Source organism: Tetrao urogallus (genome assembly GCF_951394365.1).
Source record: "Tetrao urogallus genome assembly, chromosome: 25".
Classification (NCBI taxonomy): domain Eukaryota; kingdom Metazoa; phylum Chordata; class Aves; order Galliformes; family Phasianidae; genus Tetrao; species Tetrao urogallus.
The window spans coordinates 5265828-5332453 of record NC_136838.1 but is presented as its reverse complement, the minus strand read 5'-3'; the positions used below and the strand labels follow the sequence as shown (position 1 = coordinate 5332453).

The following is a 66626-nucleotide window of genomic DNA, read 5'->3' as shown; positions in this document are numbered from 1 at the left end:
AACCCTAACCCTAACCCTAACCCTAACCCTAACCCTAACCCTAACCCTAACCCTAACCCTAACCCTAACCCTAACCCTAACCCTAACCCTAACCCTAACCCTAACCCTAACCCTAACCCTAACCCTAACCCTAACCCTAACCCTAACCCTAACCCTAACCCTAACCCTAACCCTAACCCTAACCCTAACCCTAACCCTAACCCTAACCCTAACCCTAACCCTAACCCTAACCCTAACCCTAACCCTAACCCTAACCCTAACCCTAACCCTAACCCTAACCCTAACCCTAACCCTAACCCTAACCCTAACCCTAACCCTAACCCTAACCCTAACCCTAACCCTAACCCTAACCCTAACCCTAACCCTAACCCTAACCCTAACCCTAACCCTAACCCTAACCCTAACCCTAACCCTAACCCTAACCCTAACCCTAACCCTAACCCTAACCCTAACCCTAACCCTAACCCTAACCCTAACCCTAACCCTAACCCTAACCCTAACCCTAACCCTAACCCTAACCCTAACCCTAACCCTAACCCTAACCCTAACCCTAACCCTAACCCTAACCCTAACCCTAACCCTAACCCTAACCCTAACCCTAACCCTAACCCTAACCCTAACCCTAACCCTAACCCTAACCCTAACCCTAACCCTAACCCTAACCCTAACCCTAACCCTAACCCTAACCCTAACCCTAACCCTAACCCTAACCCTAACCCTAACCCTAACCCTAACCCTAACCCTAACCCTAACCCTAACCCTAACCCTAACCCTAACCCTAACCCTAACCCTAACCCTAACCCTAACCCTAACCCTAACCCTAACCCTAACCCTAACCCTAACCCTAACCCTAACCCTAACCCTAACCCTAACCCTAACCCTAACCCTAACCCTAACCCTAACCCTAACCCTAACCCTAACCCTAACCCTAACCCTAACCCTAACCCTAACCCTAACCCTAACCCTAACCCTAACCCTAACCCTAACCCTAACCCTAACCCTAACCCTAACCCTAACCCTAACCCTAACCCTAACCCTAACCCTAACCCTAACCCTAACCCTAACCCTAACCCTAACCCTAACCCTAACCCTAACCCTAACCCTAACCCTAACCCTAACCCTAACCCTAACCCTAACCCTAACCCTAACCCTAACCCTAACCCTAACCCTAACCCTAACCCTAACCCTAACCCTAACCCTAACCCTAACCCTAACCCTAACCCTAACCCTAACCCTAACCCTAACCCTAACCCTAACCCTAACCCTAACCCTAACCCTAACCCTAACCCTAACCCTAACCCTAACCCTAACCCTAACCCTAACCCTAACCCTAACCCTAACCCTAACCCTAACCCTAACCCTAACCCTAACCCTAACCCTAACCCTAACCCTAACCCTAACCCTAACCCTAACCCTAACCCTAACCCTAACCCTAACCCTAACCCAACCCTAACCCTAACCCTAACCCTAACCCTAACCCTAACCCTAACCCTAACCCTAACCCTAACCCTAACCCTAACCCTAACCCTAACCCTAACCCTAACCCTAACCCTAACCCTAACCCTAACCCTAACCCTAACCCTAACCCTAACCCTAACCCTAACCCTAACCCTAACCCTAACCCTAACCCTAACCCTAACCCTAACCCTAACCCTAACCCTAACCCTAACCCTAACCCTAACCCTAACCCTAACCCTAACCCTAACCCTAACCCTAACCCTAACCCTAACCCTAACCCTAACCCTAACCCTAACCCTAACCCTAACCCTAACCCTAACCCTAACCCTAACCCTAACCCTAACCCTAACCCTAACCCTAACCCTAACCCTAACCCTAACCCTAACCCTAACCCTAACCCTAACCCTAACCCTAACCCTAACCCTAACCCTAACCCTAACCCTAACCCTAACCCTAACCCTAACCCTAACCCTAACCCTAACCCTAACCCTAACCCTAACCCTAACCCTAACCCTAACCCTAACCCTAACCCTAACCCTAACCCTAACCCTAACCCTAACCCTAACCCTAACCCTAACCCTAACCCTAACCCTAACCCTAACCCTAACCCTAACCCTAACCCTAACCCTAACCCTAACCCTAACCCTAACCCTAACCCTAACCCTAACCCTAACCCTAACCCTAACCCTAACCCTAACCCTAACCCTAACCCTAACCCTAACCCTAACCCTAACCCTAACCCTAACCCTAACCCTAACCCTAACCCTAACCCTAACCCTAACCCTAACCCTAACCCTAACCCTAACCCTAACCCTAACCCTAACCCTAACCCTAACCCTAACCCTAACCCTAACCCTAACCCTAACCCTAACCCTAACCCTAACCCTAACCCTAACCCTAACCCTAACCCTAACCCTAACCCTAACCCTAACCCTAACCCTAACCCTAACCCTAACCCTAACCCTAACCCTAACCCTAACCCTAACCCTAACCCTAACCCTAACCCTAACCCTAACCCTAACCCTAACCCTAACCCTAACCCTAACCCTAACCCTAACCCTAACCCTAACCCTAACCCTAACCCTAACCCTAACCCTAACCCTAACCCTAACCCTAACCCTAACCCTAACCCTAACCCTAACCCTAACCCTAACCCTAACCCTAACCCTAACCCTAACCCTAACCCTAACCCTAACCCTAACCCTAACCCTAACCCTAACCCTAACCCTAACCCTAACCCTAACCCTAACCCTAACCCTAACCCTAACCCTAACCCTAACCCTAACCCTAACCCTAACCCTAACCCTAACCCTAACCCTAACCCTAACCCTAACCCTAACCCTAACCCTAACCCTAACCCTAACCCTAACCCTAACCCTAACCCTAACCCTAACCCTAACCCTAACCCTAACCCTAACCCTAACCCTAACCCTAACCCTAACCCTAACCCTAACCCTAACCCTAACCCTAACCCTAACCCTAACCCTAACCCTAACCCTAACCCTAACCCTAACCCTAACCCTAACCCTAACCCTAACCCTAACCCTAACCCTAACCCTAACCCTAACCCTAACCCTAACCCTAACCCTAACCCTAACCCTAACCCTAACCCTAACCCTAACCCTAACCCTAACCCTAACCCTAACCCTAACCCTAACCCTAACCCTAACCCTAACCCTAACCCTAACCCTAACCCTAACCCTAACCCTAACCCTAACCCTAACCCTAACCCTAACCCTAACCCTAACCCTAACCCTAACCCTAACCCTAACCCTAACCCTAACCCTAACCCTAACCCTAACCCTAACCCTAACCCTAACCCTAACCCTAACCCTAACCCTAACCCTAACCCTAACCCTAACCCTAACCCTAACCCTAACCCTAACCCTAACCCTAACCCTAACCCTAACCCTAACCCTAACCCTAACCCTAACCCTAACCCTAACCCTAACCCTAACCCTAACCCTAACCCTAACCCTAACCCTAACCCTAACCCTAACCCTAACCCTAACCCTAACCCTAACCCTAACCCTAACCCTAACCCTAACCCTAACCCTAACCCTAACCCTAACCCTAACCCTAACCCTAACCCTAACCCTAACCCTAACCCTAACCCTAACCCTAACCCTAACCCTAACCCTAACCCTAACCCTAACCCTAACCCTAACCCTAACCCTAACCCTAACCCTAACCCTAACCCTAACCCTAACCCTAACCCTAACCCTAACCCTAACCCTAACCCTAACCCTAACCCTAACCCTAACCCTAACCCTAACCCTAACCCTAACCCTAACCCTAACCCTAACCCTAACCCTAACCCTAACCCTAACCCTAACCCTAACCCTAACCCTAACCCTAACCCTAACCCTAACCCTAACCCTAACCCTAACCCTAACCCTAACCCTAACCCTAACCCTAACCCTAACCCTAACCCTAACCCTAACCCTAACCCTAACCCTAACCCTAACCCTAACCCTAACCCTAACCCTAACCCTAACCCTAACCCTAACCCTAACCCTAACCCTAACCCTAACCCTAACCCTAACCCTAACCCTAACCCTAACCCTAACCCTAACCCTAACCCTAACCCTAACCCTAACCCTAACCCTAACCCTAACCCTAACCCTAACCCTAACCCTAACCCTAACCCTAACCCTAACCCTAACCCTAACCCTAACCCTAACCCTAACCCTAACCCTAACCCTAACCCTAACCCTAACCCTAACCCTAACCCTAACCCTAACCCTAACCCTAACCCTAACCCTAACCCTAACCCTAACCCTAACCCTAACCCTAACCCTAACCCTAACCCTAACCCTAACCCTAACCCTAACCCTAACCCTAACCCTAACCCTAACCCTAACCCTAACCCTAACCCTAACCCTAACCCTAACCCTAACCCTAACCCTAACCCTAACCCTAACCCTAACCCTAACCCTAACCCTAACCCTAACCCTAACCCTAACCCTAACCCTAACCCTAACCCTAACCCTAACCCTAACCCTAACCCTAACCCTAACCCTAACCCTAACCCTAACCCTAACCCTAACCCTAACCCTAACCCTAACCCTAACCCTAACCCTAACCCTAACCCTAACCCTAACCCTAACCCTAACCCTAACCCTAACCCTAACCCTAACCCTAACCCTAACCCTAACCCTAACCCTAACCCTAACCCTAACCCTAACCCTAACCCTAACCCTAACCCTAACCCTAACCCTAACCCTAACCCTAACCCTAACCCTAACCCTAACCCTAACCCTAACCCTAACCCTAACCCTAACCCTAACCCTAACCCTAACCCTAACCCTAACCCTAACCCTAACCCTAACCCTAACCCTAACCCTAACCCTAACCCTAACCCTAACCCTAACCCTAACCCTAACCCTAACCCTAACCCTAACCCTAACCCTAACCCTAACCCTAACCCTAACCCTAACCCTAACCCTAACCCTAACCCTAACCCTAACCCTAACCCTAACCCTAACCCTAACCCTAACCCTAACCCTAACCCTAACCCTAACCCTAACCCTAACCCTAACCCTAACCCTAACCCTAACCCTAACCCTAACCCTAACCCTAACCCTAACCCTAACCCTAACCCTAACCCTAACCCTAACCCTAACCCTAACCCTAACCCTAACCCTAACCCTAACCCTAACCCTAACCCTAACCCTAACCCTAACCCTAACCCTAACCCTAACCCTAACCCTAACCCTAACCCTAACCCTAACCCTAACCCTAACCCTAACCCTAACCCTAACCCTAACCCTAACCCTAACCCTAACCCTAACCCTAACCCTAACCCTAACCCTAACCCTAACCCTAACCCTAACCCTAACCCTAACCCTAACCCTAACCCTAACCCTAACCCTAACCCTAACCCTAACCCTAACCCTAACCCTAACCCTAACCCTAACCCTAACCCTAACCCTAACCCTAACCCTAACCCTAACCCTAACCCTAACCCTAACCCTAACCCTAACCCTAACCCTAACCCTAACCCTAACCCTAACCCTAACCCTAACCCTAACCCTAACCCTAACCCTAACCCTAACCCTAACCCTAACCCTAACCCTAACCCTAACCCTAACCCTAACCCTAACCCTAACCCTAACCCTAACCCTAACCCTAACCCTAACCCTAACCCTAACCCTAACCCTAACCCTAACCCTAACCCTAACCCTAACCCTAACCCTAACCCTAACCCTAACCCTAACCCTAACCCTAACCCTAACCCTAACCCTAACCCTAACCCTAACCCTAACCCTAACCCTAACCCTAACCCTAACCCTAACCCTAACCCTAACCCTAACCCTAACCCTAACCCTAACCCTAACCCTAACCCTAACCCTAACCCTAACCCTAACCCTAACCCTAACCCTAACCCTAACCCTAACCCTAACCCTAACCCTAACCCTAACCCTAACCCTAACCCTAACCCTAACCCTAACCCTAACCCTAACCCTAACCCTAACCCTAACCCTAACCCTAACCCTAACCCTAACCCTAACCCTAACCCTAACCCTAACCCTAACCCTAACCCTAACCCTAACCCTAACCCTAACCCTAACCCTAACCCTAACCCTAACCCTAACCCTAACCCTAACCCTAACCCTAACCCTAACCCTAACCCTAACCCTAACCCTAACCCTAACCCTAACCCTAACCCTAACCCTAACCCTAACCCTAACCCTAACCCTAACCCTAACCCTAACCCCAAGTTCTGCATTGTAGCCCCTGAGTTCTGCGTTCTTTCTACTCAGCTTCACCTACAGCCTTTCTAAGTCTGCCACCCTCCACACCTACCTTTCATACCTACCTTTAAGTGCAGTTGAAGTCCTGATGGTGACAAAGCAAGACACACAACACTGTTATATGACACAAGTAGTTATTTATTACAGCACTGTTTACACCAGAAATGTCTCCTACAAGCGTACAGATACACACTGCATTATCAACTACACATTGAGAATCAGAACATGGGTACCCATATTCATCACAATTCCAAGATTTCGTTTATAGGCACAGCATCCATACATTCTGTACACAGCACAACACAATTTATAGCTGCAACGCACATGTAGTCTGTACAGCTGTAACACATGGTTTACATGTATGTCACACTAACCAGAGAAAGGTCACCAAGAGTCCATACAGCACTCATGACATTGCATTTCCACAAACATTGCATACTGCAACCCACCACAAAAGCAGTGCAGATCTCAGCCCATTCAAAAGAAATTGCAATTCTCAAAATGGCCACAAGGGGACGCGAGTCTCAGACTGGCCGGGAAGGAACACAAACCGCCTCCAACGGCCCTCAGGCGTTGGTTACGGGGTTGGGTTAGCCCTGCCTAGGAACAAACAAAGCAAAGCTAACCCAACCCCGTAAGCAAGGCAAAGCTAACGCCAATTTGCTTGAGGTAAATTGAATGCAAAGCCAAAGCCAATTAGGTTGATGCAAAATGATTGCAAGGCTAAAGCCAATTTGGTTGAGGTAAATTGATTGCACACGCTCAAATCAGCACAATTCTCAAAATGGCCACAAAGGGGCGCAAGTCTCAGACTGGCCGGGAAGGAAAACAAATCACCTCCAACGGCCCTCAGGCGTTGGTTACGGGGTTGGGTTAGCCCTGCCTAGGAACAAACAAAGCAAAGCTAACCCAACCCCGTAAGCAAGGCAAAGCTAACGCCAATTTGCTTGAGGTAAATTGAATGCAAAGCCAAAGCCAATTAGGTTGATGCAAAATGATTGCAAGGCTAAAGCCAATTTGGTTGAGGTAAATTGATTGCACACGCTCAAATCAGCACAATTCTCAAAATGGCCACAAAGGGGCGCAAGTCTCAGACTGGCCGGGAAGGAACACAAATCACCTCCAACGGCCCTCAGGCGTTGGTTACGGGGTTGGGTTAGCCCTGCCTAGGAACAAACAAAGCAAAGCTAACCCAACCCCGTAAGCAAGGCAAAGCTAACGCCAATTTGCTTGAGGTAAATTGAATGCAAAACCAAAGCCAATTAGGTTGATGCAAAATGATTGCAAGGCTAAAGCCAATTTGGTTGAGGTAAATTGATTGCACACGCTCAAATCAGCACAATTCTCAAAATGGCCACAAAGGGGCGCAAGTCTCAGACTGGCCGGGAAGGAACACAAATCACCTCCAACGGCCCTCAGGCGTTGGTTACGGGGTTGGGTTAGCCCTGCCTAGGAACAAACAAAGCAAAGCTAACCCAACCCCGTAAGCAAGGCAAAGCTAAAGACAATTTGATTTACATTAATTGAATGTAAAATTGAAGCCAATTTGGTTGAAATAAATTGAACGCACACACTGAAATCAGCACAACTCTCAAAATGGCCACAAAGGGGCACGAGTCTTAAAGCAGCCAGGAAGCCAAATCGCTTCAGAACAAAGCGTTGATTGGCCTGGGAGCAGAAGGGCCCTAAGGAAGGGTGTGGGTGGGTTGGATCGCTGGGCTGAGGCCCATGGGATGAACTGTAATGAGACCGAGTGCCGCATCCCACACGCTGCCTGCGATGACCTGGGCGGTGGTAGGGGCTTGTGGCAGAGTGAGAGGAAGATCATGGAAAGGGAACGGAGCAGGGATTCGGGTAACGGCTCGACCAAACCGAGCTGGCGGTGAGTTTGGGAGGACTGGAAAGCCGAGGGTGTCCCACGGGGGAAGTCATTGACTGGAAGCGTCAAAGGCATCTTCACCTGTAATACAGAAAGGCATGCTTTAGAAGGAGGAACGCCGAGACCCAAACAGCGCTCACCGTCAGCCCACCCCCACAAAACGTGGAATCCAAACACCACTCCAAAAAATGGCTGAAGAGTAAGGTTATGAGTATTTAATGGGGAAGCTACAGGATTAGGGTTAGTATTACACTGAAGGTTACAGATGGGTTTAGTGCCCAAGTGAACGGTAGGGTTGGGTACGTTAGGATTATGCTTAGAGTGACCGTTAGGGAAGGCCAAGGCAAAGGAAGGAGCAAAAGGCAAGGAAAACAGCCGAGGTAACATCAAAACAGAGGGCAAAGGGATGGGAAAGGCATGGAGAACGCCAAAGGCCTCGTCAGAGATCAGGCCCAAGGAGAAGGCCGCAGAGAATGCCAAAATGGAGACCAAAGAGAACAATGCTGAAGGCCAAAACGGCAAGGCAAGGTCCGTGAGAACGCTGCAGAGAAGGCCGATGCAGAAGGTCAAGGGCAATGGCCAAAGAGAATGTTGTAGGGAACGCCAGAACGGGAGGCAAAGAGAACGCCTTAAGGGATGCCAAAACAAGAAGCCAAAGGGAATGTGGCAAAGAAGGCCGGGAGCAATGGCCAAAGAGAACATAGAAGGGAACGCCAAAATAGAAGCCAAAGAGAACGTCGCAGGGAATGCCAGAACAGGAAGCCAAAGCAAATGCTGAGGGAATGCAAAAACTGAAGACCAAAGACAATGGGGCAAAGAAGGCCAACGGCAATGGCCAAAGAGAACGCAGCCACAAACGCCAGAACTGAAGGCCAAAGAGAATGTTGTAGGGAACGCCAGAACGGGAGGCAAAGTGAACGTGGCAAAGAAGGTCAAGGACAAAGGCCAAGAGAATGTGGCACAGATGGCCAGAACCGAAGGCCGAAGAGAACGCAGCGAAGGTGGCCGAGGGCAAATGGCCAAGAGAATGCCACAGGGAACGCCAAAACAGGAGGGCAAGAGAACACAGCAGGAAAAGCCAAGGGCAAGGAGAATGCTGCAGTGAAAGACCGGAGGCAAGGAGAACACAGAAAGAACAGGACAGGCAGCCTTCTGGGCACCATGAAGTACAGAAATGAGCTCTGGGAACCCTACCTTGTGCCTCGCTAAGTAATAAGTAAACACTGGTGGCTGTGCATTGCTCTTACCTGCTGGGCAGACAATTACCAGCCAGCAAAGCAGGGTTCCAGGGCATTCCAGGAAATGCAGATTCTGGTTCCTTGCTGTTGCCGTGAAGACCCATGCATCTCCGTGCTGTCCTTAAAGCGCTCAGGAGCACCGCAGCTCTGCTGCCACCTGTTGGACACAGCACAGTAATGAAGGCACTGCCCCACACATGTGGGGCTGCACCCCGAGCACATTGCTGTAATGATGACGCACGGGTTATAATTAATTATAATTATAATTAACGTTAGGGATATAATTAATGCTATTGATAGGTTTGAAGTTACAGTTAGTTTAACATCAGTATTCTGCACTACAATCACAATTAAGGTTATTTGACAGAAAACATGGGGCATTATTTTTATGGCAGCATTCAGGTTAAGAGACATTTTTAATACTGGGGTAAGGGTTTGGTTCACAGGTACACTGCAGGTTAACATAATTATTGTTAGAACTGCCATTCAGCTATGGGTTCAGGTCAAGGTTAACTTTAATGCTGCCTCCCAGCTAATCCCAGAGTGCTAAAAGGAAAAGGCAAGCAGGACACCCAGGGCAGGCAAAGGGAAGCAGAACTCCCATGGAAAGCCAAGGTAAATGCAAAGCAAACAGCCAAGCTAAGGCAAGGGCAAAAGCAAAGAGAGCACCCAATGGAAAGCCAAGGTGAGGGCAAGGAGAACGCAACAGGAAAGGCAAAAATACACAGCCAAAGAGACCACAGCAGGAAAGGCCAAGGGCAAAAGCCAAGAGAACACAGCACAAAATACCAAAACAAAAGGCCAGGGGAACACAACACGGAATGCCCGAGGAAGGGATGAGAAAACATGGCAGGAAGTGCCAAAATAGGAGGCCAAAGAGAACACAGCAAAGGAGGCCAATGCAGAATGTGGCTGGAACACCAAGACAAGAGGTCAAAGAGAACACCTTAAGGAATGCCCAGGCAAGGGTCAAGAGAACGTGGCAGGAAATGCCACAACAGGAGGGCAAGAGAACGCTGCCAGGAATGCTAAAATCGAATGCTGAAGAGAATGTGGCAACAGAAAGCCAAGGGCAACGGCCAAGAGAATGTGGCATGGAACACAAAAGCAGGAGGGCAAGGGAATGCCCAGACAAGGGCAAGGGCCAAGAGAACGTGGAAGGAAACGCCAAAGATAATGGCCAAGAGAACACGGCAAGAAATGCCAAAACAGGAGGGCAAGAGAACACAGCAGGGAACGCCAAAACTGAATGCCAAAGTCAATGTGGTAAAGAAAGCCAAGGGCAACGGCCAAGAGAATGTGACATGGAACACGGCAAAAACAGGAGGGCAAGAGAACGCCCAGACAATGGTAATGGCTAAGAGAACATGGAAGGAAATGCCAAAACAGGAGGGTGAGAGAACATGGCACGGAACGCCAAAACTGAATGCCGAAGTGAATGCGGTAAAGAAAGCCAAGGGCAATGGCCAAATAAAAGTGGCATGGAGCACAAAAACAGGAGGGCAAGAGAATGTAATAGGAACAGCAAGGGCAAAGGGAAAGAAAACACTGCAGTGAAAGGTCAGAGACAAGGAGAACACAGAAAGAAATGGACAGGCAGCCTTCTGGGCACCATAAAGTGCAATTAAGAGCTCTGGGAGCACCGTGTTGTGCCATGCTATGGAGTGGGTAAACACTGGTGGGTGTGCATTGCCCTTACCTGCTGGGCAGACAATTACCAGCCAGCAAAGCGAGGTTCCGGGGCATTCCAAGAGATGCAGATTCCGGTTCCTTGCTGTTCCCATGAAGACCCACACATCTCCATGCAGTCGTTACGGCACACGGGAGCATCGCAGCTCTTCTGCCACCTGTTGGACACAACACAGTAATGAAGGCACTGCCCTGCAGATGTGCCTCTTTCACAAACCTGCGCTCCTTTCTCCGATCAACGTGGCTGCACTCCGTGCACAGTGCTGCTTACCAGCAGCAGTGAAGCTGTGAACAACAGACAAGGAGAAGGCTCAGGTACCCAACAACGTTTTTGCTTCCATCTTCTCTGATAACTGCTCATTATACACAGCCCTCACCTTTGGTTTGGTAGGTGGGGATTGAGGAAGCAATGCCAGTCCCACAGACCCCTCCCTATCCTACACTGTGATGGGAGATCAGGTTCTGGACCACCTGAGGACCCGAACATCCAGGAGTCTTTGGGTCCTGACAAGATGAGTCCCAGAGTTCTGAGGGAATTCACCACTGCAGTCACTGAGCCACTCTCAATGGTATTTCAGAAGTTGAAGCAGTCAGGAGAAGACCCTGATTAGTAGGGGGGAAAAAAAAAAAAAAAAAAAAAAAAAAAAGCGCAACAGCACACCTGTCATTACAGATAGAAAGTGTGACCTGGGGAACTACCAACATGTCAGTGTCACCTCCATGCTGGGAAAAAATCGTGGAGCAGATCCTCCTGGAAGTGACTCTAAAGAACACGTTCCAGTGCATCACCACCCTCTGTATGAAAAGCTTCCTCCTAATAACCAACCTAAACTCCCCCGTCTCAGTTTAAAACCATTTCCCCTTGTCCTATCACTATCCATCCTCATAAACAGCCCTTCCTGCTTATACATTCCCTTCAAGTATTGGAAGGCTACAATGAGGTCTCCCCCAAGCCTTCTCTTCTCCAGGCTGAACAAGCCCAAATCCCTCAACCTTTCCTCATAGGAGAGCTGCTCCAGCCCTCTAATCATCTTAGTGCCCTTCTCTGGACCTGCTCCAAGAGCTCCACATCCTTCCTGTGCTGGGGGCCCCAGGCCTGGACGCAGCACTGCACATGGGGCCTCACAAGAATTGAGTAGAGGGGGACAATCACCTCCCTCTCCCTGCTGGCCACTCCTCTTTTAATGCAGCCCAGAACACAGTTGGCCTTCCAGGCTGCAAGCGCACTCTGCTGGCTCATGTCCACCTTCTCATCCACCGGGATCCGCAAATCCTTCTCTGTGGGGCTGCTCTCAAGGTGTTCTTTGCTGAGTTCATCTAAACATCTGGGATTGCCCCTTCATCAGTGACATTGACAATGAACCCTACTGACACTGAGCTGTGGGGTGCAGTGACACACCAGAGAGATGGGATGCCATCCAGAGGGACCTCAACAGGCTGAGTAGTGGGCACTCGGCAATGTACCTTCCCAGCCCAGAAAGCCAACTGTATACTGGGCTCCATCCAAAGATGCGCGGTCAGTAGGCAAAGGGAGGTGGCCCTACCCCTCTGCTCTAGTGAGACCTCACCTGGAGGTGCTGTGTCTGGATGTGGATACCCGCAGTGCAGGACAGACGTGGAGCTGTTGGAGCACGTCCAGAGAACAGCCACAAATATGAACCGAGGGATGGAACGCCTTTCCTATAAAGAGAGAGAGAGCTGGAGCTGTTCAGCCTGGAGAAGTGAAGGTTCCGAGGTGATCTGGGAACAGCCTTTCAATACCTAAAGGAAAGAACAAGAAAAAAAATTTAGCTTAGATATAAAGAAAATCTTGTACAGTGAGGGTGGTGACACAGTGGAACAGGTTACCCAGACACATGATTGTCGTCCTGTCCCTTCCAAGGCAAGGCTGGGTCAGGCTCTGAGCAACCTGATCTAGTTGTGGATGTCCTTGTTTGCTGTGGGGGAGTCAGACCAGATCACCATAAATGGCACCAAGTACTCCAGTTGGGATGCTCCACATCAGTCACAGAGCCTCTCTGTGCCAGACCCAGCATTCAGCAGACCAGGGGCCACATTTTGTCACACCGCTGGGTCCCAGAGCTGCAGAGCTACTTAATGTGGGTCAGGGAATGGGAGGAAGAGGGGTGGGAGTTTGGGAAATTAATAGCATCCCTGACAAATGGGATGAGATATCTGGGGAAATCCTGACTGTAGTCATCCAGAAGAGGACAATCCTTTCTTTCTTATTAACACAAAGCCAGATCTGCCATTAAAACAGAAAGAGCTGTAGGACCCTGGGGAGTCAGAGACAATGTGCTCTGACAACGATGCCCTGGGATCCATTATCACTGACAAATCCATAAGGGAGATATTGGAGAGAACCGTAAAACAGGAACGGAACACCTGTGGTCAGTATGCTCGAGCGGTGCAGACTGTATCATACTGAGCGAGGATGAAGCAAATGGCCACTGGGGTTCAGGTCCCGGCTGATGCACCTCACTCTATGAGCAGCCATGGAGCTTATAGGGATAGGAGCACAGAACCAGTGGAGCGAGCCCATTTTAAGCCTATTCCATCCCCAAGTGAGTTTCCCCACAGTCATCACAAACCTGCCTGCATACAAGCGATGCGCCAACACGGGGCTTGTGATGTTCCATTACCTGCTCTGCAGTTCTCACACCACTGATTAGAGGAGCCCTGGCAATCCTTAAACCCCATCGAGCTGCAAAAGAAGATCAGAAGAAACACAAAACATGATTTAATACATGATAATTATGCACAGAACACCCTTAAACAACTCTGCATGGGTGGAATTAATACATGGCACTGTTCGCTACAGCCATGAAACGGGCTGGGATGATGTGGCAGCAAACAAACTATGTCTGAAGCCCCAGGTTGGAGATTACGTGGTGAGAATCATGACGAGGGAACAGGCTCCACCAGAGGTAGTGGGCTTAAAGAGACTTGCAAACGCAATCTACAAAATGCAGAACCCCTTTATGGAAGTGCTCAGTCAGCCAACCAGCATTATTGGGGATGATTGAAGCATTCCAGAAATGAGAAAGCATTGAAAGAAAGAAATGTATACCAATCCCTCCATCAGCAACTCAGAAAGGGAGAGAAACCCTTTCTCTCCCTTAGATAAGAACTGAAGGGCATTGTAAGGACACGCACAGCAGATACAGCTGCTCTAAGCCATTTCAGAATCCCCCGAGAAGGTGGAGTTCACAGCCCTGCAATAAAGAAGGAATTGCTCACCCCACTCCAAGTGCTTGCTCCACATCCCAAAGGAAGCAGTCTCCAGGTACAGATGATGCCCTTACAGCTGCCAGCCCTTAAATGTGGTCAGGATCCTCTAAAAAATGGGGAGTTCATAACCCTACAACAAAGAGGAAATCAATTGCCCCGTTCCAAAGACAAACACTCACCCCACACTCTAAAGGAAGCAATCTCTAGACAGAGACCCTACCCTTACAGCTACCAGCCCTTAAACGTGGTCAGGATCCCCCAAAAAACACAGAGCTCACAACATCAAAATAATAAAGGAAATATTCACCCCACACACCCAAACACCGCTCGAGCATACTGACCACAGGTGTCTGGCAGCCTCCAGGAAGAGAAAACACCCTTACAGCTACAAACCTTTAAATGCTGTCAGGATCCCCCCAAAAAGGAGGAATCACAGCCCTGAAATAAAAAAGGAACCACTCATCCCACTCCAAGGGCTCACCCCACACTCTAGAGGAAGCAGTCCCCAGGGAGAGCTACTACCCTTACAGCTGCCAACCCTTAAAAGTGATCAGGATACCCCAAAAAGGGAAGATAACGGCCCTGCAATAAAGAAGGAAACACATCCCACACACCAAAGGAGACAGCCTCCAGATACACATCCTGACCACATTGAAGGGCTAACGGCTATATAGGCAAGATCTAACAAAAAGAGAAGCCCACAGCCTTGAAACATAGAAGGAATCACTCACCATACTCCAAGGGCTCACCCAAGGCTCCCAAGAAGGCAGTCTCCACAAAGAGATGCTGCCTCTGTGGCTGCCAGCCCTTAAATGCGATCAGGGAGGGGTGGAGCCAGGCTCAGCCCTATCTGGTCCCATAGGAGAATTGCTTCCACCTGTGCTCGCAGGGCTACACCCCTCACCAGGTGCTTAATCACTACTTCAGGCTGTGACCTCACAGTTCCCATAAAGGTATGAAGAAAGAAAAATAAATAAATAAAAAGTAATGACTGGCAGGTAATTGGGTCTGCCTGTCCAGCAATGGGAGGTTTATCAGTGGATGAGCTATGACAGCCCACGTATTTTGATCCCAATCTGTCCTCAGAGACAATTGGTGATGTTTCTAATAGGTAGGGGAGCACAGATTTCAAAACACAGCAAGATGTAGAGAAGCTGTGTGTGCAGCCTGGACAGCAAAGGGTTGAGATTACCAGTGTGAATGGAGCAAGTGCTGTTGGCCAAACTGCCAGGGTCAGCTTATGGCTCCCCAGTGAGAAATGTGTGTCACCTGCTCACTTTGCAATTAAAGACCATCGTGAAAATATTTCAGGATTTGGTGTTGTATGGGAACTGCTGAGTCATGGCCTGAACCTCTGATTGATCACCTGAGGCGAGCCGTGAGTCAGCCAGAGGAGCACAGGTGAAGGCAATTCAATTCACCTGTGCTGCCGGAAGGGGTGGAGCCAGGCTGCACTTCTCCTAGACCTATTGAAGAGCTGGCTACCAGTGGGGAAGGATCTGTTCTGGAGGTTGCCCCTACTGGTGATTTGCAGGTGGACTCAGCATAAGGGTAAGCCTTCCATTTATTCTCTTTTGTTATAATAGTTTACTTTGCCTATCTCTCTTTTTTATTTTGTGATTATAACATCCTAATATTCTTTGATTATATGGGTGTCCTCAGTGGGTGAACCTGCTACTTGCCTCTATGTAATATTATGTTGGGATGTAATGCTGGGGTATCACTGGGATTGACAGCAGGGGCTGTTGCTGGGGTGACGTTATTGAGATGATGGGTGATGCTGGGGTATCACTGAGGTAATACGCATCAAGGAGTAATGCTGGAGTGATGCTCAGGGTTGATATTGTGGTGAGATTGGGATGATACTGCAGTGATGTGGTGGGGTGACACTGCGAGGTGATGTTGGTGTATCAATGGGGTTAAACATCAAGGAATGATGTATGTTGATGATATATGTTGGAAATATAATATAGTACCGAGGAAGCAGTCCAGGAGGTTTATAGACTTGTGGAAGATAGCTTCCTTATGCAACTGGTAGGCGGTGCCCTGCTGGACCTGGTCTTTGCTAATAGAGAAGGACTGGTGGGAGAAGTGAAGACTGGAGACCGTCTTGGGTAGAGTGACCACGGAACTGTAGAATTATCCATTCTTGAGGATGTCAAATGTGTGACCAGCAAAACCACCTTCTTGAACTTCTAGAGGGCAGACTTTGATCTGTTCAGTGTGCTTGTAGCGCGGGTCCCTTGGGAGTCGCTTCTCAAGGGTAAAGGGGCCCAGGAAGCCTGGATGCTCCTCAAGACAGAAATCTTAAAGGCACAGGAACAGGCTGTCTCTGAATGCCGTAGGGGAAGACGACTGGTGTGGATGAGCTGGGAATTACTGTTGAGACTCAAGGAGAAAAAGAGAGCCTACATCCTCTGGAAGAAGGGGCAGGCTACTTGGGGAGATTATAAAGAAGTAGCTAAGGTATGCAGGGAGGAAGTTAGGAAGGCGAAAGAGAGCCTACATCCTCTGGAAGAAGGGGCAGGCTACTTGGGGAGATTATAAAGAAGTAGCTAAGGTATGCAGGGAGGAAGTTAGGAAGGCGAAAGCCCAACTTGAACTCAGATTGGCCTCTGCAGTAAAAGACAATTAAAAAAATCCTTTTATAAATATATCAACGGCAGAAGAAGAACCAAAGATAATTCTCATCCTATACTTGATGCAGCAGGGAATGTGGTCACTGAGGACAAGGAGAGGGCTGAGGGCCTCAATGCCTTCTTTACATCTGCCTTTAATAGCCAGGCTAGTTATCCTCTGGGCTTTTTATGCCCCGATCTGGAAGTCTGGGACGCTGGTCAGAATATGCCCCCAGCGATTCTGGTGGAGATAGTCAGAGAGCTTCTCCTCCGTCTGGACTGTCACAAGTCCATGGGACCGGATGGGCTGCACCATCAGGTGCTGAGGGAGCTGGCGGGGGTGATTGCTGAGCCCCTCTCAGCCATCTATCAGTGCTCCTGGTTAACTGGTGATGTCCCAGAGGATTGGAGGCTTGCTGATGTGACTCCCATCTTCAAGAAGGGCCATAAGGAGGATCCGGGGAACTATATGTCTGTTAGCCTGACCTTGGTACCAGGGAAGGTTATGGAGCAAATCATCTTGGATGAGATTGCACGGCATGTGCGCAGTGTCCAGGAGATCAGGCCTAGTCAGCACGGGTTCATGAAAGGCAGGTCATGCTTGACCATCCTCATCACCTGGCCCCAAACCTGTCTCCAAATCTAGGGCCCAGATGGATCCCTGCTATGACAACAAAAAGCCCAAATGCCCCAAATTCAGACCCTGAGCAGTATGACTCATTGCACCGTGCCTCGATGTAAGCTGCATGGGCCCCCAGACTGCCCCAAAACAGCACAAAAGCCCGCGCCCAAAATACAAAGCACGTACTATTGTTGACAAAGCAGTACGCATGCATCAGATCCGGCAAACACTACGCACGTGCCAAGTCCGACACAGCGTGCACCATTCCTGGCATGCCTCCACACCTGCCGCCAGTCGGAACACAGCCCTACGCACGCAATTGCATCGACACAACGCTACGCATGCGCCTTTCTTGGCACACCTGTACGCATGCGCTTTTCCTCTTCACAGCATTACGCATGCGGTGTTTTCGGCACACCGCCACGCGTGCAGTTCCGCATATTTGCCACGCAGTGGCAGCAGAGACCGCGGACCACGAGAAATTTTATGTTTTGGGGAGAAACTGTCATATTTTGGGGAGTAAAGTGGCCCCTTGGAGTCCCCAAGGCCCCTAAGAGCCCCTCAGAACACCCCAGTGCCCCCCAGCACCCCCTAGAGCCCCTCAGTGCCTCCAGTGTTCCACGGTGCCCCAATGAGCCCCTCAATGCCCCCCAGTGCCCCTCAGAGATCCCCAGTGCCATTCAGAGCAATGCAGTGCCCCCCAGAGCCTCCCAGTTCTCTCCAGTTGTCCCCAAGCCCCCCCACTTCTTTCTAGAGCCTCTCAGAACCCCCCAGTGCTTCTCAGAGTCCCTCAGTGCACATCAGAGCTCCCCAGGGACCCCAGTGCCCCTCAGAACCCCCCAAGTACTCTCCAGTGTCCCCCAATGCCCACCAGTACCCCTAAGAGCCCCCCAAGGCACCCCAGTGTCCCCTCGGGCCCCCAGTGCCCCTCAGAGCCCACAATACACCCCAAAGTCCCCCAGTGCCCCCATGCCCCTCAGAGCCCATGACAGCCCCCCAGTGCAATTCAGAGCTTCCCATTGCTCTCCAGTATCCTCCCAGAGTCACCGAGTGCCCAACAGTGCCCCTTAGAGCCCTCCAGGGCCCCTCAGAGCGGGCGGTACCACAGTGAGCGCCGGCAGAGGACCCGTCCCCAATCCCACTTGGTCGGAGCACGGCCACTGCGTGTGGGATTTCCCCGCCGTCCGGGAACGGCTTTTCCCGGACAGGAGCTCAGCGGCACCGGAACGACAACAGTGGCTGGAGCTGCCCTCGGGTACCCGACTGCCGGGCTCCATCCGGGGCGGGTCAGTCCCACAGCGCACCAGGGAAGGATCACCCGTCCCGGTCCTGGGGCCGGCACCGGTGCCGATGACCCCGGGGCGAGAGGGAAGTCCGCCCCCTCGGTACTCCCCTGTCCCCCCTCCTATTGGCAGCTTCGTAGCAAGCCCCGCGTCACCATTGGCCAGCACCGCCGATGGGCACCGCCCCCGCTGCATCCGCGCTCGGCCCCGCTTGGTCCGGAGCAGCCCGGGGGCACCGGGCTCGGCGGCGTACGGGGTACCGGTACAGCTGTGACCGAGCACGAAGAGGCCCCGGGAAAATAAACACCCCGTCCCACAGGAGGAGCCCCTGTGGCTCTGGTGCAGGTAAGGGCTGTAGGCGCGGGGCTCGCTGTCCCTGTTATCGTTTCGCGGGGGGCTGCATGCCCGAGATTCTACCCGAACCGCGGCTCTGTGCACTGGGGGTCACTGGGAGGTTCTGGGGTTCACCGGCGGCGGCAACGGAGGCAGCTTCCCCTGTCCGGGTGGCTCTGAAAAGCCGGGGGGGGGCGTGGGAGGGGGATGGAACTATGCGCCGAGAGAACTTAGCGGCTCCGGGCTGCCCCGGGGCTATGTGCTGCATAGTGCGGGAAGAAGGGGGTCCCGGAGGTGTCCCAGGGCACGAGTGTGGGTCTGAGGGCCACGGTGAGGCACAGTTTTGTGGGACGTGTTGATGGGGCAGCTGGGTCTTGTGTGGGGCTCTGCCTCGGCTTTCCCTCTGGATAAAATATGGGACAGCGGCAAAGAGGAGAGGGGTTCACTGCAGCAGTTGAAGAAGCATACTTTGGTCCCCATCTTCCTGCATAGTGGGGGGTGTTTGGGTTTGTGCAGCTTGGGGGAGCTGAACCAGGATCTGAAAAGGGAAGCGGAGAAGCGGCTCCGGGAAGGATGTGATATGCTGTTCCGTGCACAAACAGGGCCATGGTGCCCAACATGGCTCTCACTCCATGGCAGCCCCAACCTGCACATGTGGGGGACTTGCGGGGCACCACAGCTCCCAGGGGCCTAGAGCCCTCCCCCCTCCCCCCCAGCACCACAGATGGACCCCTGAGGCTGGGAGGATTCCGCCCGGTGTGACATGAAACTGTCCTGACTGCTGCAGAGCACACCAAGAAGTTTTTAGGGTGCTGCAAACATTGTGTTGTGACCCGAAGTACAGCATCGCTGGAGGAAGGCTGCAGCAGTGGTCCCATTACAGGACTGTCTCCATCAGGATAAAGTCTATCTGCAAAACTTTGCTTAGCTTTGCCCTTGCTGCAGCCTTCCAGGGGCAGGAAGTGTGCACTGTGCTGTGCAGCCTCGGCACTGCTGCTTCCCCCTCTGTTTTGCACTTCCCCATCGCTCTCCTGAGCCTCTGTCTCCTCCTGATGAGGGAGAAAGGAAGTTTCTCTCTCACAAGAGAGAGTGGTCGTTGTCTGCCTGATAAGGGAAGGAGGAAATAGAAGGCGAGATGGATGCTCCAAAATACCCCCTTCCTCCTCCTCGTGTTGCAGCTGCTGAGCCCCTGGGCATGATGACACCACCAGATCTCCAAGCATGGCATAGAGGTGCTTTCCCCAGGGGCCCCCTCCAGGTGCCAGCAGCTGTTCCCACGCAGCATCCATGACCATGTCCCCAGGGAAGGGAGCACTGCGGGAGCCCTCTTCCCTCCCATGCCTGAGGCTGGGGCTGGTAGTGGGAGCCCCTCACCCAGCTCCATGCATGGCCGTGTTGGAGCTGCTGGGCACACTGAAGTTCCCAGGTGCCCATTCAGATCTGGGACCAAGTCAGGTGTTTCCCAGCCCTGCAGGCTGCTCGGGGATGCTGGGCTCGTTGCAAAGGAGCTTGTTGCAATGTTCTTGGCTTCTGTCCCATTGGGTGGCAGGGGGCACCAGGATGAACAGTGATGGGTGCATGCAGGGTGCTGCAATGACTCTTCCTGTGGTCTGGCTCTCCCCTTCTCTCAGGCCTTCTGTGCTGCCTTTGGCCCCTTGTCACCAAGGTGATTGTGCCCTGTGTGCGCCACTCTGCTGTGCTGCAGGAATGGGCAAGACACTTTTTCCTGGAGGGATTTCAGGTTATAAAAGCTCAAAAACCCCCAAAGGCATTTTGCCATCTTGGGTAGACTCTTCCCCTTTTTTTGCTTCTGCTGAAGATCTGGGCTTGTGCTCCTGACCCCAGCACAGCCACCAGCAGGATGGCATGGGGCTGTGAGCAGTACTGGAGCAGCTCTGAGCACTGCTGTGTTGCTGCTGCACGGCCGAGGGAAAGGGAGTCATGGCCCAGAATTCAACAACAAGTCCCAGAACAGCAGAGCAGGGCCACACAGCAACCAAGTGAGGCATTGCGTAGGGCTCAGGGTTCGTCCCCACAGTGTTCTTTGTCCCCTGCCCTCACTGTGCTCCTGTTCACTCTGTTGGGTCATAAGGTTTCCCCTGTGCTGCAGGGTGCTTCCCCTCTGGCCTCATTCTGCTCTGCACACATGTTCCTGCAGGGCTGTGTGCACCCATGACAACACACACACAGAGCAGTGACAACCAAAGGTACTGGCTTCCTTCTGTGTCACCCAGCATGTGGCTGGGAGGGCTGAGCACTGTGGGGTCAGGCTCTGGTTACACCCCAGCAGCTCTGGCCCTTCTCCTGTGATCTGGCACAGCAGTGAGGTTTAATTAATTAATGTTGGTTGGGCACTTGGTGGTTGGCAGAGGAAAGTGATAGGGGCGGCACTGGGGAGCAGAGCAGCAATGCGGCACAATGCGTGCATCTCCCTGAGTGGCAGTGGGGGGGTGTAGCACACACAGCACAGGGAACCAAGGAGATGGCAACCCTGAAATGTTGACTTTTAGCATTGGCCCTAATAGGAGACAGTGGTGCTGCCCTCAGGACTGTGTTGGAGGGAATGGAAGTGTGGTGGGGTGGGCAGGAACATAGCTGGGAGGTGGAGGAGCTCCGAGCTCAAGCCCTCCTTTCTGCACGCTTGCTCCACACTGCCCCATGCATTATTGAAGTGTGTTTGCATTTCTGCATCAAATATTCATCCCGCTGCCATGGGAGCTGCTGTGGGGTTGCCAGGAGTGCAGTGGGGTTGTATGGTGAAGTGCTGTGGGCGCCTGGTGATTGGCACCCGGATCGACACCAGTGTGGGGTGAGTGTGGGGTGTGAGACTGGGACTCCCCTGACCCCAGTAATGGGGTTTTTGTTCCCTCTGTGGATGAGAATTTCATCCCCCAGACCAGAGGGTCTCCTCCTTCTCCACCCCACCTCTGCACCTCCTGTTCCTGTATTTCCAGGTCTCTTTCTGCTCCTGCAGCTGAGCAGCTTTCAGTGCTTAACCAAAGCCCTGAGCTGAAACAAGGACCTTGCATTTGCCCAGCCTGGCAGGAACTCATTGCAGTGCTTTGGGGTGTGTTGGAGCATCACCTTCACAGGTCCCACAGGATATCCGGGTATAGAACCCAGTGCAGATGTTGCAGCTTTCAGCAGAGCCCCATGGCGTGGCCATGCCTTCAAGTCCTGCTGGAGTCTGCAAAACTCCCAGGAAGCTCGACTTTTCTCAGTTGGGTTCAGATTCCTGGAAAAAAGTCCAAAGAAATGACAGTGGCTGTGTGCAAAGCCACCATTCATTGCCAGGGCGACGCTACACTGTGTTCTTCCAGGGCAGGGCTCAGTGTACAGTAGTGCTGCTCTTTCAGTAGCAGACCCTGGGTTTCAAGGGCGTTTTCATTAAGAAGAAGAAGGAAAAAAAAACAAGCCCAGCATAGGGCTGCAGACTTGAGTGACAGGAAGGAAATTTGGTGGTTTATTTCAGTCTGCAGACTGCTCAGTAGGGCAAAGCAGACTCTTCCGCACACTGACAGTGGTGACAGCCCCTCCGCCAACAATGGGACCAGGGGTCAGTGGGACCCTTCCCAGCAGGAAAAAGCCCATAAAATCTCCCATTGGGAGCTGATTGAATCTTTGGGGTGTGGAAGCTTCCCCCTGGGATCAATGCAGAAGCAAAGTCCGTGACTGCAGTTGAGTGTTTTGGAGGAGTGGGCCCTTCCTATTTTTTCATGATTCCATGGGTGGAGTTTGCTTTTGCTCATTGCCTGTGGTTGCCCAACAAAGAGCTCAGGCGTGGGAATCTCTATTTATACAGGCACTGCTCCTGCTCAGCATCCTGTAGCACTGGGAGCATTCAGGGCACAAAGCCCATTGCCAATGGGGGGGCTCATGGCCTGGGATTGCGGCTGGGGCCATTTGTGAGCCCAGGACATGGGCTCAGCTCTGGCAGCACCGTGTGTATGGGGCAGTTGGCAGTTCTCCTCTCTGTATCTAATTTATTCTCACTCTGGCAGTGTCCTTTAGCTTCAATATTTCTTTTCCCTCCACGATCAAGAGAACCAATGGTGATGTATTTATAGAGCAATCCCTTCCCTGCTCTCCTTTTACCATTCTGACTGTGCTGCATGCAGATAATTGCATAAGCAACCTGCATCTCTCACTCATCCTCGCACTGGAACAGCTGTCACCACACAGAGCTGCACGTGGCTACAATGGGTGACTCAGCCCCACCTGTCTCAACCTACAGGAAATGAGTCAGGTTGTAAGGAAGCAGTAAAGTGATGGGACAGGAGCCCCTTCCTGCAGTGCAGTGCAGTGGCAATCTTGGGAAGTAGAAGAGTGAAGGTCTCATGGGAATTGTACTGCAGTTTTACCCCAGCAACTAGGGAAGAGAGTCAGGAACACCCCATAAGTCATCCCTAAACCAAAGCTGAGGTGTGAGCTCCTCTCCTCTGGCAGCCAGAGCCTCCTGAGGAAGAGCTGCTCCTAGTCTTACCTTTAGTGCGAGGTGTGTGGGGAGGAGAGGATGTAGGGGCAGTTCCAGGATGTGGGCTGAACCATGTGTGCCTCTTTTTCCCCACAGAGATGGACACCTTCAGCACCAAGAGCTTGGCCTTGCAGGCCCAGAAGAAGCTCTTGAGCAAAATGGCTTCCAAGACCATGGCCAATGTCTTCATTGACGACACAAGCAGCGAGATCTTGGACGAGCTTTATCGAGCCACGAAGGAGTACACCCACAATCGCAAAGAGGCCCAGAAGATCATCAAAAACCTCATCAAGATTGTGATGAAGCTGGGCGTGCTGTACCGCAATGGGCAGTTCAGCCCCGAGGAGCTGCTGGTGATAGAGCGCTTCCGCAAGAAGGTGCACACCTTGGCCATGACAGCGGTCAGCTTCCACCAGATAGACTTTACCTTTGACCGCAGGGTCATGTCAAGTGTACTGACGGAGTGCCGAGACCTCCTGCACCAGGCTGTCAGCAGCCACCTGACGGCCAAGTCACACTCCCGCATCAACCATGTCTTCAACCACTTTGCAGACTACGAGTTCCTCTCAGCCCTCTACGGGCCAGCCGAGCCCTACCGCACCCACCTGAAGAGGATCTGTGAAGGTGTCAATAAGATGCTGGAGGAGGACAACATTTGAAGCCATTGGCAACATGATTCAGCATCCCATTACCTATGAGCCTGAAGACAGGACATACAGACATTTTGGTGATGATGGGGCTTTGTCCTCTTCTCTATGATGCTAACTCTCTCGTTTTCTCCTCTTTATATAAAAGACCGAACCTCCTGACTTTGTCCGTTCCTTGCCCAGGATCTGCAAACCTTGCTCCTGGCTGAGTTCTTTGCAGTTCTCCAGGGCTTCTGGCTCCCTGGGCTCCTGCTGTATTCTTGGTTTTCCTTTGCCCATGAAGTGCTCTTAGCTCTGAGTCCAAGGAACTGGCCACAACTGGATTCTCCACTTTGAACTTGACTGTAATCCTTCTATAGAAAACAAACCAAAGACTGGCAGTGTGCAACACCAATCCAAGCAGATGGGCAGCTGCTTGGTGAGGAGGTGTGATACCATTATCATGGCTCTATTTTGGCAAGGTCTCAGCACCTCCATGACACAGTGGGAGCAAGCCATGCTCTAGGTTTACACTGCCCAGCTTAGGAGGGTACTTCTGTGCCTTGCAGGCTGGAAGGGGTTTTGGCCTCCCAAGGGCAAGTCCTGGCAACCAGAAAGATCCCCAATTGCACGGGTGAGCAGTGGTCCCTCAGGGCTGGAAGCACACTGGTGGCCCTGTGTTCTCCTTCATCCTGGGCTCAGCTGGGATCCCCAAACAGCCTCCTGTGGATGGTATCACTGTGATCACTCAGATGCCTTCCTTTGTCATTGTCCCAAGTATTTCTCACATTTTACATGTCCTTGAGTGAGTTCTAATTGTTTTTTACAAAACTCTGTAGCCCTTATGAGTTATTTAAATAAACTCAACCGGTTTGGCTTGGTGCTCTGTGTGGTTTATACAAAGCGGTGATGGTCACCAAACAAGTGCGATGGGCACTAGCTTGCTAGGTTTGTCCTTTGCATGAAGATTGCTCACTGTGCCTGAGGCTTCTGCTTTCCCTTTCCCTGGCATGACAACAAAGATCCTCCTCCTCAAACCGCTGCTCCCTGGCACAGCAGTGCTGCACAGCCAACGCTGAGGTGGTGGGAAAAACCATGGTGCAAAATCAGCACCAAAGGTATGGGGTCCTGTACATGCACCCACATGCTTCCCTGCATCAGTCCCTGTGCTGCACAGCAGGAATAAAAAAAGCACAACTCCAGTGACAAAAGGGAAGGGGCAGCCTTACAGTGCATTGTGCTCTCAGCATAGATGCACCAGCCTTGGCCTATTTCAAACATAGATCTTTGCTTTGAAAATAGACAAGTCACTGCGCAACATCAGCTGGCCTTATCTTGGTGACTTTCTTGTTCCTTGTGCTCTGTGGGATGTCTCCAGTGCTCACAGATACAACCCAGCCACTCGCATCCACTGCTCCCTTCCTGCTGCCAGCTCAAGGCAGTGGTAAGTTTCAGCCTTTAATAGTAAAAGAAAGCCTCTACCTCCGTCATTTCATAGGCATGGCTCTAAGTATTGTGGCTAATTTAATTGTGCAAAGCAAGCTCAGGATGTGGAGTAAGGCGCATATACATGCATGAGCATAGGAGAATGCAGCCAAGAGTCACAAAGTTGTTGGCCCTTTGGAGAAGGCAGAGAAGGGTAGGCTTTGGCATGCAATGTTTGAGAACAGATGTTCCTATCTCCATTGCGCTTTCTGCAATTGCCAGATATATGCCTAAGAGTAGCTGGGGCTGCTAACAGCTCAGCACCGCTTGGTGGAGTATCGGTAGATGCAGAGAACACAAAGTGGAATGGAGCTGATAGATGCTGCTGCGCTGGCAGCCAAAAATGCTTCACTGTTCCGTTCTCGATGCGCACATCAGCACCAGCTGCATCGTGTTCCTTAACTGTATGAAGCATCTCTGCTCAGAGTAGTCCCTACTGAATCACAGCTGTTTTCTTTGTCCCCAAGGGTTCTTACTCTCCTGTGCGAGAGAGAGGACCAAGCTCAACTCACAAAGTGCCTGGCACCAGCTTTCCCTCACTTTCAAATCCCTCATCTGAATGTTCTTCCCTGCACCCCACAGCAAACACACACCTCATCCTCAAACCCACTGTCCCATCCTGGTGAAGCCATGGAGAGCTCACCCTCTGCTAGCAGAGCCACCTCACAACCTAGATTTCTATCCCAACATTGGCCATCTGAGTCTGGGAAATGAGTCCCTTTGATTCTGTTTTGCTGACTCCCTCCAAGCAGCTGGTTTAAGGGAAAGAGATCACTCCTCAGACCTGCAGGTTATCTGCAATTCCAGGAGCCACCCAATGGAGAAAGAAACGTCCAGGAACACTCTGGAAAACAATGCCTGTAAAATTCCCAGTGCAATGTACTCTCAAAGTTGAGGAAACTCCCACAAAACAGAAAAGCTAACAATGACCACAGTTGACACCAGGCATCAGCTCTGGGCAAAGCACCTATCATGACAGCGCTGGGTTACAGGTTCCTGTGGGCTGCTGGGATACCTCTTGGATGTGCAGAACCCCCATAAACCTGCAGCCACCTCCTGCACGACATCTCAGCAACTCCTGGCTAAGTAAGCGCTGAACTGGATTGCTAGGCATCCAGTTGGAGAACAGGAATCATAGACCAAAGCAAACCCAGGTGAGAAGATGATGCTTTATTTGTGTATTTACACAGGATAGGAATTCCACATTCCCTCGCTGTTAATATTTTAGATAAGAAAAAAAATGCTTCTATACATAGAAAATAGTCCTGCACTGTTACTGAGACACGAAAGTGTTGCTTGGATTGATTCCTGGGTTGTGCCAGAATAAGAAACTGCCTTCCCCATGCCAAGTTATCCCAATCTGCAATCTGCACTAGGACAGGAACAGAACATCCTCTCCAATTAAGCCAGTGATGGTTTTCCACAGTAGCACATAAGAAGTCAATTGGCTTTGACCAACCCTATCCCTTCCTTCCCCCTTCTACCCAATTTAATTTGTTTCTTCTGTAAAGCTTCCAGAGAAAGAAACCCTGTTACCACCTTCCAGAGACTCCAGGGTTAACAACTTTCATTTAGGAGATCTTGCTTAAATCCAGCTGCTGCATTGCTCCTCCTAGCAAGGAAGATAAAGTGCTGTTTTAGAGGGCTGCTTTACCATATTCAGCAGATCACTGAAGTAGAAAGCAGGCAGCAGAATGGCTGGCTCTAGATCAGGATTTTCAGAGGATGTTTCCAGCTGCAAAGCACACTGTTACTCTGACACAAGACAGAACGCATTTTTCTCAACACCTCAACGCCCCACTTGTCTTGGACCCTAGCGCACCTCAATATGGAAAACATGAAAGGTTTGGCCAACTGAAATAACTGCCAATAATAAGTAAACTCCATTGTCTGCCATGGTCTCCTGGCCGAAACACCGCCCAACAGCATCTTCAGAGTCACAGCTCATCATGGGGAGTTTTTGCTACAATCACGAGTTTCGACAGTTCAAAACGGAACTTGCCTTCCCTGTGAGACACTACAAAGAGAAAAAACAAGTACAGGATAAACAAATGGTAAGGTATAAATAAAACAGCTCTGCTGGTTCCCTTCCAGGATGATAAAAAAGCCAGCAAGTTGGACACTGACGTTCTTTACATGTACAGTACAAGCACACTGTGATAAACCCATTCTTCCCTATGCCAATTAACACTTAAACAGGAAGGGGACCTGCAAAATCTTGCTGCCAACTATGGATCATGAACACTACACTGCTGACCCCATAATGTGCAGTGTCTGCCTCCATGCTGTCATCTATTGGCTTTAAGCTTAACTGCTCATCTCCTGGTAGACAACCAGGCTTGTCTCCCACACCAGCCCCTTTTTCATGTAGTTTTCGCAGTCACAGACCTGTTGTTTCAGTGATTTCGAATTCTTCCTGTTTTAAGGGGATGTCACTCTGTGCACCCACTGCAGCTTGAGACTGAAACAGGAAGGAAAAAAAGCTTATGCAATTGAGGTAATCTAAAAAGCTAGTGCATCTAAAGCAAATAAACAACAGCACATTTTGAAAACAAACAAACTTGTCTTTTAATAACGTGGAGTGAAAGAACTACATCTGCAAAGGAAATCTGAAGGAAAATTCCTGGCTAGGTTTCCATTTCCTTTCAAACCACAAACTAGCAACCTTCAGATGACTGAAAGTCGAAGAGATGGAAGAATGAATTTGCTGAGAAAAATCAAGGTGCTCCTTGTCCTGTGCATCCTGGCAGGATGGTGTCTTTTGGAGCCAATGACATTGGCAAAACCAGCAGATAACCCACAGCATACAAGGAGCAGAAATTAAATAGTGCTGGAGGGTCTTTCTGCAGACACTCGGTCCTGACTGCCACCACTCTCTAATTAAGGGCATGGTGGAGTATATTTTACTGGACAGATGTCTCATGAAAGTTTTCAATGTTCAACCCACGTTTTACAGCAGCTTCCCACATGCCTATATCCGAGTCATCAGCTTGGACTTACATAAGCCATGGCGTATTCTATCTTGGCTCCTTTCACTTCTGATTTAAACTGGGTGAAGAAGAGGTAAGACTTCCCTTGGGGCCTAAAATAAGAACACAGCCTTTGGCATCTAAAGCAGGGAAAGGTTATAATGGGAGGTGAGATCATAGGGAAGGGTCAGGCACAGTGGCACTCTGGTTCTTGGCTCTCTCTAGGCCACAAGCATTAGAGACCATCCTGCTCTGACTTTCCAGTGAAGGGGCAAATCAGGCAGCTTCTTCTAATCCCTGCTGTTGGTAGAGAGGGTGGAAGTGTAGAGGAGTGGCAGGATACACAGCTCCCTCCCTCCACAGCCATCTCTAGCTCTTTTGTAGCTTCAACTAGTATAGTGAAGAAATCGGGGAAGAAACATCACCTGGCTTGTGAGACCTCCCAGAGTCACAGCAACTCCCGGGAGAGGAAAGCCAGGAAGCTGCCACAGGGAAGAACCCTGGCCAAGCCGCCACCTGGCTTGTTGCTTTTCAGGTTAAACCACACACCTCCAGACAGAGCAGGAGAAGAGCAGGTTGTCTTCACTGACTCCAATGTTCATCTGCCATTGCTGCAGAGGGGAAAAGCCCCAATAGTTAATCTTGAGAAACATCTCCCATTTTCCAACTCATCCCCGCCTCCTAGGTGCAGGAGCACCACTGTGAAATTGCAAAACATAATTACAGAACAGCTGTTGATGGCCCCTTCTATTTTGTTTGCACAAAGCAGGAGCCCTGGTCACTCTTTCTCTTTTCCCCACAATTTCATCAGTGCAGTTATAGAAAAGAGTACAAGTCTCATACCATTTTACAGTAAAATAAAAGGACCTGGTTCTATGCAGAGTTTCCTAAAAACTAAGGAGTTACTCCTCCAAGGCCCTTCCTACCTACAGGGGCATGAAATGATAACTCTGTTCTCCATTGAAAGCATTTGGCCCCAAGATTCATTAAAACTTACAAATGTCATGGCCTTGTGTGCCACAGCATTGTTGCAACACACAGAGGACGCTTCCATTAAAGAAGCAAACCCAACAACGCTATTTTTGCTAACACATGGTGTCGGAAATGGTGCCACCACCCTCCCTCAGCTCCTGGGCCCTGGAATCAGCTGATCACAAAGGAAACCACTTCCTTCTTGTAGAAAAAGAAGTTTCTTGTCCTGGCCACAACTAAACCTAGGGGACAAAATGATGACTGACCAACTGAGGCTTCTGGCAGAACAGCAGCCTTTTATCTCTGAGGCACATCAGTCCTTCTCAGTTACTACTGCTGTCAGCACTGATAACAACAGAATCCTGTTCTGTGCAGCCAGACTGAGCACAAAGGAAGAATCCAAATTGCCCAACTCACCTCATTCGTTCCTCCCTGAGCAGAGTACGTGAAAGTGCAGGTGTAATCTCCCTGGAGAAAGAGAAGATCAGCAGCCTGGCCATGGAGTGACAAACTGTGTGAATCTACCTGTTCAACATCAGTACTTCACCAACATGAGACATGGGAACACCTGAGAAGGCCATGAGGGGTGTGGGCACAGAGGATCCCCCACTGGTCTGACCCTAGGAAGAGCCCCAGTATTGGTGGGGGCTGCAAGGCCCTCATCCAGGAGGTGCTCTGGGGGTCTCAACAGAACCCTGAGGATCTGGGCTAGGGAGTGGGCAGGAACCTGCAGTTCCCATCTCACCAGATCCCCTCAGCACACCCTTCCCTAGAGACTCCTCCTTCCCTTGGAGCCCCTCACTTTCCCTTGAAGCATCTCCTTCCACTGAACCCCCCTCTCGACCCGGCCTAGGGAGTTCTTGGTCACAGGGATCATCCCACCCTGGTGGCAACACATTTCCTTCAGCTAGTGGCCATTCTTTGGCGCCCCAGACCCCTTTCTCTTTGGAGACCCGATCCCGGTTCCTTCCTTCCTAGAGATCTCATTCCTTTGTAGTCCACCCCCACCTAAAGGCCCCTTTCCCAGGCATCGCTCCCACAGCAACCGGCCCAGATCCCCCACCTCCCACCCCTGTCATCTACCACTCGTCCCGCCTTCCCTGCTGTCAGCCAATCCCCGTGCCAGGAGCGAGGAACGACATGCGTTCTCACCAATCAGCGAGAGACGCGTACACTCTCCTCTCCCCGTCCCTCCTCTCCCCTTACCAGGCTCCGGGAGAAGGAGTGAGCCTCTCCGCCGGGCCTCACGTCGAAATCAGCTGTGCTTGCCTCCTCCGCGGCCCGGACCGCTAAGCATAGCACGGCGGCCGGCACCACCGTGGCCCACAGCCACCGACTGCTCCGACCGCAGGGCGCCGCCATCTTGAAAAGGAAGCCCGCGCTACGGCGGGCGGAAGGGGTCAGTGCGGGCGGCGAGCGGTTAGGGGGCGCCGTGGCGGCCATCTTGTGTGTGGGCAGGGAGCCTGGGCCGGGACGTAGCGGAGTGAGGGCAGGGACTGCGGGGACTCTTCACGACTGGGACAAAGAGCCATTAGGATATGGGACAAAGTGACGGCGTCTACGTGGACAGCGCCCCTGGAGCCATCCCGCTGGCTGGCCATTTCAGGGCTGTGTGTCCCCCTTTTTATGGCCTTGTGTTTGCTCTCAGAGCGAATCCCCACAGTATTTGATAGACACAGAAATAAGCAGCAGAAGGTGAAAGAAGTTAAGGGTTTTTTTTTCATGTGTGCTGCAGGTTTGCTTTGATAAGGAGTTACTTTATAAAGAGCTGGGCTAGGAGGGATAATGTTTGAGTTAGAGAGCTGCAGTTGTGGCCAAAAATCTCAGAGCTCTGGCATTTGAGATTCAGATGGAAGGAAAAGCACCTGATTGGGCTGTAGGCATCCCTGTTCTTTGCAGAGCAGGACAAGATGGTCTTTAGAAGTCCCTTTCAACACAAACCATTCTGTGGTTCTATGAAAGGGGCAGAGAAAGCTCCTTTCACCAACCAAGAAAAGAAAAGAACCTGCTACATTAGCCATGCCTTAGCCCCCCTTTGCAGGCACAGAGTGATTAGCTATGCCATTTTTAATTGTTTCTCACACAGACAAAAGCCCCTTCCTGAAGGAAGCATCCCTATCCTCACAGCAAGGCAGGGGAGCAATCCCAGTGAGTGCCATCTTCCTTCCAGTCCAGGATCTCACGGCAGAGGAAAGCTGGCCTGGTTGGCCACCCCACAGTGGTTGTTGGCTCCCTTCAGCAGGCGGATGTAGCCCTGCTCACCCCACACCTCTGACCAGCTGCAGGAGGAGATGGAGAATGAGCGCATGTGCACTCCCATGGCACAGGGAGACGTGTCACATGTCATGGGATGGGGATACTCCTGCTGCATCTTTGACCTCGTAGAGGAGCAGTGGACAGGCTGAAAGTGATGGCAGATCTAAGCCACCTCTACCTATTCTTTAAGATCCAGTAGCTCACATTCTTCTTGCCCTCCTGGCTGGTACCATAGCCCACAGCCAACATCCCATGGTTCACCTTCTGGCTGCAAAACATACTGCTGAAGATGCCTGGAAAGAACAGAACTGAGTTGTCCAGGCTCTGACCCCGGTCAATACATCTCCTGGAAAAAGGAGGGTGGCTGATCTTATTCCCCTGGGCTGGGTGCCCTGTGGGCTCTGCTAGGGCTTGGCTGCCCAGCCCCATAGCAAGGCACACCTGCCTCAGTCTACCTAACCGCACCTCTCCAGGTGCAGGAGTTGATACCTGATTTGTAGAAGTGAAAGAAGAAGCTGCTGGCATCCACTGCCACAGACACAGGGCCCACAGTTGCGACTGCCTGCTCCAGCGCTGCCTCATTGCCCTGGGCCACCAGCCAGACTGTGGAGCAGTTGGCCGCCCTGTCCCCAGGGTTGTATCGGCAGCTAGAGGTGTCCTGAGAGCAGGGAGAAAGCAGTGCCAGGGTTGGGACCCACAAGCACAGCTCTATCCCTGCTTGCCCGCCTTCCTGCTGCCCCTTACTGTGGCCTCGTAGGGGTAGACGTGCTCGGAGTTCATGCCACCATTGTCATGCACATACTGGAAGGCACGGGTCATGTAGCCACCTTGGCAACCGTTGTTGCCCAGCTTCCAGGAGCAGTCGATGAGGTTCTGCTCACTCAGCACTGCCAGCTTCCCCGTCCAATTAAAGACAAGTCCCTCCAGGGCCCCTGTGGCACTGAATGCCCAGCATGATCCACAGTGCCCCTGGGTGAGAGGGAAGTGATGGGGGGGATCACAACATCACTCCAAAACGTGATGGAGGGTGACCCCATAGTGTTGCTTTCCAGCTCCTCATCTGCAAAACTACAAGAAACTGCAACAGCCAAAACTATAGGACTGCTGGGTTTCACAGAATTCCGGCCCTTTGGAGGATGCAGTCTCTGGCTTCTGCTGCTGGCACCCATCCTGTGGCCCTGGACAGAGCCCCCCACGTGCCTACCTGGTTCTTTACGGGTGTCACGTAGCCTCTCACCCTCCAGTCCACTTCTGCTGGGGTCTTCTGAGCTGCCGATGCCTGGAAGGTCAGTGCTGGCTCCTCATGCTGCACTGGGGTGAAGCCATTCAGGAGTTGGTTGAACTCCTCGTCCATCTGTAGGTGCATATGTGTGTGTGCAGGGCCACCTGCACTGCTGCTCCCCATGGGCAGGTTGCACCCCAGGGAGCACCATCACTCCAAGCAGAGTAGGCTGGGGGCACCTAGCCCTCAGATCAAGTCCTTGGAGGAGGTGCAAGTACCAGGTCCCCGTAATGGTTCATGCCCAGGCGGAACGTATGCTGCCCCTGCGACTCTTCCCAGTTGTGCTGCTCTATGCGCCGTAGGTTCTTCTCCCAGACCTCCCTGCGGATGACCTCGGCCTCCTGTCAAGGGGCAGAGCAGCTTGGGGTCAGGAACAGCCCCCAGGAGCATCAGAGGGGCCTTCCCAGGTATGAACCCTTCTGAAGCTGACCCCAGGCTGTCAGGCCCAAGGGAAGCTGAGCATGGCCAGGTCCTAACGCAGCTGGTGCAGACGTACCCCAGGGTACTCCTTGGCATATAGGCTCTTCCACCCATCCCAGGCCTCCTCCAGTGCAGGGTCCAGTGCCGTGATGTAGCCCAACAGGGCCAGCAGCAGCCCCAATAGCACAGTCATGGCTCTGAACTGAAGGGAAAAGCAAAAGGAGGGATGAGGTAGGCCTGGGTAGAGCCCCATGGTTACTCTACAGCCCCTGGATTGGGCAAGATAAATCCTTCCAAGTCTGGATTAAAGATGAGGGGAAAGCAGAGAAAGGCAAGATATACATTTGTTCCTTCAGCTGGATCAACTTTTGTATGGACATGCAGCTGTTTTGACAGGAGCTTTAGAGGGTCTTAGCTGTCTGTCCTTTTCGTGGTATTTAACTGTCCTTTTTAGGAGAGGAATGAATGGCTTCACAAGAAACTGGAGCCCCATCCTGTTCCCTGAGTGGCAGAACAAAGCAAATGCAGACAAAAGGGCAGTGAGAAAAGCAGGTACAGCAGCACCCAGTGCTGCTCCAGGGCCACACTGGACACATTCCATCTGCCACCATGCGCAAGCAAAAGCCCCTTTACCCACCTGCAAACCTGTCCCCTGACCACATTATAGTGTTTGCCCCCAGTTGTGCCTGGTAGCAGCTCAAGCACCATGTCCCCCACCATGGAGGGACTTGCAGGCTGCAGATAGTGGAAGCCGCTGGCTGCAGACACACCATCCCCACTCCTATCTGTCAGCTTGGGTGGCTCTGGAACACCCTAGTTTGTCCACCCTTCCTGCCTTTCTATGCTCCCTACAGTCTCTCCACAATTTTTATTTTCAAAATCCCTTACTCAGGGCTGCTGCATTTCTCTGCTGTCACACTGCCTCATGCTCCCCACCCCCTTCCTACAGCAGCAGCCACCTCATGCATTCCTTCCTGTTGACTGCACCACTAACACTGAGACTGCATGTTGGCATCTCCAGAGCAACGTTTGCCTAGCGGCCTGAGAGCTGCAGCCAGCCCTGAGAGCAGCACCAGGAACAGGGATAAAGATATCTGCAATGCTTTCTGAAAAAAAAAAGAAAAAAAAAAAAAAGGGGGGGAAAAATGCACAGACCTTTCCCCAGGTTGTGCCTTTTGTTGGCTCTGCACAACCCTGGCTGAAGCACAGATGCATGAGGGAAGGTCAGAAGGGAAGAAAAAGGACTGGCATGAATGAGGCTGGGGGCCAGGGGGAACGCCTATGGCTCAGCCTCCGCATCCCAGTTCAGAGCAGCTTTGGGACTCGAGGCAAAACACAGAGCCCAACACAGCAAGAGCCACAGCTGCTGGGCTGGGACAATGCTGTTCTCACTTGAAAGCCAAGGGGAAGCTGCAACAGCCTCTGAGCAAGGAGCTTGAGCTAAAACCAGAGAAAATAAGTTTGTTTCTACACAAGGAGGAGGGCAGCACTGCAGTGAGGATTCCATGGGCTTTGGAGCAAAGCACTGCATCTGGCCCAGCTAAGAGGCAATGTGCTGGAAGCAGATGTGTGCATGCTTCTCCAAAAGTCCTCAGTGAGGACACGCCATGATCAGTTTACACTTTGCATTTTGCAGCCTGACTCCCCCAGTCCCCCACCACTGCAGCCATTTGTCTTCCTCACACTGCTGCTGCACAGCCCATGCCTCCTTTGATGGAATCTGATGAAACGTATTTTGCAGCAAACTCAGCCATCCCACAGGCACTGCTCTGCAGAGCAGCAACAGTGAGAGAACAGCACCCAGGACTGTGCCCTGAGCTTCCACTACTGCAGCTTTGAGAGAAAGAGCCATCACCACACCTTTATTCCCCAACACTTCAGGAACGGAGATGCTAAGAAGCTTTCCACTTGACCATCTTTCAGAGTAACAGCATCTAGCTGAGCTAATTCTGTAGCTCAAGAAGCAGTTCAAAATGACTTATTTTTGAAACAAAACATCTGTTCTCCACATCCTACACCTAAAAATAAAACTCCACACATTGGAGTTTCATGGGAGAAGTGCCTCCCAACAAACTCAGGCTTAGTACTGAGGAAGAGCGCCTTCCATCCGGCCTCTCCAGCATCCATCACAATGCCCTCCACTTCCTGCAGCCGTTACCACTTGCCCTCACAGGAAGTTAACTGTTCTATCGCAGCTGCAAATCCTCTATCCAAAAGAGCTACTTTGCTGCTTCATACTCCAATTCCCTGTCTCTCAGGACAGCTAGGTGGAAGCCTCCTACGCCATCTGTATTTCAATCTTGTTACATATAGAAAAACTTGGGTTTGTAGTGATTTTCCAAGTTAATGCCTCTCAGGATCTCAATACCCAACAGAAGAAAACTTTATTTTTTTATGGCACCAAATAATCCTGCAGCTTCAGAAGCAAGCTTGGAGGATCAAAGCAGCTGGCAGATAAACTGTTCATCTATAAAAGTTTAAGAGTGCATTGCAGACATTTTAAGAATACTTGTTCTTTTGGCACAGGAAGAAAACACTTGAGATTAAGACTTAAAATAAGCAAACCCCGCAAAATAAAGCTGCTTACCACGTACCGGCACCCACCCAGCTGTGAAGGGAGTGACTCTTCTCTCTGTGAGGAAAAGCATACCCTTCTCTTAAGGAAGCTTCAGAGATGTGCAACTTCCTCCATTACCTCCCCTTCCGCTGCTCCTCAGACCTCAAAGATACACCAGAAGGTACTAAGCAGGGTGCACGATCGAAGCTAAAGCATGACCAAGAGAGCCAGGTGAATTCCTGGGCAAGAAATATGCTCACAGCCATATTGAGAAAACAAAATCCTCCAGCTGTGAGATGCTTTGCATTTAAAATGAAAGTCTCTGGCTTATATCCTCAGGGCATTTAATAGCAATTTAATTAATGCTCAACTCTAATACAGAAAGAAAAGCAGCAAAGCCAGGTTTTGTAGGCCTTAAGTGCCACAGAAAGCAAGCATGGGCGAGTATTCAGATACTTGCAAAAAGCAGCTCTATGCCCAGCACCCACACGTGTCCTCCCAGTGTGGGATCAGAGCTGCCAGTGCTCGAAGATGAGCCGCCAGGCTGTTACCTGTGCCACAGAGCAGCTGCAACCCCAAGAAGTCAGAGGGAGCTGGGATGCTGGGTGAGGTTCCTATCTCCACGGCTGAGGCTACTTGCAAGCACGGGAAGCCTCCCTCCAGGTCATGCAGTGCCTGAATGGCAGAGCCAAGAACAGTCCAGGATTGCCTGAATGGCAGAGCCAAGAACAGTCCAGGATTGCCAGCTCTCCACCCTGCAGCATCTTCAATTGCTGGATTGTGCTTCCTTTGAGGAACATCAAGGCTTTAACATTCTGTCCGCTGTCTGACACAGAAACCAAACAAAGCACTTTGCTTTTACCATAAAAGCAGCTTTACCCATTGTAAGCCAGATGGTGCTTCCTCCCAAGCCCTCTCCCACACTCCAAAAAAAATACAAATGCCAACCAGTGCATCTCTTTCCAATATTTTAATGAGTTGCTACATCTTACACTCATAATTATAAAAGAATAAGAATCCATAAAAATATTTTCTTTTCATAATACGCACTTAAAATACTCCAGGGCAAGTCAATGTGGTTCATTTGGGTGTTGCTTTTTTCTTCTCTTTTCATCCCTGGCAGAACCCTTGGCTTGAGGGGCAGGGGGGTACACGCTCCCCTGAGGTGCAATTACTCAATCCCCCCTCCCCAGAATTGCAGTTCCTGTTGACCAGGAAAATAAAAACCAAAAGAAAGCATATGCTGAGTAGATGGGTAAGGGGAACAGTCACTGACCTGCAGAGAACTGAAGCACAGCCAATTTCAGTGCACATCTGAAAGCTCAAGGTTTCAGGGAAGGAGAAGGTAGGATTGGGAGGCAGCATAAAGAATGGAGGGAGGAAGGACTTGCATAAATATTATCCATCTTGTGTTGCAAAAAAAACAAAAAACAACAACAAAAAAAAACAAACAACAAAAAACCTTATCTCCAGAGAGATGATCTCTGGTTGTAGCCAGCTGCTTCAGCTGCTGTGCTACCTTTTGGCACAACTCTGGTTGTGAGCGGCCATTAGAGAAAGGCATGAGAGGGCATCGTTATCAACCCCAGCCACTTCCTCCATCTGCTCTGCGAAATAAAACTGAGAAATAGAAATGACTAGTGTTGCATGCTTCTGTAGAGCTCTTCACATCCCAGGGCTCCACGCTGCTGCAGCAGGGCAAGGACACAGCACCAGCAATCAGCTGCCCTGGGGCTTTAACAATACGTTCTTCTCTCTTCCCTCCCATTCCTGGCTTAAGGCAGCTTGCTTATTCAGCTCTTCTATTTCCAACACAGGCACCAAGTTCTTGCAGGTAAGAGTACATGAACTGCAGATGTGCAGTGGAAGGGAAAAGGATGGGGGACAGAGAGAGATGGATGCAAACCTCAGTCTTAGGAGACAGACCACTGTCCATCAATCCCCAGGATAGTGGGAGTAGCAGGAAAAAAACAAAAAAAAACAAAAAACAAAACGAAAAAAAAAAAACCAAAAAACAAAACAACCCAACACATTAACAGCCAGGCTGGAAGAGAGAAATAGGATGAGCAGCTGAGCAGAGGCAGACCTCCAGCTTGGAAAGTGAAAGAAGGTGGCACTGTCCAAAGGGAAAGTACCTTCCATCCTCCTCCCTTATTATTCAGGGCAAGACACCCTGACATGGGCACGCAGCCATTTGTGCTCTGGGTTAGATGGCTGTCAAGGGAGGTGGTAGTGGCTGGGCACAGGAGGGGTGAAGTGAGCTGTCAGCATCCAGTTTGCAGAGGCATGTGCTCTCAGAGGTATTCTTGTAGAAAGTGCAGCAGCGTGATTTCATAGTGCTCTCCTGACTCAGGGCACCGAATACTGTGTCTTTCATTGGGGTAGATCTGTGCAGAAGCAGAGATGAGACAATTAATCAGGAGTTGCTCACTCAGCATGGACAAGCCTCCCTCACTTTGTGCCCAGTCTCTATCAGGACAAAGGAGTGCCAGGAGATGTGTAGAGCACCCAGCCTGCCTCTCACTTCACTGCAGTGATGCGCACTGCCACTCTGCTCAGCAAAGCAGCCACTTCTGCTGCCCACAGCCATGTGAGAAGCAACAGTTCCAGGGGAGAAGGAAAGTTCCAGACTTGAGGGCAGGAGCCCTATTTGCAAATGCTTTTAGACAGAGGCTACATTAGCTAGCAATGAAGCAGTCACAGTGCCACCTCCTGGTCACCCGTTGAAGTCAAACAAGGCATTTACTATCAGCTGTGTTGCAACAAGAGCAACACGTGGAAGCATCCGCATCTACCTTCTCCCACACTCGAGGCAGGAAGCATAAAACTATCTTGCTAGATTTAACTAACCTTCCCACTTCACTCTTGTTCCCCCTACCTGAAGCTGGTACGGTTTTCCAGCCCGGATTAACTGTGATACCAGGAAGTTTGTGTGAAAAAAGTGCACATTTTCATCCAAAAAACCATGGAGGATCAGCAAACGATTTGGCCTGAAGATGAGATGAGAGAGAATATGAGAATCCAAACAAAAAGCTCTGAAGTGAGTCTGAGCAAAGAGCTGCCATTCAGCAAACTAAAAACTGAACAATGACCAGGCAGCAGTCAAAAATAATTTAAGGCCACAGACGTGATCTTCAGCCCCTTCACCACTGGCAAAGGAGGCTGGATATATGATGCCCCAGCCTGCTGCAAAAAGCAGCAACCAGCCTCATGAGTTAAAATAAAACCACCTCAGAATTCATCCATTCTTTTGGTATTCAGCAGAGGTGCAGCTGATGGCACCACACAGCATCTGGAAGCAGGTTTATTAGCAGATTACAGCCCCACAGTACTCACTCATTGGGAAGCTTTTCTACATGTAATGCCACAGAGCCAGCCTCATAACCTTGCTGGTTGTTTTCTGGGATATCCATGTACCGCTCAGTATACCCGGTGTCATATGCCATCCAAACTGTGACAGGAGCACCTGCTATAGCAATCTGTCAAACAAATAGGTGGCAGGAGACAACTTCCATTATCAAGTGCTAAAGAGTTCAAGTATTCTCTGCTTCCTTGATGAGGGAAGGGAAAAAAAAAAATCTGGACAATTCTATCACTCAGACTGATTCTTCCACAACAAAACCCATATAAAACCCGGATTCCAACTCATGCTGTTTCTCTTGTAACCAAAGTCAGGCAGACTCTATCCTAACAGCACCTAAAGGCTTCCCCTTTCACGGAAAACAAGTGGAATAGAACCAGAAACCTGCTGAAGACTTGGGATGGGCTTAGGAATAGTGTATCAATCATCTTATTTGATAGTATGCCAAGTCTTCCATCAGTAGCCACTGGGATGTGACTCTATCCCAGAGACCCCATCCTCTCTATGTCTCAGAAAGTACAACCTGCAAGCAGAATGCAGGGCTGTATGCTAGAGCTACAGGCAGAAAGGACTGAGGGTCATTTTCGCCTGGCTTTTTTGTTTGATGTTTCTGATGGACAACTCCAGATACCAAGAGCTACAGAGGCTGAGAAAGCTACGAGTCCCAAGATAATACTCCACCACGTCTGGACTTACCTTGAAGACATTGGGTTTACAGATGAGACCCATGAGGGAGAGAAAACCCCCATATGACCAGCCATGTATGGCTACTCGACTCAAGTCAATAAACCCATATTTTTCTGCTACATAATGTAAACCTTCCACTTGGTCCTCTATCTCCACCTGACCCTAAAGAGCAATAAAATAAAAAAAAGCTGAAATTAGTGGCTTTATAAGCCTGAAAACTTAAGAAACCAATAAGGCATAAGTAATGCTCATGCAGGCATACGTTCAGCCATTGAAAAAGTAGCCTTTGAAAAAGGAACAGAGATTAATCAAAAAAGTACATTACCATTTGGTTTTTCAGGGCTCCTTCAAATCTGAGTCCTCGCTGGCATGAACCCCTTCCATCAATCACTACCACAGCATAACCTAGGGATGCTAGCGTGTTTAGCCGTAAGTATTTGATTCCTTTAAAGGAATTATTCACCAGCTGCACCTGCAGAAGATAAAGAAGTTTCAGAACCAAGCAGCTGCCTTCCACTATCCTGCTCCGTCTGTTTCACCACACAGGATGGTGAACAGGACAGCAGCCACTAGATGAGCTACCAGAGACAGATGTATCAGTCTAAATGCTTAAAACATCATCTCAGGTTTGAGGCAGAGGTCAGAACAGAGGTTCAGTTTAAGTCCTGACACATGACTGAGCTACACAGAACTCTGCTCTGCACAGCAATCAACTATCTGGACTATTACCTGAGGGCCTCCATACACAAAGAGCACTGTGGGATGCTTCTTCCCAGGCTGGACATCATGAGGTTTGTAGACCATTCCATAGAGCTCAACATCTGATTGAGTACGGAAGTGAAAGATCTCAGGTGGGATGTAATCTGGGGGACAACCTGCAGAAGCAAGTTCACACAATAGCAATGCAATAACTAAAGCAGACTTTGTCTTCTACCCAGTCTGAAAAACCTCATCCTCTTAGCCAGGGCTCTTTAAATACCCAAACCATAACAAGATTTATCACTGCCTTTCAGAGAAACCTCCCACTCAGATACCTGCCTACATAGGTCAGTAGGCCATATATGCAGAGAATGGATCACCCATGAACACATATTCAGCTAAAAATCTTCAAATAAGGCATGCTGTGCTGTAAGTGTAAGACTTGACAGGTTGAGAACAGACATGGGTCAAATAACCTAGCAGTTACACATTGTGCAGGACTTACTGGCTGCCTCCATCATGCTAGCCCAAAACTTGGGTTGCTTATGTAGCGGATCATCATCGGAGCCACTGAGCTTGTAGACATGCACGCAAGGTGGAGTGCTCACACTGCTGTAGTGGCTGATGAACATGTCAAAATTCTACAGGTGGAAGAGGAAGAGTTAGGGGAATCGAGGTCTCATTTCCCACAACCAGCCTCCTCCACACTGTTCTTAGATTAGAGCTCCCACATCTCAAGCAACCAATACAAAAGTCCCCGGTAATCACTGCATGACTCACTACCATTCCCTGTTAGACAGGAGACAAGTGCATCTTGTGTCTAAACAGAATCACAGAATGGCCAGGGTTAGAAGGGACCTCAAGGATCACGAAACTCCAACCACCCCTGCCAAATACAAGGCTACCAACCTCTCCATTTAATACTAGACCAGGCTGCCCATGGCCCCATCCAATATGGCCTTGAACACCTCTAGGGACGAGACATCCACAACCTGTCTAGGCAGCACCTGTTCCAGCACCTCACCACTCTCTCTGTAAAAAACTTCTTTGTATCTTCTGTAAATAACTTCTTGTAAACATGATACAAGAACAACAAACCTGGCTCATAGAACAGCTGTGGGAGAAGCCTGGTATAGTAAGTCGCACAATTTCTCCAGGAGACTCATAGCTAACTACATAGAGATGGTGCTCCAATGGGGTGTCCTTCGTGCCTTGGAAATACACCAGCTTCGTAGCCTCATTGACCCAGATCTATACGAAGAAGAGAGGCCTTGTTGACAGAAGAATGACATCTACTGCTTCTTTTCTCATTCAGTCTGTCCCAAGGCTTAAAAACACCAGTAGACTATGAGAGATTACTTACAGCATTAGGGACATACACAATATCCATTTATATGACAGGCTGGAATACACACACATTGCACTTACGGAGAATCGTATTAATCCAACGAAGTAATAAAAAGAAACCAAAGTGGTGTGTTCTGTTTTTTGCTTTTTTTTTTTTTTTGAGAAACTCGAAGCATTTGCTTATTAAGGAGCTTAAAAAAAAAAAAAAACTGAGCTCTCTTTCCTGTTTAAACTGAAAGATTCTGTGCTTAACTAGAGTGCCCTCCCACATTATGACTGGCATTTTAAGGGTGTATATGTATCTTTCCCCATCAATTGTGATAATGAATTCCCATCTGTGGAAGGAACAATTTAATAGCCTTAGCAATACCAAACTTCAAGTCACACTAACATAACTTCTTAATGTCCACATACATCAGTTTCTAAAATCCACCTGGATCAGCCAGGAATACAGGCAACAGCTTTTAAATACTGCACTGATCCAGCAACAGAAACTGAACTGTTTCTACCTTACAGTTTCCAAATGCTGAAACTCAAGTGCTCTTTCTAGCTAACATAGTTTGAAGAGAACTGCAGACAGGACAGGGAAGCAATATCCAACCCAATTGGCCAGGAAAACAGGTAGAGCCCTGCGGAGCAACAAATGCATCAAAATAATTGCTACTAACACAATTTTAGACATAGCACATGCAGGGAAGAGCTGTGACCAAAATCAACAGCATGTACAGTGAGAATCCACATGGGGAGGGACAGCGGGTTAACTGCAGATTGAAAAAAAAAAAAAACAAGCAGCAGAAACCAAATGCACAAAGCTGTAGGCTTTTTTTTTTTTTTTTTTTTTTTTTAAAAGCGTGAAGTGGAAATCTAGATTAATTGGGAATGAACAGACAAGGCCTTCATTTTGACAGAAATCACCTGGGAGCATTAAAGATCAGACTCAGAGTTAATTCCTGAAGCAAAATGGAACAAGGCTCTATAAGATAAAACAGATACACAGTTCCTTCATATTCTGAATTGCTTTATATTCCCCAGCTGCCTTCTTCCTGAAAGGATCAGCTAGAGACCTAGAGTTCATTGTAAGCACTAGGACATATTCCCAGTCAAGTACTCATTGAGGTTAAAATGCTTCAGCAAAGACAGTAAGCCCAAGCTTATCCACAAAAAATTCTTTGTTAATGTTGAACATCAGACTCACGTCCATTTCTATGGCTTCCCTCACTCATGGGATTGACTTAAAGAGCAATCTGAGTCTGGTTAAAAACACAATCAATTTAATGTACACTGGACTTCAGCACTTCTGGGGAAAGCACAGGCAGCAATAAATTTTAAAAATAATAATAAAAACACAAAATTAAACTTAAGTAGTTCTAGTTGGTTCCAGGTGTAACAGAGGCATAAGCCAGGACTGTAGGCAGATAAAGCAGAACTGCAACACTGCAAGAGAAAATAACCACTACCTTTGATCCATGCCTTGCCAGCACCTCCCACTCTCCACCAGTCAGGGCAACCTCCTCTTTGATAGGACATTTGAAATCATCTAGAAGACATGAAAATAAATAATCTTCCCCAAAAGATAAAACAAGCAAAGTGAGCCCACAAAGCTGATGCAATGTCAATGCACAGATCTTACCCTCGCTGTGGACATACGGCTGTACCCAGTCATAGCTGCCTTGCTTTAGGACCACTGTGACTCTGTACAGGTGACAGAAACCTGTTTTGCATTCATTGGCCCGGATAAAACACAGTTCTTCCTCTTCTCCTTCTGGTTGTATGAAAGGATAGAAGATATCATGAACCTGTCACATGAGACAAGAGATCCCTGAGTGATTTCTATTGACAGACCAATGCACAGCCAGCCAAAAGATACACGGATAAATTACTGTGCTATCAAATGAAAGGAGCTGGGCAGGGACAAATATCTCAGACAAACTGCTAGTGATAAAAAGCAATTCTATACTTTCCAATTACCACAGAAAATTGGGCCTGCGCAGAAGAACGCATTCTCTGAGCTCTTCATGACTATCAGCAAAGCAGCACCCACCCGTCATGCCTCTGAGCAAGACAACTCAGCTGTGTGACCCATATGGCAGTTGCTATTCTGACACCTTGGGAATGCCACAGTTTGAACTTCAGGTCCCTTTGCCGCTTCAGCACCAAGGTGCTTATGTTAAAAGCTCAAATTTATTTCCTGTCCCGTGTTCATCACTTACCTAAATATATTTAAATTTCACAGATTAGAGTTGCTTGTAACTCAAGAAGACATTTAACCTCCTAATAAATCACCTCTAAGAGAACTGCAGTGTTACATACAAAAGTGTTGGTGTTCTAAGTGCCTGCCTTCACCGAGAATGGTAGCAAGGATTAGGTAGGATTCTCTTATATTTCAGTGCTGAGTGCATGGAAGTCCTTCTCAGAACTTTATCAGACCTCCTGAACTAACACGAAACCTGGCAATACCGAGCAGTAAAGCAGTGTGCTGAAACATGGACTAAGCTGGACACACAGCCAACACAAAAATAGTTAAGTGCAGGGGAGGAAGGGACAAGCCAGTGCCCTCCTCCCAGCACCGAGCTGCTTACGTTTATCCACACATCAGTGATTTCTTCGTAGATAACAAACGGTTGAACATTTTCTGGCACAATTTTGGCAAATTCAGCACGCTGCTCCTCACTTTCTGGGACTGGAATAAAGAGCGCTGGAGGCAAAAGGATAAGCTGCAGCCGCTGCTGAGGTCTGTCTAGAAACATAGCCCAAGCACTGGGGAAAGAAGTTGGAGGTAAAGGTCAGTACCACAAAATAGATGTCATTTTATAACACTCAGAACACGTGATCCATTTTCTCCCACTGGCAGAAGGGATTTAAATATCTGAATGCAAAGCTTTCCTCATAATTACTTCTTTTCTAATCTCCTGGAAGCTTTGCCAACAAATATGTTTTGTCAGACATCTCTGGTGTCCCATGGGGGTATCATTCAGACCAGATGTCTGACACACTGGGTAGAGTGTCTATCCCAAGAGACCAGGTAACACGTTTCCAGAATGCAACATTTCCTTGGTCAACCCTTCCATCAAGAAGCACTATTTTCTAGTGAGCTTCTAAGATCAAGAGAAACTAAAGTGATTCATTTGTAGCTTCTCTGTTGTACGCTGCACTAGCAAGGAAAGGCACAGACCTAAGACAATAGCCAAGCTAAGGGGTTGCTTCAGTCTCAGCCTTGTTCCTCTCCAAGGAGAGTCATTTGAAATGGTGCTGCACTGCAGGCCTCTCAACATGACAGAAGTCGAGCCACTGCTGCACAGTATAGCTACCCCAAGGCCTGGAAGTGCATCAAGGGATGTTCCATCATTAACACAGACTTTCAAAAGAGCCAGTTACCCCCTGCACAGTGTCTGCGGATTTCATGAACTGATATATTCAGCACATTTTGACAAGCTCTGGTGCAGAACATAGGAGTCACTAACGCGATTACCTTCTGTAAAACTGTATGAGTTCAGTTTCCCAAGCAGACAGTTATTAATTACAAGTTACAGTGGTCACAGAGTAATTCTTCCCCACTGCACAACATGGAAATTGCCCACGTTCCCATGACGTATTTGCATTGATCACAAACAGGACCAACGGACAATAAAACTGCTTACAGTACATCCTCATTTTCAACAGGAACAATGTAGTATGGGTGCTGTACATCTTGAACCCAAAAGAATTCCCTAGGACTGCCTACTTGACTGTCATTTAACTTTGTGGTTGTAGCTCTGCATTAAAACCCATAGCTTGTCATTTGAGTCTACATCTGATTATTTCCTACCAGTAGGATGTTAAAACAATGAAGAAACCAAATAGTCTTGTGCCATCTGTGACACTCACAACTTTAAGAACTGGTGAAGACAACATTATAAACCTGGCTTCAATATAACACAATCTATTGTATAGCTACACCACCACACAGTCTTGAAGGTCTGTGAGAGTTTAGCCTGGGAAGCCCCTACCAGCATTAGTCTGGAAGAAAAAAAAAAAAAAAAACTTACGTACTATTTGCCATCTCGAGTCCATCCAGCACGGGCAATGTACTCCACAGTCGGGAATAATGCAGCAAATGGTTGCACCAGCTCCTTGTCTTGAGCACACACGATCTGCAACAAAAGGAAGGCCCAATACCAAATCAGACTAATATCAGGCCTTCTCCTATGGAAGCTCAGAGAAACGGGAGAATAAGGAAGTTGTAACTATTGACTGGCCTCATCAAGGGGAAGCAAACCTTTCTACAAAATGGCAAGAATAAAAAGGAAAAGCAAGTTTCAAAGCACCATGGTTTTGGCATCCAGCCACAGAAAGGATACAACTGTGCAATGAAGTCCAGGATTAGATCCAATTTTAACCCTGCAAGCTCTGCCCACTGATGTCGTGGTATGTCAGGCTAACTCTGCTTCTCACCTGCCTCCCCTCTCCCAGCTGCTTTTTGAGCAGCATAATACTTTTCAGCCTTTTAAAAGTTTTTCTTTTTCTAGTTACCTACATTCAAGAATTAGGTGCTACAGGAAGAAAAGCAAAGCTAATGCTATCACAGATTCTTAAATAGCCTCTTAATTCTAAGCAACTTCAGAAGCAGTCAACCCTTCAGAGCAATAATACACTCTGACTTACCTTACCCTTGCTGTCTGTTTTCAATTCTGCCAGTTTTAATGTAATCTTGGGGTTTTTGCTGCCTGCAAAGGAGTGACAGAACATCAAGATGACAAGCCTGGACACCCCCAGGATTATACTTGCTAGAGCTTCTGGACAGGAACCAACTCTGGTCCTGCTAAAATGGCTGGAAATCAATACACAAATAAGAAACTATGAATGCAAACAATACTGTGTTCAAATGAGGCATTTTGGGTATTGGGAAAGTTTGCTTTTGCCTTGCCTAGATAGATGCACACATTCGCAGGAGGAAGTGATCACAAAATATATTCCAGAACATGCCATCAGATATATTTCATTTTCTCAGCAACCCTTTCATTTAAGGTTAACTTTAAATCCTGTTCCCTTTTGTAGAAGGGGAGTGGGCTCAGAGACTCAATTAGGTCTCAACATTTAAAACCAGCTTCTACATCCTGGTAAGAATCTACATTAATAATGAGATGTTTATAGCACAAATTCCACTGCTTCAGTTAGCAGGAGCCAAAAGTTGCATTAGCAGCCCCATGGTACTTCACTTACCTGTCCTGGGGTACCGATAGGAATCTGTTTTTCTCTCCTCCAGAGCAGGTGAAGGAACGTGAATTATCTCCACTTCTGACTCATCCACTTCCTCATACAAGATTCGCAGTGTTTTTAAACTCTCTGAACCTAGGAGCAGATAGTAGGCATGCATGCTACAGTGTTTCTAAGTGTTTCTAGCTTGCCTGGAGCACCACAGAAGTCCACACTGGTGCAAAAGTTTTGTACATGTCCCTGTATAATTGCATCTTCTAGTAACCATGAGTAAATACTCCTCTGAGCACAATTATACTCCCTCAGTGTTATGTTCCTTCTGGTGGCCTTCCCAGAAAAAGATCAAACCCAGGCCAAAGGAAAACCATGCTCAAAATATCATTCACAGCAGTGGCCAGCAGTAGTAATAGTGTCAGAATTTGACACACAGAACACTGACCTTCTGTGGAAGATGTGGGACACCACCAATAGCCTGTGAACCGATCAAATTCCTCCTGAATGACAAAGGTGGCTACACCAGCAGACTTAGGGTCATCAAGAACATTGGATAAGCCTGGAAAGGAGAAAAGAAAGAGGACACTTACATCTTCTTGAAAACAACTGATTCAGAAGAAAAGTGCATTTGTGAGAAATAAGCCATAAAGATATTACCCCTTTCATCCACAGTTTTTAATCAAAACTTTCTTCTAAATATGGGAAAAAGCACCAGTTACCTTTATGGCAATATGTCATTCGCTTCTCCTCTCCTGTCTCTATATTTGCTACCCACAAATCATTGTTATTAATGAATGAAAAGAAGGCAGGGTCTGCAGGGCAAATCTTGGGATCCATTCGTGGCCCTGTACACTGAGTCTTGATCTCCAGAGGCTTCATTGGAGACACCTACAGCAACAGAAACACAAACATCTGTGTACCAAATCAACAACCAGCTTCACGCTTAAAGACCTACAGCCCACAAAATGAGGGCACAGTCCTGAGAGGACACAAAAGCAACGATCATAACCAAACACATGCACACATGCAGCTGCTATCAACCAAAACCACTTCAGATGTCATTCATAGCTCTATTAGCAAACTCACCATGAAACCATTCTTGCCTCCATCTCGGCAATGAAAGAGGCTATTGCTGGCCTGGAAAAGGAACAGGCCACTTTCACTGTGGAAATCATAAGATGTTATGCCAAAGACACCAAGTCTCTTGCGCTCTCTTAAGAGTTCTTCTTCTCTAGAATACATCCCATGATGAGGGGTTGCCTAGTATTGAAATAAAAGAAAATCCAAGAAAATCTGCAAGGAGAGAAACTTCCGCAGAGCAGAAATGCTTTTGAACTGGCACCAGGTAGTCTCTAAATGCTGAAAATACAATTTACCAGCCCCAGTCAGTAGTTCTTACCATACAGGTTCTTCCACAACTACTGTATTCCAGGCTACAAGTGCGGCCCAGTAGGACTAATCTAAGTGCAAGCCCAAAGTTCTCTTTACATAAGAGATGAATTGCCAATCTACAGTTTCTACAGTTGGCACTTCAGTATTAACTAAGGACAGCTGCACTTGTGCTGCTTATGCAAATCAGATGTAACCAATTAACTTAATGACACTTATCTACAGCCTTTCACAAACAGTTTCCATGTCAGATACTGCATACAAAACCTCTTCCAGGGATCTTGAATTACCCTGAAGGGGACTAGCAATCCAAATGGGGTCAAGGCAGCTGAATTCTTTTCAAATGGGAAGCCTTCCAGAAAGGCAGACAGACCAATGCCCTGCACCCCCTTGCTCCTTAATGCTTACTGACAAAAGACACAAAGATAGAGGAAAAGGAGATTTTATCTCCCTTTCCAGTTCTCTGGCAACAGAGTAAAGGACAGAAGAAGCTGTTTAATACAGTTTTCCCAGCTCCCTTAAAAGCAGAAAAGACAGTAGGTATTACAACAAGCCTGTTAACAAGTATCTGAAGAGCCCCAGACAAGGCACAGAGGAAAGGTGCACTGCCCTGATAGCTTTTAATTTGCAGTGGATCACATGCTAGTTTACTTCTTTACTAGATCACCCATTTGCTTGCCACATCACCTGCTGTTTCATACTCACTAGCTAGAGCACACACAGGTGCCTATCTCATATTATGAAATAAAGCAATCATCAATACAACATCCCTACCACTACTGTTCCATGCCGCACAGCATGGTAACACTCACCATATCAACCCCATAGCATCAACCAATTTTCCCAAGAATTATCAACTCAGGGTCTTCACACTTCTGCTTACCTGAAAGTGATCCAGCATCTGTTTCCATGACAAGAGTAATAAGGCCTCCTTCCGTACCTTTTTGGGAATCTCTGAGTAAAGAAGTGAATTTTCCCTGCTACCATATGGCATTCCTATTAAGACAACAAAAGCAACATACAGTTTAAGATTATTTACTGGACAAAGATGACTCAGATCAGACTGAAACAAAGCCTTTAGTAAGATAACTTTACTGCAGCCTACCATTACCTAAAGGGGACCTACAGGAAAGAGCAGTTGGGACTCTTTATCAGAGACTGTAGTGATAGGACAAAGGGTAGTAATTTAAAACTAAAAGACAGTATGTTTAGATTAGATACTAGGAAGAAATTCTTCTCTTTGAAGGTGGTGACGTACAGAAACATTTTCCAGAGGAAACTGTGGATGCCTCATCCCTGGAAGTATTCAAGCTCAGGCTGGATGGTTGCTTTGGGCAATCTGGTCTAGCAAAGGTGTCCCTGCTCATGGCTGAGAGGATGGACTAGATCTTCCATTGAATAGTTTCAACTGGAAGGGACCATTACTCTGTAACAGAGAGGTTAGGTGTGTTCAAGGGCTTGTACCAGCTGTCATTCCCAAGCAGCTCTCAGCTCAAATACAGAATACTATCTAACTACATCAGCTGTAAACACATATTTCCCCAGGCAATATTTAACACTAACTAACCTTTTCAGAGTTGGTTACTTCAGACTTTCCTCTCTCTGGACTGTTCAACCCACAGCCTAAATCCACTCTAAAAGAGCCATGGCCTGAATGAGAGACTCAACATTATTCTCCACATTTCTCAGCCAAAAAAATAATTGAAGGACCTAGTCCAGATCAATGCATTAGCCTACAAGAGGGAAAGAAAAAACCTGGAAGCTCTAGAGAGTCCGTTCAAATGGAAAACATTATTTAGCCAAGACATCTTGTCATCTTACATAAGCTTTTGATATGGCCAAATCATATAAAGCTATTGGCTTTCATCCAATTTCCAAACCAACCAAGAAAATGTAGAATATCAGTGAAAATGATTTTGGCAGTTTCAGCAGAATCACAGACCATAAACTTGCCCTCTACATTTGCTTAAGTGATGCCCTGGGTCAGAATTTAACACAGAAAACATGCCCCAATACTGTTTACTCTGTACGTGTTCAGGGAGAATAAAATTTCTAAGCTGTTAACCTAACAGTACAGTTACTTAAAACTGAAATAGTACCAAGTGCTTAGGAAGCAAAGCAATATGTGAGCATATAATCCTCAGAAATACAGAAACGCCAAAGGGCTGAGTATGTGGTGTTTAATATAAGCAGCATCTGCCATGAATGAACATAGAAGTATATGGGAACAGCCCAGGACTGATTTAAAATGTCCAAACAGAACAAAGTGCAGATAGGAACTAATTACTATATATAGATATCTGGCACTTATGTGACTGTGACCTGGACTTCATTTCTCTTTACTACATTAGTACTTTATACAACAGCCTCAAGACTACAGTAAATCAGCATTTACAAGGAAGATACTGCCTTCAACCCCGAAGACATTATACTGTGCTCTCAAGTGAAGAACAGCATTCAACCCCTACATTAAAACTCTTCAAAAGTCTTCATCCAACTCCTTGGCATACAATCACTAACAGTATTCACATAAAATTTTGGAAATGCTACTCAGCATTGAGACAGTAATAGTAGGACAATGTTAAGCATGAATGCATAAAATGGGTTCCAAGTATTTAACGCACTGTACACAGCATGCAATTTAAAAGGTGCTTATTATGGCAATAAAAAGAATAATCATTTCCACTTCATAAGAAACGCGTAAGAAGAGGTAACATAATCTTATGTTATGAGTCAACCTGCAGTATGCCCAGCCCATTTTCAGGAAACACCGAAAAGACATTGGTGCATCTTCATTACTAGTTCTGGCTCCTGTAATAGTTACAACTGTGCAGAAAACCTACAGCCAGTAGCTGCTCTCATTGCCATATCATACAACAGAAGAAAATAAAAAATACTGCAAATTAGCCACACATAATGTTAATTCTTTAATCATCTAAACTGTATCAAAGTCAACTTGGCTTTGAAAAACATTCAGCTTTAAATTAAGTCTCACTATTCAAACTCAACAAGAAAAGCATCTTAATTCAGGAAACTGCCATTTATAGTAGCACTTGTGTAATAAGAATGTACAAAGGACTGTAGCAAATCATCACTGACATACCGGAGCTGCTCAATCAAATCCAGCATTCTACATTGACCCAGAATCAAGTCAAGAAAAAGAAGGAAGAACAACAACAAAAAAATATCAGAGTCACTTTAGGAAAGCAGCCAGCTATATGGAGTTGCGCACTGGGAAATTTCTTTACTGGTCCAGTAAAGACCAGCTCATGCCCCAGAGTGTAACAAACCATTTACAGTCTATAAAGCTTCCCATGTTACTAACCACAAGATTATCCAGTTACTAAAATCCAGCCACTCTGCCACTAATTACATCATAGTTCCAACTATGAGTGTCTCACTCAGCATAGTATTCTGCTGTCCTTCAATCCTACTGTACAGAAGGAGACTTCTCTACAAATATCAACAACAATTAATTCCTCTCAAAATCTTTTTCCATTCCCTATTCTTCATAGCATCCTACCTATGTGCTGCTTAATAAATCAGGGAGAAAATAAGCTGCTGTTGTGCGCGCCTCCAAAACATACTATAACTTGTAACATATAGTTACTAATTACTAATGGTGACTTAGAAAGTCAGCCTAGTTAATCTATCAGGTAAATCCCACTTCTAGCTCCGGAAGCACAGGACAGCCCTGAGTTTGAAAAGCATCCCTTCTCTTAACCCATCCCCTGTACTGACCTGAGTTACCAAGCAAACACTACAGTCATACCTCTTTTACTAGCCTGTGCTTGTCTGAGACTGGAGAGGTCTCTGCTCAGTTCCAGGCTTTGCTGTAGATTTGAGTGTGTGTTATTCTTGAGCAGTGTTACCTAATCTCAGTTCCCCTATCTTAAAACAGAAATATTTTCCATCCTTTTCCTGGTCTGTTTAAATTGGAAGCTCTCCCATAATATTTTCACACCCAGTGTCTGGCATGTCAGCTTACCCAGGTAATAAAGACGATGAGAGTGAGGGCTGGACTCTTCGGTTTTCCGGACAAACTGGAAATCATGGGGAGCTTTGTTCACTATCATGCCCGAATACTTCCTGCTGCTGTGAATAATGTCACGCAGCCCATCCCAAGAATGCTTTTGCACCTGGAATTCGGAAGGCACATCCTCCATCTCGACCACTTCAGAGCTGTCTGATAGCGTGTCCACTGCAGTCATTGTCTCTTCCTCAGAACTAGACAAAAAACTGAGGGAAGAGTTGAGGGGGAGAATTAAGTCTTAAAATCAAGCAGCCCATCTCCCATTCCATATCAAGTCCTGTAAGCAAAGATATTAAGCCCAAAGGATTTATTACCAGTACTAGTTCTAGAAGTAAGCTGTTAAACATAATCCATGTGGTGGATTCTGGCATAAAAAAAAAAATCAGCATGACTCAAAGGAAAACAACCCCAAGAATTTGGACAAAAAGTCATCAAAGCTATGACCTATTGGTATATAAATTTATGGAGTATGGGCATTTAAACTTAAATCCTGGAACACTGCACAAGTGGAAGTCCCCTTCCTGCCCTGAAGGAAAGCTGGCACAACACTTTATGACCATCTAAGTTTAAATGCAACAGCTCACTTACCTGAATAGCTACTGCAGCCAGGAATGATGACAAAACAGGAAGAAACAGTGCAATTGACTTTGTTGACCAGAAAGAAGACAGCAGTAAGAGACCCTTGTCATATCCTGCAAAACGTGGTACACGCATTTCCAAGCTCGCAGTTATTGAATGAGAGTCTACAAAAAGCACCTTGATGAGCAACTACAGCAAACATTGATTTGAGGAGATGTGAACTAACTGACTTGCCCACAGTCAACGATGTAATCTACTACAAAGCAGGAATGAGTTTAGGACTAGGGAAACCAGTTTACATCACCTCATTAGAAAAGCTGGATTTCCCTGCACAAGGACATTTTAGTAGTTTTGGGCTGACCAGCCTACATCTGGGTGCATCTGGAAGAATGTTACAGAAAATTTCAGAATAACTTTGGTTTACCAGAAAAAAAAAATACTAGGGCTAGAGAATTCTACTCCATGGAAACAGAATTGCTACCTTTGGTTCGGCATCAAGATGGCAAACCAATGACTAGGGATTAAACCAGAAAAGGCCTTGTTCTCTGCAGCCCCAAGACGTACATTTTCAAATCAGGTTCTTCTCAAATACCACTTGTCACTGGGGACAGTCACCTGCATTCTGAGCAGAAAACTGCTTCTGAGATGTAGCTGTCATGTCTGTGTATTAAGCAGGAATTAAACAAATAATCTTGAAGGCCTCAGCCTCAAGATGCACAGCAATTTCTTTCCCAGTGAGTAGAACCAAGGGAAAGGAGAATGGTTATTAATATCAGCACAAGAAAACATTTACTCCTGTCCATTTTCTACCATGAGTATTCTTCAGGAGAACCTTGAGCGTTCCTAGAGAATTCTCCATCAGCTTAAACCACCACCAAGAAAAAGCTCCAAAAACATATCTGTAGGTTCTCCTACAAACAAACAACTAACACCTAAATCCACAGCTTGAACACGAATAAAGAGTATTTTCCAATAAAAGCCAGGCATAAAGCCCAAAGCCGCAAGAGAAAACATGACGGGATGTTCTAAGATTTCAGGAGTGTCTTATGGCCTCAAGTCTATTGATTGTATTCAGGGTCTCCATTATAGCAACTAAAAATCACATCTTAAGGGGAAAGCACTGCCTATCAAAAAATACATAACAGAAACACCATTCAGAACTGTTAGCTGAATACAGTTCTCTCAACCCAACTGTACTGCAGGTCAAGTCGGTTGATCAAAACAATCTGGCTTTGGCTCAAGATACTTGACCCCTAGGCTACTTTCTCCTAGCCAGCAACACCTTCTTACTCACTTGACTACTCACAAGGTAAAGTTGCACTTTTAAGGGCTCAAAACAGTCCACTCACTCACTACACAAATGTAATACTGATAACTGCCCCAACCTGAACAGGACTCCCTTCCAAACTACATTTCCATGAATTTAGGATTCACCAGGTAAGTGAAAGGCACAACTTTCAGCTTGGTATTATAACCTTGGTGACTTCGACACTAGAACAGAGTAGAGTACTGGGATAAGAGAAGTATTCATCCTCACCCTTGATCTGTAGCCAAAATTACATGAAAGTGTTGGAAAATGACAGCTAAAATGTTATGGAGTTTCATGTAACTTAGGTTCTCACACAATACACAGTAAAAGGAAGAACCATTTGCTCTATCACTACAGTCAGAATAAAATATAACTAGAACTTGGTAGTACCACAAATGCAGTAGAACTAGTATAAGGAGTGACTTAACTAATTGAAGTCAGAAAGTTAATTTGGTGATGAAATTGTTCAAAGAGGATTTTGACCAATACATCAATTTTAACAACCTTATTCTTAAACACTCTCAAAGCTTCCTCATCAATAAATCTTATATGTGCTATACAACTCACTAGAGACAGACTCTCCTTCAGAGTCCTCCACAGTCCTTAGATGACTTCACTTCCCAAAGCACTTAGCTATCTCTTGAGTGCCTCCAAGCTCACTCAGTGTGCTTATTCTGCCCAGCCTGGTTAGACACGTCAGACATATATCCACCAAGTTCTTTTTCAGAAGAAACACATTAGTCTGAAGACAACAAGCAAGTATAGGAAGACAGCAAGGGACATCAGTATGGGAAAAAACTGTAAAGCTTGGAATTGGAAGCCAGTGAAATAAATCAACCTCCTGAGTCACTTCCTGACCCACAGATCCTGACACAGAGTTCCCCAAGGCAAAAAGACAGGCTTGGGATTTTTCAGAAACCTCATTCACTTGAGAACGTGTTTATTGCTATGTTCCACATGGAGCATGGGGTGAATAAAGACCCTGGGAGTACTTGGGAAACATACCTTCTCCAACTTCCTGCAGTCTCGTTTTCCAGACGAACCCTCTTTATCTTCTGCATTAACTACTCAGCAAGCTAGGCAGGACAGGAAACTAGGAAGGAAGATGAAAAAAAGCGAATTTCATATAGCTGCTGGTACCTTCCACAGGTCACATATGCAACTGAGCACAGAGGCACAACCAAAACTCTTGGTTTGTGCTTTGCAATCCAAATCTGTTCTACTAACATGCGCTGGATACTAACAACCCAGACAAAACACAGAATTCTTTTTCTCAACAGTGGAAATATATGGCCTATCTCTTCTTACAAAAATTCTTAAAATCTGAGAACCCTCAACAGAAGCTCTTTCTTTCACTCTCCTCTCTGAATCCCAAAATTCAGCATTAAGAAGAGAGAAAACACAAGTCTGATCAACATACTCACAAGAGTCAAACAAAGGACACCATAAGGATCCAGACAGAGGGTCAGCAGCCCTGCTGCTGACAACACATCATGGCCCCACACAGGACATAAAAAAACAGATTTGTCCTCCAAGTCAGTGCGTTTCCCTTTGCCTCAGCATCAGCCAGATGCCACAGAACAAGCCTGACTTGCCGCACAAACTCATTTTCCAGGAGCATTCAAAGGCACAATATTCACTATTTCTCCACTGGTACCTTAAAGGACAATGATGTTTGTGTCCTCTTCTGGCTCTGAATCACAGACACACCCCAGACCTGTCACTATCTCCTGCTGAGGCTCTTGGTCTGCCCAGACAGCCATCTCTGCACCTCAACCACACTCACAGAGAATTCAGAGAAACAAAGTGTCACAGAGAAGCCCTGTGCAGGAAAGTTCCTCCTGCAAAGAACAAAGAGAGACTAAAGAGCAGCATCCAGTAACTTCAGGGCAATCTTCAATGCGAGCACAAAGGGCAACATGAGCAGTGCTCAGGAATGCTGAGTAACCTGGTCTGATCTCACAGCTGGCCTTGCTGTGAGCAGGGCTTTGACGAGGGACTTCCTAAGGTCCCTTTTAATCTCAATTATTCTGTGATTTTTATGATTCAGAGACATAGCTCACCCTCACCCCCTCCCCCAGGAACAATGACATCCTCCAATGCAAAACCCAAACAAAAGAGACGGAACCAAACAGACACGAGGATTTAGAAAACTGAGGGGCCTGCAGGTATCTTTGGGAAGAGCTAAAGAACCACAGCCTCTCCTTAAGCGCTATAAACGCGTCCATGTCACAGATGAACATAAGCTTGAGTAGCTTTTCCAAAAACAAAAGCGAGTGAGAGTGGAATAAAGCAGTGGGGACTTCCATGTAGAAGATTCAGCTTTGTTAAAGGCTGCAAGTGACCAGAGCCAGGCCCGGGCAGGCAGCCCCACTACACTGCTGCCCTTGTTGGAGGGGAAGGCTGCAGCGTTCCCCAGAGCCTGGGAGATCCTTGTTCTCCCCAACTCACGAGCCACCCTCAACCCTCCCGGGCACAGCACACGCTCCAGGGGGAGCCCTAACAACCAGATAACGCACCCCTCCTCCAGCTGCCCAGTCCTGGGGGGCTGCACCCCCCACATCCCCTCAGAGAGACCTTCCCCACTTCGCCTGGGGGGGCGAGGGAAAGGGCGAGCCCCGTCCTCGGCGTGGTGGCCTCCGGAATCTGTGGGGGTGGACGAGTCACGGGAGACCGATAGAGGCCCGCCCGGCTCCCAGGCCCCTCCGCGCGCCCTGGGCACAGCCCCCCGTCCCGGGGTCGCCCCTCACCCCGCCCCCCCCCCCGCTCTCCTCACTCACCCCAGGACACGGCGACCTCCCCCCTCAACGGGCGGGCAAGGGGGATGGTGGAGGCTCTTCTGCAGGGCGGGGAGGGGGGGGAAACGCGGCAACTCCGTCACTCCCACTCCATGCCGCGGACACCAGGCAGCCCCGGAAGCGGGGTGGGGAGCAGGGAGGAGGAAGGAGGGAGACAGGAGGGGGCAGCGGCCTTCCCCTGCGCGGCCTTTCACCCGGCTCCGGAAGTGAGGCGCGCGCGCGTGCGAAGTGGGTTGGCGGGAGCGCGCGAGGGGCGGAACCAAGAGCGCAGTGCGGGTGGGGGAAGGAGCCGCAGCGTGGGAGGGGGAACTTGCTAGAGGGTACGGAGGGAACTGGTGGTAAAAACACACAAAACGAATATCTTTCTCTTCTTAACATCCGAGATAAATCCCGAATGCATCTTTAAGCGCCCTCGTGGGGCAGCGTTGCTACATACTCCATCTCGGTTTTCAACCCCTTCCACGGAAAAGTGGTTGGGTCCTTGTGATTCTGGTTAGTAGACAAAGCGGGCGCAAGTTGCTTGCAGTGCGTTGGTGGTATAGTGGTTAGCATAGCTGCCTTCCAAGCAGTTGACCCGGGTTCGATTCCCGGCCAACGCAGACTTTTTTTTTTTTTTTCTCTGTCATGGTTCTAAGTTTTTTTTGTTTTTGGGTTTCAGTCAAAACATCATGTAGTGTACGGGGCGTTATGATTACTGAAATGCAGGTTTCTGACTTTCCTAGCATATCTTTAGCCTCTGTTTAGCCTTACATAGAGTATTCCAATGATTTTCTGCTTCGCATAGATTTTGAAGCCTCTCCAAAACGCGTGACCTAGCGCAGTTTTCCCCATTTGGGCGCTGGCGGTGGAATGTGTACGTTGCCCTGCTTTGAGAGCGCAGTTCTGTCCTTTCGGCCCCAACTCTCACCGAGAGGAGCTGCGGAGCCTCGAAGAGTTGGGAGGAGGTAAATAAAATCATACGAGGGATAAGGAAAAGAATAAAGAAATAAAAAGGAAGTGGAAAAAAAAAATGTTTCCGCCCGGGATCGAACCGGGGACCTTTCGCGTGTGAGGCGAACGTGATAACCGCTACACTACGGAAACCCGACGTGAGTCTACTTGTTCAGCAGCGTGTGCTCTCCACAGCACGCGGGTCGGTGGTGTGGGGACATTCCTGTATTCCCCTAGGAAACCCTTTGCCAAGAACCAGCAAATTTTGCGTGGGGTTCTGAGCGACTAGCCATAATGAGTGACGACCGTCTCTTCATTATTGTCTCTAGAGGTCTGCTGGCTGAGGAAGAGGTGGTTTGTCCCACACCACTGCGTATGAGGGCATTCTACTGGTGTTCCTTTCAGAAAGGTGAACAGCCCAGCAAGGAGCAGAACGTGCATTCCTCACACAGGGCACAATGCCCATAGCACAACGAGGCCTCGTGCCCAGCTCCTCATGGCACTGCTGGAGGCTTCAGGCCTGCTGCATGCCCTCCTGGCAGCCTGCACCCCTCAGCCCATGCCCGCCCCTCAGCCTTGTGGCTCAGACCGAAGCCAGGTGTGCAGGCTGTATGCAGGCCATGAGGACAAGATGTGCTTTTGGGCCACATGTGAAGAAGTATCAGCTCCTGAGGCAGCTGCCACCAGATGTCGGTATAACAGTGGCAAACGGGGAGTGGGGCTCCCTGCAGTGCTGCTCAGAGTGAATCTGGCCTCAGGACAGAGGCTGGTGGATGACTGGTGGTGGGTTATCTAACATTTCGTGCTACTTCTCCCTTCCTGCAAGTAAACTTTCCCTAAAGCAAAATACGCTCACTGCCTGTGTCTCTCCAAGACAGTGTGTACTGTCTGTATAATGACACTGGCAACTGCCATGTAGTGAGTCTCTCATCACTGAGATTTTGGGTAAAGTCCCTGGTCCCAATTTTGTGTGGTTCTAGGAATACACCATATCCTTATTATTATCTTAGAGCAGTGTTAGCAATGCATGTGCTCCTATAGCACTACTTTGTCTTTTTTTTTTTTTCATAAATCTTCAGCCCTTGGGATAAGGTGGTAATATGATAATTCATTTTTCTCATTTTATTTTGTTATTTGAAGTGTGTCTTATGCTCTGCTTGCTGCAGAGAAAAAATTAGATGAGATAAATGAACCATAAACCCATAAGAAAGAAAAGAAAAACCTAATGGTTATATTTAATTTTATGTTCTAGTGGCTAATCTCTTGATTTGGAGCCAAAAGGAATAGAGAGAAGGTTGTCACATGTCTTTAAATTCTGACTTGCTGGTGTTTTCTCTAATTTGACTGGCAGTAAGGTTTAGAATATTACATTAAAGTCTATAACAAATCTTGACCCTTGGGACTTTTTTGCTTCACACCACTGTTTAATATCATGGTGTTACACTCTTTTTGCCTGCAACTGGTGGAGCCTGCAGAAGGGGACTCTGGTAGCAACCTTTGCACTGTGTTATCACCTAAGTGTGGTGGGGGAAAATCTTATCAAGATGTAAGGGTAAAGTCCTCTCCCTAGTGCAGAAGAAATGGAATATGCAGTGAACCAAGACCATCAATGAAAAGACTCAAATGCTTCAAGTTTTTTCTTCCGCAGGTCTATCTTTCAATCAAATGATCAGTGGCAAAAGGAGATGAACAGACCAAATAGCCCCAGGGAGGAAGTTTTTGGAAGGTACCTATGAGAGGCAGAAAGCAGAAAAAAAGATATTGCGTGTCTGGTATTAACTCCCAAACCATCTCAAAAAATACTGCAGTCATCCCTCAGTCAGTCAGTGGTGGACCCTGGGACACAGTGTAGATGGGTCCTAGATTGGAATAGCTCCCAGGGATGTTGCTCACTTTGCTTACAAAGGTCAGTCGGTGATGACTGCTCAAAGTTTGCTCAGGAGGGTGAAGTGAACTGGCAACATTTCAGCCTGCCCTCCAGCCCGTGACCCATTCTCTGCTCTCAAGATTTACAAACCCTGTGGCACAGCTCATATATGAAAGCCACCTATGCCTCACCTCCCCTCCCTAAGGGCAATCTCTAGAGTTTGAAGAAAGACTGTCACATAAATACACACAAAAAAAAAAAGAAAGCAGGGGGTGGCTTGGAGGTGAAGGATGGATATTCTCTACTATTATCACCAGCACCTGCCCTTTCTGAAGAAGGAAACCCTCCCCCAGCTGACCTTTTCACCAGTGTGCTGAATGTGGCTGTGCTGTGCTTTGTTTGTCCGACATGCTGCAATGACTGCAGAGTTTCTTTCTCCCCTTTTTCTCCCCCTGCTCTCAAAACAGCCTGCGTGGCTGCTAAAAGAGAGGGGAACTTGGAGCACCATCGAACAGGAGAGCTGACAGTCAGGGCTTGGAGAAAACACTGCCTGCACAATACTCCCCCAATTAGCCATTCATTTGTGCTACCTCTGAAATGGGGAGTGCAGCCCTTGTGCTGGGAGATAAAACAAGAACAGCTTCAATAGGACTGATTTAAATTAGGTCAGGCTAGCTTTTGTGTGGCAGGGACCACACAATAGTAGTCACACGACTGTAGAGGGGAGTAGCATAAAGGAAAAGAGGCCAAGTAAGTGGCACAGACGCTGGGAGTTGGTGGATACTGGGAGATGAGAGGTGGATGTACGTGAGTGATAGCGAAGGGGGAGACACTACAACCAGCGCATCATGCTAATATATAAAAGGAACACGTAGTCAGCAGGCAAGAGAGAGGTCAAATACTGGCTCTGCAAAAAGAAAATATTAGCTATTTCTGCCACACCAAGGAGCATGTGAGCACAATCGTATGCGTCCTTTGAAAACCAGTCTTTCGTTGTAACTGGTTATAGGGCACAGTGGTGACAGTGATGTTCAGCCACAGCATCCTCCCTGAGCACCAGTGTAAGTCCTGTCCATCAAACAGAGTGTAAGGGGAACACTGGTCTTCTCCAGAGCCTTTTTTTCTAAGAGGCATACTTCTTATACCTCAGGCCCAGACATACTGCTCTTCCTCTGTCAAAAATGAAATGAGATGGTACTTTTTCTGGAGCATGCAGCAAGACAGAGGCATAGGTACAATGGAGTCTCAGAGTCCTGGGCTGCCATCTACAGCAATTTATTTCTCTTATAAGTTCATTGAATGTCCACACCCAACTGGAACACCTGATATGCTTTGAAATCCTACACTCAGTTTTTTAACTGTTGCTGGGTTTGGGGAAAAATCAGCAGCTGCTTCAAGATGATTTTTTAAACCAGGCTCTCAAAGACATCTGAGAGAGATGGTTGACCAGAAGAATGTGAGCACTGGAGACTAGACCTAGATCTCACTCCAGTATCATTAATATTAACATTGCTGTTATTACAATAGCTATGCAGATGTTCATGTTTATTCAGCAGTGGGAGAAGATGAGGGCAGCATGCTCTCTGTAGCGATAACAGTGTCCTCAGAGCTATCAATAAAAGCCTGATCTTTTCAGGCCAGTCTGAGGAAGCTGTTGTCATGATCTAGATGAGTTTAACCATGTAGGTCCATATGCAAAAGAAGGTCAGCTAAGTTTTAGAGCTATCAAGCCCTGTGAGTCTCCCAAGACAGAAACCTCACTTACTGATTTTTCTGTTGTGACCCAGGTTAGACTAACACAGGTAACACTTCGCTATGCTTGGCCAAGGAAATGCTGATAGTAGAAAATACTTGTGTGGAAAAATTGAAAAGCATAATCAGCTGTTTAATGTGGCATTCTTTGGCCTTTCTCAGTCAAAAGAAAGTATTTCTTGGCAGTTGGAAGAAAATGTTGTAAACAAAGGCAAAATTTACATAAGCAAAATGTATATTGTTTAACAAAGTCATAATTTTCTTGATAGAATTACAAGCATTTTAATTTCAACTACTGATAATGAAAAAGATCCAAAGAACAGACTATGTCTGCCAGTCAGTGCAAAATAGGGAACTCTAGGTTAAATTTTGAATTAGCAGTTATTCCCATTGTTTATTCACCTATTAATGACTTATTTTTAAAAAACAGAGTTGTTGTGTGAGCCATCCTCTGACCCTTAATCTCTTATGCAGTTAACAGGTTGATTTAAGCATACAGCTCCCTGCATGCATACACAGACAGCAAAAGATTCCGTATCCAGAAGCTGATACTGAAAGGATACAGACTGAAAATAAGCTGTCCTTTTTCAACTTTAAGTGTAATTAAACACTGAAATAGCACCTGTTGTAGGGAGGTGGCCCTGGGGGCATCAAGCCAGAATGAGACATATTGTTGAAAGGTACATTCACATTCAGCCAGATGGTCAGAGCTTGATGCGTGAAGCACCAAGTGAAATTATCTATCCAGTTTATGTGGGAAGCCAGCCTGGAGCAAGTAATTTCTCTCAGTACATAAATATATGGGTGCTAGTTTTCAGTTCTTTACTGCTATGCTATTTGACATATTTTTACCCTTTTGGTTGCGAGTACACATCAAAGTCCCACTTTGTTTTTCATTCTGTGTTACTTTAGAAATCCTATCCACACTGAGTGAAGGTGCCCAGATAACAAAAGCAGTTTAACTGGTAGCATCAAAATCTCTTTTAGGTGACTAATTCTGCTATCTTACCCTGCCTATTTGCTTGCTATCTCTCCATGCGCATTGTGAAATACAGATACAGAAGAGTCTCATGGAAAATTTACAGTTGTGATCCTGTGGGTTTCAAACAAGAGTCCGTAAAAATTCTATATACTCACTGTAACAGTACACACATCCCTATATAAAAATAACTCAGGTCTACACTTTTAGATATGTATAGCTAGAGACCATTATTCTCAAGCAATTGTCATGATCTATCATGTTTGTGAGTAATGATTTTATAATTCATGGCATTACTGAGATGGATTCTGTAACCTGAAATCCTCATTTGAGTCATTCAACTCTCCAGAAACCCAAAAGCCACTGCAGCAACAAATATGTTTTCTCAAAGATTGGTTTATTCCCTGAGTATTTATTTGCTATTTTGGGTTGAGGTATTTTTTAAAAATGTGTTTTGTTTATTTCTTCTCCTTTTATCAGCTCCAGCTGAGACAGAAGAGGGTGGGAGGAGGGTTTTGTTCTTCTGGAGATAACAGGAGTCTGTGTCTGTGCAGCCATGGTGACAAGATCCAAGGTGCTTTCTGGCTTCCAAGCAATTTGCTCCCCAACCCTCATTCCCAAGTAAAAGTGGGGCACAGAGAGAGAGGGGAGCTTTTGTTTCTCAAGTACTTCAGCTATTGCTACTAATTAAGCAAATAGCTCTTAGCATCTTTCACCTCCCAAGCTTAAGGAGGGTCTAGCTGGGATGAGAGGAGAGTCAAGAGTTGCAGCAGCAGCTGCTGCTGCTGCTGCTGCTGCTGAGCATCCTGCTCTTGCTATATGGCTTTTTTCATCTTTGCTCGCCTGATTGGATGACCTATGGCCAACCCTATGACTAAGATTCCCTGGCTGTGGCAGGGAAGAGATGAGAGACCAAGCTTAGCACTAGGCCAGATGGAAACTACCATCTTGTTGTTCAAGGTATTATTATCAGTTTAATGCAGTATGCTCCCAGCTTCTCAGACATACTGAGTAGCAGCAGATTGCTCTTTCCTTCTCCAGACTTCCCTGGATGTTATTCTCTTCTCTGTCTGAGATGCCAGCAGCTTCTCCAAGCTCTGACAGCATTACCAAAATCTTCCCAGTACTCCTCTTCATAATGCCCACCAGTGTTGCCAGGATGTGCTGCAGGAGCCAAATGAACAGTCAAAAATGAGGTATCAAGAAAATGGCCTTTGTACGGGGTAGTGGCACTTTTTTGGACAATAAGAGCAGGATGTGTAAGGGCAGTTAGTGGCAGCTGTGAGAGCTGCAGGAAAGTTATGCAGCCTCTGCCCAGCTTCATGACAGGGAACACACTGCATAAATGTGAGGATTGCCGATATGAAAAGAGGGTGGAGATGTGGAGAGAGAAAGAAGAAGTCAGTTTGGGGAATAGGAGATATCCAATGGCTTGTAGAATTGAGGACCTAGCCATGACTTGTTTCTGCAAGATGCCCAGTCATCAAGGACTGAAGTAGGAATCAAGGTCATGGCTGCACTCTGGTGCCTCTGATCCCATTGAACTTGCTCGGGTATCTTCAGCCCAGGATCTCTCAGGGAGGAATTAAAAACCTCACTCAGTAACACATGGTCTCCCTCTTGGGCCCCGTCTGCCAGGCAACACTTGAGCAGTTGTTCTCTGCAATGCTGAGCAGAATCTTGTTTACTTTCCTCTTGAGACAGCAAGGTGAGATGTAGAAAAACTGAGCCCAGCTGGAACTTGCACTAGACTCCAGAGTTTGGAATGATGGACCATTTGTCCACCCCAACCTAGGGCACAACAGGATCCATCCACCAAGGCTTTGAGTTGTGTCTCTTGGCAGCATTAAGCATAACAAAAATAGTAAGCGAGACCAGCTCCCCTTTCAGCAGTACCAACCAAGATTGTTGTAGCATGGCTGGTGAAGGGACTTTGCTTATTCCGATACTGAAGCCCAGTATCAAGGACTGCTGAGAATGTCATGCATCTGTGCACTAGTGCGTGTTTCCCAGAGACCTTGGTCCCTGAAGTCAGGCTGGTCAGGTCCTGCTCTCTTAGATAGTCAGGTTAGGCAGTCAGTACTCTAACCATGCTAGATGAGCAGAGGGCACGGGCACCACTTTACCCTTTCCCCTAAGGTTTCCCATCCTTAGAGGCTCCAGTGCAGGATGCTGCCTTTGTCAGCTCAGCAGTAATCAGCCCAGAGGCAGGAAGTGGAAATTTTTTGGTTGCAGTCAGTTTCATTAGAAGCATCAAAAAAGAAAACAGGCCTCAAGTGGGGCAGTGAGAGGCAGAGATAAGCAAAGGGTGAGGGAGAGATTTGCCCCTCTGTTTTACATGTCAGTTAGCAGGTAAGCCTCAGGAAACATTTGGAGAAAAAAAGCAGGAAAGAGGGGCAGAGGCAGCCTCTGAATCTAGGAGTCGTTCACTAGTAACATTCAAAGCGCTATCAGGAGATCATTCAGTTCTGAAAAACCTGATCTAAATGTTTGGTTTTTTTTCACAAGAACAGAAATCAGGCTGAGCAGACATTCCATCCTGCTGCCCTAAGGCTCTCCTTCCCTGCCCTACATCTACTCTACTCTGGAAGAGCATTGTTTTAATTCCCTTTCCAAAACCTTGTGAATTGGAAATGTTATCCCTTTCCTAGTGCTCTGTCCCAGTACTTGAGTATCTGCATCATAAAAAAGAATTTTTCTCAGACTAAGTCTCCCTTGTTCAACACAGACATGATGCTGTTCAGTGGTAGAATATTAAGGGCTGGAGTCACTACCATAATAATGTATTGATTTCAATGAAGCAGTGCTCAGTGGAGAGGAGTTCATTCAGCCTTACTCCATCCCTCTTGTGCCCTAAGAGAACATTTTGTATTAGAATAAATGCCTCTGTAAGTACCTCTCACTACTGCACTCATTGTGAGCCATTCTGTGTAGACACATTGAAGCAGGCAGGGCAGAGGATCTGGCCTGTGGGAGTGCTTTGGTTGTGGGACAGCTGTGCACATCTGGTAGGCAGATTGTGGTTGCTCACTGACCAGAACCAGCAGCTACGGTCTTGAATTAGAGAAGATCTATCATTTCATTACTGCCTCTTGCAGTTATTTCTGCCCTACAACATCTACAGAGTGGAATCCTTCATCTTGCTCCCTTTCCTCTGTGGCTACCAGCATCTTTATCCTTTTTTCCAGCTGGGAAAGGAATCTCTTTGACAAGAAGAGGAGTGTAGATGTTAACGAGATGCCATGTATCCTCAAGACCAACGTTTGCATCACTAATTCTCACCAGCCAGACTATCTCACCTCTATGTTTTCTTTTTTTTCTGTAGGAAACCAGAGAAGAGTGGCTATTTTTTTCATAGACAAAGCAGTACAGAGTGAGCCAAGAAGTCTCAGAGGAACAGACCCCAGATTCCTGAATTCTCCTGCCTGAAAAAATGTTACCTCTTGTTTCTGTCTGTGCCTGTTTTGTGGACACAGATATTCTGTCATTTTCACATGCATGAGCAACTGTTTTTAAGTAAGCTCCTATCCACAATCCTTGCATCTTCCTGTAAGCAGGAG

General features: G+C 47.9%; 4 protein-coding genes across 4 annotated transcripts; 1 reads left to right on the top strand and 3 right to left on the bottom strand.

Annotated features, from left to right (window-relative positions):
• Nucleotides 1-23680: 23680 nt before the first annotated feature.
• On the top strand, nucleotides 23681-24241 carry TNFAIP8L1 (TNF alpha induced protein 8 like 1; the record flags this gene model as incomplete). The annotated part of the gene is made up of 1 exon (XM_079546924.1): nucleotides 23681-24241. The coding sequence occupies one exon, from the start codon at nucleotides 23681-23683 to the stop codon at nucleotides 24239-24241; it is 561 nt and encodes a 186-aa protein (XP_079403050.1).
• Nucleotides 24242-27630: 3389 nt separating this feature from the next.
• Nucleotides 27631-31077, bottom strand: MYDGF (myeloid derived growth factor; the record flags this gene model as incomplete). The annotated part of the gene is made up of 6 exons (XM_079546857.1): nucleotides 27631-27710; nucleotides 28082-28154; nucleotides 28694-28775; nucleotides 29212-29273; nucleotides 30052-30102; nucleotides 30841-31077. 6 exons carry the CDS (start codon nucleotides 31075-31077, stop codon nucleotides 27631-27633), a joined length of 585 nt encoding a protein of 194 aa, XP_079402983.1.
• A 736-nt stretch (nucleotides 31078-31813) lies between these two features.
• LOC306955507 (procathepsin L-like) lies at nucleotides 31814-33785 on the bottom strand (the record flags this gene model as incomplete). Its single annotated transcript, XM_079546809.1, has 7 exons — nucleotides 31814-31913; nucleotides 32069-32183; nucleotides 32380-32548; nucleotides 32635-32859; nucleotides 33095-33244; nucleotides 33391-33513; nucleotides 33669-33785. 7 exons carry the CDS (start codon nucleotides 33783-33785, stop codon nucleotides 31814-31816), a joined length of 999 nt encoding a protein of 332 aa, XP_079402935.1.
• Nucleotides 33786-38443: 4658 nt separating this feature from the next.
• On the bottom strand, nucleotides 38444-55801 carry DPP9 (dipeptidyl peptidase 9; the record flags this gene model as incomplete). The annotated part of the gene is made up of 20 exons (XM_079546610.1): nucleotides 38444-38536; nucleotides 39028-39139; nucleotides 39486-39628; nucleotides 40207-40359; nucleotides 40523-40669; nucleotides 40927-41072; nucleotides 41402-41537; nucleotides 41995-42147; nucleotides 43701-43780; nucleotides 43874-44039; nucleotides 44823-45000; nucleotides 46273-46373; nucleotides 46885-46942; nucleotides 47439-47571; nucleotides 47876-47989; nucleotides 48150-48318; nucleotides 48517-48690; nucleotides 49703-49815; nucleotides 52808-53058; nucleotides 55746-55801. 20 exons carry the CDS (start codon nucleotides 55799-55801, stop codon nucleotides 38444-38446), a joined length of 2676 nt encoding a protein of 891 aa, XP_079402736.1.
• Nucleotides 55802-66626: the final 10825 nt, after the last annotated feature.